Source organism: Indicator indicator, chromosome 9 (assembly GCF_027791375.1).
Source record: "Indicator indicator isolate 239-I01 chromosome 9, UM_Iind_1.1, whole genome shotgun sequence".
NCBI lineage: Eukaryota > Metazoa > Chordata > Aves > Piciformes > Indicatoridae > Indicator > Indicator indicator.
Window position 1 is genome coordinate 36,736,111 of NC_072018.1, and position 71,337 is coordinate 36,807,447.

Here is a 71,337-nt window from a genome sequence, read left to right on the forward strand (position 1 = left end):
TGGTTCCACAATTCCATCATTTTATGATTGTATGATTCTGTAACTCCATGATTTGATGATCCTGTAGCTCTTTGATTCTATAAAGCTACCATTTTATGTCTCTGTGACTCTCTGGCTATGATTCTGTATTCTATGACTCTAGGATTCTGTAATTCTATCATTTTATGATTCTATAATTCAATTATTTCATGATTCTATAATTCTATGACTCTAAGATTCTACAGCTCTATGATTTTATGATTCTATAACTCTATGATTCTATTATTTTATCATTCTATGACCCTATACCTACAATTCTATCATTCTATCACTCTAGGATTCCATAATTCAATGACTCTCTGGCTATGATTTTATGATTCTATAATTCTGACTCCATGATTTTATTATTCTCTAATTTCTCCTCCCTCTGTTCACAGGGTCACAGGATGTTAGGGGTTGGAAGGCACCTCTGGAGATCATTGAGTCCAAGCCCCCTGCCAGAGCAGGACCACAGAATCCAGCACAGGTCACACAGGAACACATCCAGATGGGGCTTGAAAGGCTCCAGAGCAGGAGACTCCACAACCTCTCTGGGCAGCCTGCTCCAGGGCTCTGGGACCCTCACTGTGCAGAAATTCCTCTTCATGTTGAGGTGGAACCTCTTGTGCTGCAGTTTCCATCCATTGTCCCTTGGCCTATCCCAGGGTGCAACTGAGCAGAGCCTGTCCCTGACCCCTCCCTCTTGACCCCCAGCCCTCAGATATTTATAAACATTTATTAGATCCCCTCTCAGTCTTCTCCTCTCCAGACTAACCACCCCCAGGGCTCTCAGCCTCTCCTCCCCAGGCAGTGCTCCAGTCCCTTCAGCATCCTTGGAGCCCTCCCTTGGACTCTCTCCAGCAGATCCCTGTCCCTCCTGCACTGGGGAGCCCAGAACTGGATGCAATATTCCAGGTGAGGTCTCAGCAGGGCAGAGCAGAGGTTGTATAAATGGTTGTATAAATTTATCACTACCATTCCACAACCCCTCTCCTGTCTTTCCCCTCTGGAATCCACCCATCCAGCCATAGCTCCTGGATTTAAGCAGCCACTTACCATGGGGGCTAAGTTTTCTTGGATCCTAGCATGGAATAACTTGGCAGGATTTGCTCTGAGGTTGGAATTTCAAAGCCAAAAGAGTGATCTGAGATTGCACAGTGGCAGTTCCACAGTGGTAATTTCCATGCTAAAAGAACACTTAGCACCAGCACCACAGAGAAGCAGGCAGCTTTACACAGAAAGGGCCTCTTGTGAAATTAATTTGGGGTTGGGTTTATTGAAGAAGCTGCTTCCAAATGTGGGCTGCTTGGTTATTTGTTTGGGTTTGGGTTTTCAATTATTTTAATTTTTTTTCAATTCTTTTCCTCTAAAGAAAACTCTTTCTAATCCTGCTGGTATTTTTAAGGCAAAGATTTGCTTAAAAAAATAAAATGTGCAGTAAAGACTCTACTGAGAGGGGTTTTGATGGATGTGGCAGCTTGCTTTCTTGTTTCTGCTTGCTAGAACAGGAGGTGGAAAAGGAACTGATCAGCAGAGATCTCAGGAGAGGAGGCTGAAGGGAGACCTCATTGCCTCCTACAACTACCTAAAAGGAGGTTGCAGTCTCACAGTAGATCAGAGGTTGGAAGGAAACTCAAGTGATCATCAGGTCCAACCCCCCAGGGTAGTCTGCACAGGAATGCATCCAGGTGGGGTTGGAAAGACTCCAGAGAAGGAGACTCCACAGCCCCCCTGGGCAGCCTGTTCCAGGGCTCTGTCACCCTCACTGCAAAGAAGTTTCTCCTCATGTTGAGCTGAAATCTTCTCTGGTCAAGTTTGAACTCATTGTTCCTTGGCTTATCACTGTGCACCACCCAAAAGAGCCTGGACCCCTCCCCTTGACACCCACCCCTCAGCTATTGATAGACATTGATCAGATCCCCTCTCAGCCTTCTCTTCTCCACACTAAACAGCCCCAGGGCTCTCAGTCTCTCTTCACAGGGGAGATGCTCAAGTCCCCTAAGCATCCTCCTGGCTCTCCCTCAGTCAGGTGGGGGTTGGGCTTTTCTCAAATGGAACAAATGACAAAACAAGAGGAATTGGCCTCAAGTTGTGCCAGGTGATATTCAGGTTGGATATGAGGAAAAATATCTTCCCAGCAAGGTTTCTCAGGGACTGGGACAGGCTGCCAGGGAGGTGGTAGTGTCCCTATCCCTGGAGGTGTTTCAAAGCTGCCTGGATGTGGTGCTGAGGGCTGTGGTTCAGTGGCAGTGGCTGAGCAGCAGTGGTGACATTGTGAGCTCTGGGGGAGTCCTTGGGCTTGGTGACCTCAAAGGTCCCTTCCAACCTCAACAGTTGTATGGTTCTTTGATTCTATGCTTCTATGATTCAGTAAGATGCTGGCTTGATCAGAGTAGAGTTTGGCTGCTCTTAGTCCAGTGGAAGATTTGCTTGAAACATCATTGAAGGATTTACCATTGTTAAGCATAAAGGAAAATAACCTGCTTGAGACCAGACCTTGTCAATAAGGAATCATGGAATCATGGAATCACAGAGTCATGGAAACATAGAATCATAGAAGCATGGAATCATAGAATCATGGAATCATGGAATCATAGAAGCATAGAAGCATAGAATCACAGAACCACAGAATCATGGAATAATGGAATCAAGAATCATAGAATTACAGAATGGTGAAGGTTGGAAGGGACCTTGGGAGATCATCCAGTCCCACCCTCCTGCTAGGGCAGGGTCATCTAGATCAGGCTGCACAGGAACACTTTGTCCAGCTGGGGTTTGAATGCCTCCAAAGAAGGAGACTCCACAACCTCTCTGGGCAGCCTGCTCCAATGCTCCATCACTCTCAAAGGGAAGAATTTTCTCCTTAGGTTCAAGGTGCATTAGTTAAGGAAAAAAAATACAAAACCTCAACAGGTCTATAAAAGCATAAGACAAACATTGCCATAACCAATCTGCTTTTCTTGCTAAGGCAGCTCCAGAAAGAAGGGAATCATAGAATTGCCAGGATTGGAAAAGCCCTTTAAGATCATCAAGCCCAATCATTAACCCAACACTGCCAAGCCCTTGGCTGAACCAGATCCATGAGCACTATGACCACAAGGCTCTTAAATACCTCCCAGGGATGAGGGCTCCACCAGCTCCCATGGCAGTGAAGAGCAGGTGAGGTACACTAACCATCCATGGATGGCAGCCTCAGCTGGCAGCTGTCTAAAGCCTCTTGCTGCTGGACAGAAAGCATAGGGCACTGCCCAGTCTCCTCCATCTCATCTCAGAGCCATCTAATTCAGGTCAGTCAGTGTCCCATTCTCTGCTCCTTTCTGTCTGTTAGCTAGGAAGGAACTTCAGGCAACTTGTTCAGCATCTAAAGTCAGCTGAGATTAATTCCAGCCTTTGCTTTTCCTTTTCCTCTCACACCAAGTGGCTGTGCTGCCTCCTACAAACTATCCCCACACGATGGCTTGTCTCTTTGGGTGCAGACATCTCCCGACACAAGACAGTCTTGTCCTCTGCAGTGGTACAGCTGAAGAAAGAGGAGAATTTAGAGCTCTTGGAAGAGTTCCTGCAACCTAAAGAAGCAGCAATCAAGAGACAGGAACTTGGGATCACAAACAGAGGAGCAGGATCATAGAATCATAGAATTTTTAGGGTTGGAAGGGAGCTCAAGGATCATCCAGTTCCAACCCCTCTGCCATGGGCAGGGACACCTCACACAAGAGCAGGGTGCTCACAGCCAGATCCAGCCTGGCTGCAAAAACCTCCAGGGATGGATTGTTGATGGACACATCAGAGGAAGGGTAAAAGCTCCATGGAGAGGCTTCCATCTGTACTGTGAGTGAAGGGACAGAGGTGAAAGCATCCAAGCACAGAATCCTATCTGAGCAACATTTATCCTCTGCTCAAAAAAGACAAATACCAGGAAAAAAAAAATCAAACCTGCCTTACACCAGGCCTTCCTCAAGCTCTGACAAACCATGACCCACATCTGGCATTTCCTCATGGGTCCATAATTCTTGAGAGTTAAAAAGAGACCATCTTTTACAATCATAGAATCATGAAGGTTGGAAAAGACCTCCAAGATCAAGTCCAACCAGCAACCTAAGCCCACCATGGCCACTAAACCATGGTCCCAAGTGCCATGGCCACACACTTCTTGAACACCACCAGGGATGGGGACTCCACCACCTCTCTGGGCAGCCTGTGCCAATCCCTGACCACTCTTGCAGGATTTTTTTTCCCTTAATCTCCAACTGAAGCCTCCCCTGGCACAATTCCAGGCCATTTCCTCTCATTTTATTACTTGTAACTAGGGAGCAGAGCCCAACCCCCACCTGGCTGCAGCCTCCTCTCAGGAGCTGGAGAGAGCAATGAGGTCTCCCTCAGCCTCCTCTTCTCCACACCAAACCCCCCCAGCTCCCTCAGCTGCTCCTCTCCATCCCTCTTCTCCAGACCCTTCCCCAGCTCCCTTGCCCTTCTCAGAACCTGCTCCAGCTCCTCAATGTCCTTCTGAATGTCCAAAACTGAACCCAGGACATCTTGCAGACAGAAATTCAGACACAGCAAGAGGATTCCCCTATCCTTTCAGACATTTATTAGATTCATGTTAAACTGAACCTAGGACCCAAGGTGTGGCCACCTCAGTGCTGAGCCCAGGGGGCAATCCCTGCCCTTCTCGTTCTGACCACACTATTCCTGACCCAGGCCAGGCTGCTGGTGGTCTTCTTGGCCACCTGGGCACACATGGACTCATCTTCAGCTGCTGTCAACCAGCACCCCCAGATCATTTTCTGCAGGGCAACTTCCCACCCACTCTGCCCCAAGCCTGGAGCATCCATGGGAGACTGAGAGTCTCTCAGTTGGAGGAAAGAGAGTGCAAAGCTGCTGAACTCCCCTCTTGAGCCTCAGGGAAAGGATATTTTTCACATATTCTTTGACTTTTAGAAGAGAGAGCAGCTCAGAGAAAGGCACAGACAAATGTTTTTAGATTCTGCACTGCTCAGGAGGATAATTGCTAATGCATTTAGAAGATCAAAATCTGATTCATTTGAAAGAGCTGCATTCAGAGCATGGCAAATGCTTATTTTATTACCACAATTTGATTAGTGGAGTTTTTATTCATATAATTATTATTTTCCTCCCCTGCCTGCCTCATTCGTGTAATCTTTCTCTGCTTGTCTAGTTTGAAATTGGTTTACAGAATCATAGAATGCACTGGGTTGGAAGGGACCTTTAAAGGTCATCTAGACCAACCCCCCTGCATCAGCAGGGACATCCCTCACTAGATCAGATTGCTCAGAGCTCCATCAAGCCTGACCTTGAATATCTCCAGTGATGGAGCCTCTACCACCTTCCTGAGCAGCCTGTTCCATACCTTCACTTTAAAGAACCTCTTCCTAATATCCATCATAAATGGGTTTTGTTGGAAAAGCCCTTTCAGATCATCCAGTCCAACCATCCTCTGACTCTGCCAAGGATAAGGCTAAGCCATGGCCCTCAGCACCACAGCTCTGCAGCTTTGAAACCCCTCCAGGGATGGGGATTCAGACACCTCCCTGGGCAGCCTGTGCAGGGCTTGGAGAACCCTTTCAGTCAGGAAGTTTCTTCTCATCTCCAACCTAAACCTCCCCTGGTGCAACTTGAGGACATTTCCTCTCCTCCTATCACTTGTAACTAGGGAGAAAGATCAACCCCCAACTGGCTCCAACCTCCTTTCAGGGAGTCAGTGAGGTCTCCCTCAGCCTCCTCTTCTCCACACCAACCACTCCCAGCTCCCTCAGCTGCTCCTCCCCAGCCCTGTTCTCCAGGCCCTTCCCCAGCTTCATTGCCCTTCTCCGGACCTGCTCCAGCTCCTCAATGTCCTTCTTGGAGTGAAGTGCCCCAAAACTGAAGCCAGCACTCCAGGTGTGGTGCTGAGAGGAGAGACTCAGCTGCTCCTCACAAGACACCAGAGTTATTTGCCACTCAAAATGATTTGTTTCTTTCTTTAGCTCTTTTTTGACCACCACCCACTTCAACTATTCCAGGTTATTTTGACATCTTTTTCCAGACTAACAAGAAAATTTCTTTTTCTTTTTCTTTTTCTTTTTCTTTTTCTTTTTCTTTTTCTTTTTCTTTTTCTTTTTCTTTTTCTTTTTCTTTTTCTTTTTCTTTTTCTTTTTCTTTTTCTTTTTCTTTTTCTTTTTCTTTTTCTTTTTCTTTCTTTTTCTTTTTCCTTTTCTTTTTCTTTTCCTTTTCCTTTTCCTTTTTATTTTTTTCCTTTTCCTTTTTCTTTTTCTTTTTCTTTTTTTTTCTTTTTTTTAAATTTAGTTTTATTTTAATCATTCTTTTAGTTCCTGAGCTTCCCACTCCTCACACAAACACATCCCCTCAATTTGATTTGAGACCTAAGTCTTAGGGAAGCCAACAGAACATCCTGGTGCAGTGGTTTGCACAGGCTGGAAATCACAACCCTGAGCAGCTGTGGAGTAAAGAATTGAGGTGTGATCCTTAGGGAAAATAAAGCACAAAACAAAGGAAATTCAGGGACATGTTTTCAGCCCCAGTCAGTGCTTTACACCTGGCTGTGTCTGCAGGGTCCTCTTGCTGTGTGGAAAGAAATTCTAGTGTCATGGGGTGGTTGTGACCCAAGTTCAGCACTCAGCACTTGGCTTTGTTGAACCTCACCCCATTGGTCTTGGCCCATCCAGCCAGCCCGGCCAGGTCCCTCTGCAGAGCCTTCCTACCCTCCAGCAGATCAACACTCCCTGTCTCCCAGCTTAGTATCATCTACAAACTCACTGAAGGAGCCTCAATCCCCCTCACCCAGGTCATGAAATGACATGGAAGAGACCTGGCCCCAGTGCTGAGCCCTGGGGAACACCAGTGGGGACCCAACTGGATGGGACTCCATCCCCCACCACTTTGCAGAGCAAACATTTAAACCCCAGTTTGAAACATCTAAACCCCAATTTGAAACATCTAAACCCCAGCTGGAAACATCTAAACCCCAGTTGGAAACATCTAAACCCCAGTCTGAAACATCTCCTCAAAGAGTTAACTTACTAGAGCCAATGATGGCAGCAAATGCCCATTTGCACTCAAATTACAGAGAAGTCTCTTGTCTTCACGCAGTCACAAGAGCATTTGCACTTAAAAGCTGCTCCCCCCACATCCCACTGGAGACAATAGTGCAGGTGCATTGCCCTTCACTGTGGGATGTATTTATCCTGGGAGGCAGGAAGTGGGTTTCACACCTGTCTCTTCTTTATTTGGGGGGGGTGTGTGTGTCTGGATTTGTTCTTGGTCTGCCTAATTTGCTGACTGTCATGAGTGGTACAGCTGAGGCTGTCAGAAAGAATTACCACTTTGGAACGTGATGGCCTAATTCTGGCAGTTCAGATGGTACAAAGCTTTGCCTTTTGTTCTTGCTTTCAGCAGCAGGCTGCTTTCTGGATTGCACAGAAAGCCAGGCTGATCAGGAGCAGCAGAGAAATGGAAGGATCAGATCAGCTGCTTTAGGAGGTGACCGGGTTGGTTTGTTGTTGTCTTATAATCATCGAGGTTGGGAAAGACCTCTAAGGTCATCAAGTCCAACCATCATCCCAGGTTAAGTCCTTGAGGGCATCAAAGAATCATTAGGTTGGAAAACACCTCTAAGGTCATCAAGTCCAACCATGAGCCCAGGTTAAGTCCTTGAGGGCATCAAAGAATCATTAGGTTGTAAAACACCTCAAAGATTGTCAAGTCCAATCATCAAGCCAGGTTATGTCTCTGATATAATCAAAGAATCATTAGGGTTGGAGAAGACCTCCAAGCTCATCAAGTCCAACCATCAGCCCACATTAAGTCCCTGATAGAATCATAGAATCATTAAAGTTGGAAAACCCCTCTATGATCATCAAGACCAACCATCAATCTAGGTTAAGTGCCTGATAGAATCAAAGAATCATTAGGTTGGAAAAGACCTCTAAGGTCATCAAGTCCAACCATCAACCCAGGTTAAGTACCTGATAGAAGCAAAATATCATTAAGGTTGGAAAAGACCTCTAAGGTCATCAAGTCCAACCATCAACCCAGGTTAAGTCCCTGTGTGGCAGTTTAGGCTGGGTGCCCCCTGCCACTGCCGCATGAGATACACCTCTGGTGTCCTGGGTGCCCACCCACAGGGGTGGACACAGGAAACGACGTATTTCTACCCATAAATCCTGCACCCTATAAGGCCATCTGCAAAGTCATTCTCTTCCTCTTTCTTCCCTCTCTGCTCCCACGGGAGATGTCCTCGCTTATCGGGTAATGCCGGGGGAGTATCCTCAAGGCCTCTTAGGCCTGTCTAGGCCTAATGCCAGGAGGAGAATGGAGGGGGGGGGGGCAGTCTCAGACCTGGCCAGCCTGAGACTTGCCTAGCAGCGGGAGGGGGAAGAAAGAGCCCTGGGGGGTTTGGGTTTACCCTCAGGTGGGAAGAAGGGAAGGATTGGGAAGCTTTGGGAATTCTGTGAGGGGTTCTGTACGCTTTGGGATACTCTTTGTCACTATGCTTTGTAGCTTGTAGTTCTCTGTAGCTTCACCAATTGCTTTTCCATTTAAACTTTCCATCACTCTCCAATCCGTTTGTGTGAGTCTTATTTCTTTTGTTCCTTTCGGGGCAAGAGAGGATCTGTGTCTGGCCCCAACCAGCACAGATTTTTGGTAGCAGAGGATGGTTCCTGTGCTGAACTCTGCGAATTGGATTGGAGAAGTGCAGAGATGGAAAAGTTAAAATGGTATCTGGGCGTTGTTGGTTTTTGGTGGCTGGGCTCAAGGTTTTGTGCTGGGGCTACCGTGTGGGCGTTTTATGGGTTCCGAGGGGACGCCCTGGTGCGTAGCCGTGGCGTGGAATCCCTCCTGCTGTTCCGAAGCGGCAGCGGCGATTCTATAGCTGCAGGCACTGGGGGAAAAGCTTAAGAATGCGGTGCCTGTCCCTTTCCCTTTTGTTCCCCGCGGCGCCAGCGGCGAGCAGAGCGGCGCGGAGCCGAGGAAGGGGGAGGGACAGTCGGAAGCAGACCAGGGTCGGCTTGTCCCGCGGCGGTGGGGGCTAGCCGCAGCGGGGCGGTGAGCGGTGGCTCCCGCAACTCAAGAAGGCGGGCGGTGGCTCCAGTTCAAAAGCTGCTTCCGAGGACCCAGGGAGCGAGTATAGCTTTGGCTGGAAAAGCCGCTCTTGTGGCCCGAGGGGTGGCGGCGGTTTTGATCTGTACCGCGGCTGCAGAGGTGACGGCGGCTCTCGCTGTTATCTCTCCCCTGATTTTCGGACGCGTTCCGAAAATGGCGCCTAGCACCTGGCTCCGCCTCTCTTCTCGGTGGGTTGCAGTGCAGCCACTCCCTCTCCGGGGGAGGGCTGTGTAGCCGGATGCCTCCATGCCTTGGCATGCGTACGCTCAGGGGGAGCGGTGTGCCTGTGCGTGGTGTGCATCCGTATTAGCCTCGGGCCGCGGCTGGAAGCGGTCAGCACTGGGCTTGGGAAAGGTCCGTGCAGCTTTGGAAAGTCTCAGCGTGCTGTTGCCTGCAAGGGGTGGAAGGAGTCGAGTTGAGGAGCCTGATTGCTCAGACTCGATTGCCCCGAGGGGTGGAAACATGCCGCTTGAGTGGATGGAGAAATGTTTGGTTGAGAAGTTATGAGGTTGTTTCCAGGTGGCCAGGATGCTCCATCGGATCCATGAAGAGTTCACCGTGCAGAAGAATGAACTCTGCGTCGCTGGGAGGTTCCACAGGATGAGGGAGAAGAGCTGGACTGAACTGTTACCTGAGCCCGAGGGAGAGACTCTTTGGAAGGACGCCCAGATGGAGACTTGGACTTTGCCAGACATGTCATCTGAAAGTTGTTTCTGATTTGATGATATGTTTTGGGTGCAGGAATTATGGGTATGAAATAAGGGGTGGAATGTGGCAGTTTAGGCTGGGTGCCCCCTGCCACTGCCGCATGAGATACACCTCTGGTGTCCTGGGTGCCCACCCACAGGGGTGGACACAGGAAACGACGTATTTCTACCCATAAATCCTGCACCCTATAAGGCCATCTGCAAAGTCATTCTCTTCCTCTTTCTTCCCTCTCTGCTCCCATGGGAGATGTCCTCTCTTATCGGGTAATGCCGGGGGAGTATCCTCAAGGCCTCTTAGGCCTGTCTAGGCCTAATGCCAGGAGGAGAATGGAGGGGGGGGGCAGTCTCAGACCTGGCAAGCCTGAGACTTGCCTAGCAGTGGGAGGGGGAAGAAAGAGCCCTGGGGGGTTTGGGTTTACCCTCAGGTGGGAAGAAGGGAAGGATTGGGAAGCTTTGGGAATTCTGTGAGGGGTTCTGTACGCTTTGGGATACTCTTTGTCACTATGCTTTGTAGTTTGTAGTTCTCTGTAGCTTCACCAATTGCTTTTCCATTTAAACTTTCCATCACTCTCCAATCCGTTTGTGTGAGTCTCATTCTTTTGTCCCTTTCGGGGCAAGAGACGATCTGTCTGGCCCCAAACCAGCACAGATTTTTGGTAGCAGAGGATGGTTCCTGTGCTGAACTCTGCAAATTGGATTGGAGAAGAGCAGGGGTGGAAAAGTTAAAATGGTATCTGGGCGTTGTTGGTTTTTGGTGGCTGGGCTCAAGGTTTTGTGCTGGGGCGACCGTGTGGGCGTTTTATGGGTTCCGAGGGGACACCCTGGTGCGTAGCCGTGGCGTAGAATCCCTCCTGCTGTTCCGAAGCGGCAGCGGCGATTCTATAGCTGCAGGCACTGGGGGAAAGCTTAAGAATGCGGTGCCTGTCCCTTTCCCTTTTGTTCCCCGCGGCGCCAGCGGCGAGCAGAGCGGCGCGGAGCCGAGGAAGGGGGAGGGACAGTCGGAAGCAGACCAGGGTCGGCTTGTCCCGCGGCGGTGGGGGCTAGCCGCAGCGGGGCGGTGAGCGGTGGCTCCCGCAACTCAAGAAGGCGGGCGGTGGCTCCAGTTCAAAAGCTGCTTCCGAGGACCCAGGGAGCGAGTATAGCTTTGGCTGGAAAAGCCGCTCTTGTGGCCCGAGGGGTGGCGGCGGTTTTGATCTGTACCGCGGCTGCAGAGGTGACGGCGGCTCTCGCTGTTATCTCTCCCCTGATTTTCGGACGCGTTCCGAAAATGGCGCCTAGCACCTGGCTCCGCCTCTCTTCTCGGTGGGTTGCAGTGCAGCCACTCCCTCTCCGGGGGAGGGCTGTGTAGCCGGATGCCTCCATGCCTTGGCATGCGTACGCTCAGGGGGAGCGGTGTGCCTGTGCGTGGTGTGCATCCGTATTAGCCTCGGGCCGCGGCTGGAAGCGGTCAGCACTGGGCTTGGGAAAGGTCCGTGCAGCTTTGGAAAGTCTCAGCGTGCTGTTGCCTGCAAGGGGTGGAAGGAGTCGAGTTGAGGAGCCTGATTGCTCAGACTCGATTGCCCCGAGGGGTGGAAACATGCCGCTTGAGTGGATGGAGAAATGTTTGATTGAGAAGTTATGAGGTTGTTTCCAGGTGGCCAGGATGCTCCATCGGATCCATGAAGAGTTCACCGTGCAGAAGAATGAACTCTGCGTCGCTGGGAGGTTCCACAGGATGAGGGAGAAGAGCTGGACTGAACTGTTACCTGAGCCCGAGGGAGAGACTCTTTGGAAGGACGCCCAGATGGAGACTTGGACTTTGCCAGACATGTCATCTGAAAGTTGTTTCTGATTTGATGATATGTTTTGGGTGCAGGAATTATGGGTATGAAATAAGGGGTGGAATGTGGCAGTTTAGGCTGGGTGCCCCCTGCCACTGCCGCATGAGATACACCTCTGGTGTCCTGGGTGCCCACCCATAGGGGTGGACACAGGAAACGACGTATTTCTACCCATAAATCCTGCACCCTATAAGGCCATCTGCAAAGTCATTCTCTTCCTCTTTCTTCCCTCTCTGCTCCCACGGGAGATGTCCTCTCTTATCGGGTAATGCCGGGGGAGTATCCTCAAGGCCTCTTAGGCCTGTCTAGGCCTAATGCCAGGAGGAGAATGGAGGGGGGGGGGCAGTCTCAGACCTGGCCAGCCTGAGACTTGCCTAGCAGTGGGAGGGGGAAGAAAGAGCCCTGGGGGGTTTGGGTTTACCCTCAGGTGGGAAGAAGGGAAGGATTGGGAAGCTTTGGGAATTCTGTGAGGGGTTCTGTACGCTTTGGGATACTCTTTGTCACTATGCTTTGTAGTTTGTAGTTCTCTGTAGCTTCACCAATTGCTTTTCCATTTAAACTTTCCATCACTCTCCAATCCGTTTGTGTGAGTCTCATTCTTTTGTCCCTTTCGGGGCAAGAGACGATCTGTCTGGCACCAAACCAGCACAGATTTTTGGTAGCAGAGGATGGTTCCTGTGCTGAACTCTGCAAATTGGATTGGAGAAGTGCAGGGGTGGAAAAGTTAAAATGGTATCTGGGCGTTGTTGGTTTTTGGTGGCTGGGCTCAAGGTTTTGTGCTGGGGCGACCGTGTGGGCGTTTTATGGGTTCCGAGGGGACACCCTGGTGCGTAGCCGTGGCGTAGAATCCCTCCTGCTGTTCCGAAGCGGCAGCGGCGATTCTATAGCTGCAGGCACTGGGGGAAAGCTTAAGAATGCGGTGCCTGTCCCTTTCCCTTTTGTTCCCCGCGGCGCCAGCGGCGAGCAGAGCGGCGCGGAGCCGAGGAAGGGGGAGGGACAGTCGGAAGCAGACCAGGGTCGGCTTGTCCCGCGGCGGTGGGGGCTAGCCGCAGCGGGGCGGTGAGCGGTGGCTCCCGCAACTCAAGAAGGCGGGCGGTGGCTCCAGTTCAAAAGCTGCTTCCGAGGACCCAGGGAGCGAGTATAGCTTTGGCTGGAAAAGCCGCTCTTGTGGCCCGAGGGGTGGCGGCGGTTTTGATCTGTACCGCGGCTGCAGAGGTGACGGCGGCTCTCGCTGTTATCTCTCCCCTGATTTTCGGACGCGTTCCGAAAATGGCGCCTAGCACCTGGCTCCGCCTCTCTTCTCGGTGGGTTGCAGTGCAGCCACTCCCTCTCCGGGGGAGGGCTGTGTAGCCGGATGCCTCCATGCCTTGGCATGCGTACGCTCAGGGGGAGCGGTGTGCCTGTGCGTGGTGTGCATCCGTATTAGCCTCGGGCCGCGGCTGGAAGCGGTCAGCACTGGGCTTGGGAAAGGTCCGTGCAGCTTTGGAAAGTCTCAGCGTGCTGTTGCCTGCAAGGGGTGGAAGGAGTCGAGTTGAGGAGCCTGATTGCTCAGACTCGATTGCCCCGAGGGGTGGAAACATGCCGCTTGAGTGGATGGAGAAATGTTTGGTTGAGAAGTTATGAGGTTGTTTCCAGGTGGCCAGGATGCTCCATCGGATCCATGAAGAGTTCACCGTGCAGAAGAATGAACTCTGCGTCGCTGGGAGGTTCCACAGGATGAGGGAGAAGAGCTGGACTGAACTGTTACCTGAGCCCGAGGGAGAGACTCTTTGGAAGGACGCCCAGATGGAGACTTGGACTTTGCCAGACATGTCATCTGAAAGTTGTTTCTGATTTGATGATATGTTTTGGGTGCAGGAATTATGGGTATGAAATAAGGGGTGGAATGTGGCAGTTTAGGCTGGGTGCCCCCTGCCACTGCCGCATGAGATACACCTCTGGTGTCCTGGGTGCCCACCCACAGGGGTGGACACAGGAAACGACGTATTTCTACCCATAAATCCTGCACCCTATAAGGCCATCTGCAAAGTCATTCTCTTCCTCTTTCTTCCCTCTCTGCTCCCACGGGAGATGTCCTCTCTTATCGGGTAATGCCGGGGGAGTATCCTCAAGGCCTCTTAGGCCTGTCTAGGCCTAATGCCAGGAGGAGAATGGAGGGGGGGGGCAGTCTCAGACCTGGCCAGCCTGAGACTTGCCTAGCAGCGGGAGGGGGAAGAAAGAGCCCTGGGGGGTTTGGGTTTACCCTCAGGTGGGAAGAAGGGAAGGATTGGGAAGCTTTGGGAATTCTGTGAGGGGTTCTGTACGCTTTGGGATACTCTTTGTCACTATGCTTTGTAGCTTGTAGTTCTCTGTAGCTTCACCAATTGCTTTTCCATTTAAACTTTCCATCACTCTCCAATCCGTTTGTGTGAGTCTTATTTCTTTTGTTCCTTTCGGGGCAAGAGAGGATCTGTGTCTGGCCCCAACCAGCACACCCTGATAGAATCAAAGAATCATTAAGGTTGGAAAAGATCTCTATAATCATCAAGTCCAACCATCAACCCAGGTTAAATCCCTGATAGAATTAAAGAATCATTACAGCTGGAAAAGGCCTCCAAGATCATCATCCTGGAACCACCAACCAGATTAAGTCTCTCCTAGGATCATAGAATCATTACAGCTGAAAAAGGCCTCCAAGATCATCATCTGGAACCACCAACCAGGTTAAGTCTCTCCTAGGATCATAGAATCATTACAGCTGGAAAAGACCTCCAAGATCATCAAGTCCAAACATCAAGCCAGGTTACGTCTCTGGTGTGGTATAAACCCAAAGGGTCTTGCCATGATATTATGGAACCAATATTGTTTCACAGGACTTCATCAGCTGCAAATGTTGGGGTCAGACTGTAAGGACTACTGGAAATGGAGTAGTCTTTCTTCTGTTTTCACCTGAATACCAAAGAAATAGGAAGAGTCCTGGGCTCAGTTTTGGGGCCCTCACTACAAGTAAGATATTGAGGGGATGGAGCAGAAGGACGAGGAAGGTGGGGAAGGGTCTGGAGAAGAGGGCTGGGGAGGAGCAGCTGAGGGAGCTGGGGGTGTTTGGTGTGGAGAAGAAGAGACTGAGGGAGACCTCATTGCTCTCTCCAGCTCCTGAGAGGAGACTGCAGTGAGGTGGGGGTTGGGCTCTGCTCCCTAGTAACAAGGGATAGGACAAGAGGAAATGGCCTCCATCTGCACCAGGGGAGACTGTCCAGCTGCACCTATCTCTTACTGGAGGACAAGCCTGCAGACCAGTTCTTCCTACTGAAAGGAAGGCAGAAGAACAGCAGTTCATTACAACCCCTCAAGGAGCAGCTACCCTGCTTTCCTGGGGTCCTATCAGCATGGACACAATCTGGGCAGGTCACTTAGAGCAGGTTAAGTACACAAAGAAGCCCTTTTAAGGCCACAGATGAGGACAATTGCTCCAAGGAAGGCAGGCATCTATCACTCTCAGTGGGCATTAGGAAGTTCTTTATTCTGGGGGTGGTGGAACACTCAGGTTACCCAAGGACATGGTGGAGACCCCATCTCTGGAGACATGGAAGGTCAGGCTTGATGGGGCTCTGAGCAACCTGATCTAATTGGAGATGCCCCTGCTGGCTGCAGGGAGGTTGGACTGGATGACCTTTAAAGGTCCCTTCCAACCCAGTGCATTTTGTGGTTTTAAGTCAACCATCCTTCATGTGTTGTGTCACTGAGGCTAGGAATCATTTTGTGGAGCTGAAAGGAGAGCTGGCTTCATTTCCATGCCCTGCTCTTCCTGCATGCTAACAGCTTTCCCTTCCAATCTTCTGAGACACACATCAGTTGTTGTCATTCAGGTGTGGAGGCTCTTCCTTGCTGATAAATCAACAGATGGTTCAACAGAGAGGTTCACCTGGCACTTCCTCCAGGATTCAGGTTCTCAGCATACACAGCCAGAGAGGTAACTCAATCTCTCCTGCTCAGATAAGCATCTAAATAATCCTGGGCAGTACTGACAGAGGTAAACAGCTATGGAAAGCAGACAGGTGGTACAGAGCCATAGCAACAGAAGGTCTGGGCAGCATGGTACAAACACAGACACAACTCTCCCCAGGGATTGCTTTGCCCTCTTCCTAATAGAGTCATAGAATGGTTTGGGTTGGAAGGCACCTCCAAAGGTCATCACAGAGTCATAGAATGGTTTGGGTTGGAAGGGACCTCCAAAGGTCAGCCAGTCCAACCCCCCTGCAGTCTGCAGGGACATCCTCCACTAGAGCAACTGGACTTTACAGCTGCACTTTAGATCCAGAGTGTTTCAAACTTCCTTACCCCTGCCACGTCAGCTCTTCATTCCTTGCATTCATCTCTTCTTCTCAGCTTGGCCTTGGTCAACATCTTTCCATGATGGTCTCCTGCTCTATTTGCAGTGAGGTCTCTTCTTCCTAGTCTCAGGTGATAGAAGGAAAGGAATTAGCCTCAAGTTGTGCCAGGGGAGGGTTAGATTGGAGATGAGGAAAACTTTCTTTGCTGCAAGAGTGGTCAGGGACTGGCACAGGCTGCACAAGGGAGGTGGTGGAGTCCTCATCCCTGGAGGTGTTCCTGTGGAGATGACACTTTGGGACACTTGCAACCATTTCTTCTTGTCCTACCACTTGATACCAGGAGAACCTTGACCTCAAGCATGTAGAAAACACAAACTACTGTCTCCTAATATCCAATCTAAACCTCTCCTGGTGCAATTGAAAAGCCAACCCAGTGACTTCAGCTGTGCCCAGAGGGGAAGCAGGGTACCATTTGGAGGCCACTCTGTGAAATGAGACCTGGGTAGAGCAGAGGGGGATTTGGTTTCAGATGCAGATTGCATTTGCAGGGCACGGTGAGGACTTAAGTATTTAACAACAAAACAATTAGTTATTTACACAGAGGACAAGGAGGCTCCTTTGGAAATATCCATCTCATTACCATTAAAAGCAAATAAAGTGATTAAGAGGAGTGCAACCATACAATTAACTGATTAAACCCACCCTCCCCTCCAGAGCAGACCTGCTTTTCAGGAGGAGTTTGGTGATTAAAAACTCCAAGGAAAGAGGCTTGGTGGAGGGGGGACGCACACCTAAAGCCTGCTGAGCAGCAGGGAAATTTGTAATTACAAAGGTATGGTTCCAGCTAAAGCAGCTCTGGCAAAAGAAAAAAATAATAAAAGCATAATGAGAAGGTAAAGGGCTGCTGGCAGAGGGGTGCAGCTGTGGGGAGAGGGGGAAGGGAAGGAAATGCCAAACGATGCTGAAGTGATGGGAAATGGCAAAAGTCGAGCCAGAAAAAAAGGGAGAAATTACAAAAAGGCTTCACAGAATCAGAGAAAGATAGAATGGGTTGGGTTGGAAGGGACCACAAAGATATCCAGTTCCAACTCAACCCTGCCATGGGCAGGGACACCTCCCTCCAGCCCATCTTGCTCAAGGTCTCATCCAACACAGCCTGGAACACCTCCAGGGAGGAGGCAGCCACAGCCTCCCTGGGCAACCTGTGCCAGTGTCTCCCCACCCTCACTGTCAAGAATTTCCTCCTCATCTCCAGTCTCAGTCTCCCCTCTCCCAGCTCAAAGCCATTGTTTCTTGTCCTGACACTCCCAGCCCTTGTCAGAAGTCCCTCCCCAGCTCTGCTGGAGCCCCTTCAGGTACTGGAAGGCTGCTCTGAGGTCTCCCTGGAGCCTTCTCTTCTCCAGGTTGAACAGCCCCAACTCTCTCAGCCTGTCCCATAGGGGAGGTTCTCCAGCCTCTGATCATCTTTGTGAACTTTCCTACAAGGCCAGGCTGAGGGAGCTGGGGGTGTTCAGCCTGGAGAAGAGAAGGCTCCAGGCAGACCTTAGAGCTGCCTTCCAGGACCTGAAGGGGCTACAAGAAGGCTGCAGAGGGACTGTTCCCAAAGGCCTGCAGGGACAGGACCAGGGGCAATGGTTTGGAATGAGAGCAGAGCAGACTGAGATTGGATGTGAGGAACAAGTTCTGAACCAGGAGGCTGCTGGAACACTGCAACAGGTTGCCCAGGGAGGAGGTTGAGGCTCCATCCCTGGAGATCTTCAAGGTGAGGTTGGAGAAGGCTGTGAGCAACCTGCTCTAGAGGAGGATGTCCCTGCTGAGTGCAGGGGGTTGGAGTGGCTGAGCTTTGGAGGTCCCTTCCAACCCAAACCATTCTGGGATTCCATGACTTTAGTGTCATGACCAATCCAAATGAAGAATGAGAAGCAGCAGAATTCTGAAGGTGCTAAAACGTAGCGAAGACATCAAACTTGTCAGGAGAGTGGCTGAGAAACACATTCCCAGTCAGCTGTTGAGACAAGCAGAGCTGTAGCTGCTTTCTGAGTGCACAAAAAGGGGAGGTTTGGAGGATTGTTTTGCATAAGAGCTTCAGGACTAATTAAATGCATTTCACAGGAAAGAATCATCAAATCTAGCAAGGAAAGCTGCAGGATGTGAGAAAAACCTGGCTTCTGACAATGCAGCAGGAGGGTTTGGTGGGTTTGGTTTTTGGTTTTTTTTTTTTTTTTTCTGGAAGTAGATTTTTTTTTTCCATGCATCACTCAGGTTGGGTTAAATTTTACAAGAGAGATTGCCTGAAAATTAGAAGTTTAAAGAACAAAAGAGTGCCTAACAAATTATTTGGGATGCCTGGGAAAATAATAAGCCAGGTTATGTTTTCTCTGGGTGGAAAGCAGGTCTAAATTCCCAAAGACATAGAAATCATTGAATCATTGTGGGTGGAGAAGCTAAGGCCACTGAGTCCAACCAGCAACTCAACCCCACCGTGGCCACCAAACCACAGCCCCAAGTGCCATGGCTACAGGGTTTGGGACACCTCCAGGGCTGGGGACTCCACCACCTCCCTGGGCAGCCTGTGCCAGTCCCTGACCCCTCCTGCAACAAAGACATTTTTCCTCATTTCCAACCTAACCCTCCCCTGCTACAATTCCAGGCCATTTCCTCTCCTACCACCTGATAGTAAGGAGAGTTAATCCACCAGGCTCCAACCTCCTCTCAAGGAGCTGTAGAGATCAATGAGGTCTCCCCTCAGCCTCCTCTTCTCCACACTAAACACCCCCAGCTTCCTCAGCTGCTCCTCCCCAGCCTTGTTCTCCAGACCTGCCAGGTTCATTGCCCTCCTCTGGACCTGCTGCAGCTCCCCAGTCATAGAATGATTGAACCATGGAATAATAGAATGGTTTGGGTTTAAAGGGATCTTAAAGATCATCCTGATCATTCAGTTCCAAGTGCTCATGGCGGGGAGATTGGAGCTAGGTGATTTTTAAGGTCCCTTCCAACTCAAAGCATTCCATGATTCAGTGATTTCCTATTGACAAGGTCTGGTCTCCAGCAGGTTATTTGCTTTTAAGCTTAATAATGGAAAATCTTTCAACAATCTTTCAAGGAAGTCTTCTGCTGGACTAAAAGTAGCCAAACTCTACTCTGATCAAGCCAGCATCTGACTGAATCATAGAAACATAGAATGGTGGAATTATAGACTCATGAAATCAGAGAATCATGGAATCATAGAATCACAGAAGCATAGAATTGTGGAATTATAGACTCATGGAATCAGAGAATCATGGAATCGTAGAAGCATAGAATTATGGAATCATAGAAGCATAGAATTATGGAATCATAGAATCAAAGAATCATGGAATTACAGAAATATAGAATCATGGAATCACAGAACCATGGAATCATGGAAACATAGACTCTTGGAATCTCAAATTCACAGAGTCATAGCATCGCAAAGTCATAGAATTACAGAGTCACAGAATCACAGAACCATGGAAATGATTCAATGAACCTTCTTGCAACGAGGGCCCCAAAAGTGAACCCAGGACTCCAGGTGTGCCCTCACCAGTGCTGAGTCCAGGGCCATCCATCAGTGAAGGATCAAAACCTCTTCTGCTTGAGGGCTGTGAGAGCTTCAGCACAGCCTCAGCTGGAGAGCAGTCAGCCTTGCTTTCTGCTAAGCTCTCACAACCCACCTTTGTATTTTGAGCTTGGCTGGGCCTAATATTTCATCAAGCATCAGGAAAACTTCCTCCTGTCAAGCAGCAGAGGCAGGGAGTGCCACTCCATCTTCCAGCAAAGAGCTGGTGTGAACTCTGCTCACCACAACCTCAGGGTGCTGCTGGAGCTGCTATGCTCCCACACCAAGCAGCAGTCTCCTGCCACTCCTCCCCCCTGCATGGCTGTTGTGCTGCATGTGAACAGCCACAGCCAGAGCCAAGACTGAGAACCAGCTGCACCCCTCCTTGTCACGTCCCTTGCAGGCTTCCCAAGCCTTCCCTCTGTGCATTTTGGGTTGGATTTGTACTTTCTGGTGTTTTGCTTAGCGCTGGTAGAGACTTTTTACAGCATTTGGAATGGTTTGCAAAGCAGAGGGGGGCAGGAGGAGGGTTGGTAGCTTCAGTCACCTGCATGGCCTCACAGGGGGCAGAGGGCAGGGGGCACAGCAGCTCATCTCTCCTCGAAGCTTGGACTGTGTGAGGGGAGAACTTCCTTTCAACTTGTGGCCAGCGTCATCAATTTCATCCAACATTGAAGGAAGCAGGGTGGGAGAGGGGATGTGTGACACCCTCCTGCCATGCCCATGAGAGCAGTGGCAGCTGCCTACCACCTGAACCAGAGCAGGGGAGATACAGACTGGACATTTGGAACCAGTTCTTTGCTATGAGGGTGGTGAGACACTGGAAGGGGTTGGCCAGAGAAGTAGTGGACACCTCATCCCTGGAAGTGTTTCAGACCAGATTGGATTAGGCTTTGAGCAACCTGGTCCAGTAGGAGGTGTCCCTGCCCAAGGCAGGAGGTTGAAACTGGACAATCAGAGCATTATAGAATGCATCAGGTTGGAAGGGACCATCAAAGGTCAGCTTGGCCAACCCCCTGCAGGCAGGCAGCAGGGACAGCTCCAGCTAGAGCAGGTTGCTCAGGGCTTCACTGAGTCTGACCTTGAATGTCTTTAGGGACAGAGACTCAGTCACCTCCCTGGGCAGCCTGTTCCAGTGTCTCCCCACCCTCATTCTGCAGAACTTCCTCCTGATGCCCAACCTAACCCTGCCCTGCTCCACTTTCAAACCCTTGCCTCTCACCCTATTCCCATGGGCCCTTCTGAACAGTCCCTCCCTAGCTTGCCTGTAGGTGCCCTTCAAATGCTAAAATGAGGCTATTAGGTCTCCTTGGAGCGTTCTCTTCTCCAGGCTGAACCCCCCCAACTCTCTCAGCCTTTTCTCACAGGAGAGGTGCTCCAGCCCTCCTCTGCACCCACTCCAGTGCATCCATGTCCTTCTTAAGGACATGATCCTTAAGGTCCCTTCCAACCCAACCCATTCCATGATTCCCTGATGTGATTCCCCGAATTTCCCACTAAAATAGCTTTTAACCCTCATGAAGGGGATTTTTTTTCCTTGAAGATGCAGGCTCTAAAAGTCTACTCCAAATAGCCAGCTACACTTGGAACACTGATCCCTGCTGCAGCTTCAGGCACGAAAATTCTTTGTTTTCATGACCTCTGCTTCTAGACCAGGAAAAAAATAAATTTTCTGACTGGTAGGGCTTAAACTGAAACTGAAATTGGTGCTGAAATGCCTCAGAGATGGTCTCCTGGGAGCTACAAAGTTTGCTAGATGACATAATTCAGTAAAGCAGAGCTGTAAGCTGAATTATGAAGCCCAGGCACCTTTTGGTGTGTTTTTTTTTTGTTTGTTTGTTTGTTTTTTGTTTTTTGTTTTTTTGAGCAAAGCACCCATTTTATTTTCCCATCAATCAGAACCAAAGAAAGCTGCAAAGTCCTGGGATTTGCCACTCCCAACGTGGTGATGTCTCTCTCAGCACTGAAACCAGCAGGAACTGAGCTTATTCTTACTTGTGGCTTCCTTTCGTGGAGCTCCTACAGCTCAGTGCCACACTTAGAGGTCTCCTAAGCCATCAGCCTGGAGGTGGCATCAGCTCTTAGGGGTTGGACTCGAAGATCTTCAGAGGTTCCTTCCAGCCCCTACCATTCTGTGATTCCTGGAGCTCCCATAGCAGCTGGGAGGGTTCACAACAGAACTGATCACTTTCAGCTTTCATATGCTCCAAGCCCATGGGACTCCACCTGACCACTTCTTGGGAAGAGCTTAGCAAAGCAAAAGGCTTGAGGATGAGTGGAATTTAAAGGAAGGCTTCAGCAAGGAAAAGGTGAAGCCAGGAAGTGACTGAAGGTGAAAAGCTGAGAGGAAAAGAAAGAGCAGGAGGAAGAGCAAATGGATCTCAGTGAAACAATACAGCAGCATTGGCATGATGCAAATCAGCTTCCTGTTACTCCCTCATTGACAGCACAGTCACATCTATCCCTCCAGGTCCTGCCTTCCCTTGAAAAGATGGAGTTGGGCTTGATTAAGTTAATTACTCCAGGGGCTGAAATGAATGAAGGATATTGGTGGCTTGAGAGAAGTAAAAATAAGGCTTCTCTCTACTCCAGCAGATGCAAGAGAGGGACAAGTGTGAGAGGAGGCTGCAGCAGCATCTGGAAGGGGTTATGCACTTCTCCAAGTGCTACTACTGGGAAAGCTGCAGGCTGCTTTGACTCCCTGTTTGAGCCAGGTGGCCAAGAAGGCCACCAGCATCCTGGCTTGGATCAGCAATAACGTGGGCAGCAGGAGCAGGGAAGGGATTCTGCCCCTGTCCTCAGCATTCCCTCTCTGTTCTGCTCTGGAGAGACCCCACTTGCAGCACTGCACCCAGTTCTGGGGGCCTCCAACACAAAAAGGACAGAGAACTGCTGGAGAGAGGTCAGAGGAGGCCACCAAGATGACCAAGGGCTGGAGCGCCTCTGCTATGAGGACAGGCTGAGGGAGCTCAACTGAGGTGTTCAGTCCGGAGAAGAGAAGGCTCCAGGGAGACCTCAGAGCAGCCTCCCACTACCTGAAGGGGCTTCAGAAGAGCTGGGGAGGGATTTTTGACAAGGGCTGGGCGTGACAGGATGAGGGACAATGGCTTTGAGCTGCAAGAGGGCAGACTGAGACTGGATGAAGAAATTCTTGGCAGTGAGGATGGGGAGACACTGGCACAGGTTGCCCAGGGAGGCTGTGGATGTCTCCTCCCTGGAGGTGTTCAAGGCCAGGCTGGATGAGACCTTGAGCATCCAAGTCTAGCTGAGAGGTCGGAATTGGATGATCTGTAAGGCCCCCTCCAACTCAACCCATTCTATGAATCCCTGAATTTCTTTATTGATCAATCAGATTTTCACCTGACCTTGCTTCAGAGCAGACACAGTTCCCCAACTGCTCAGAGCAGTCAGAGACCTGCAGGCATTTCCAGCCATTATTGATCTGACCTTTTCCAGACCTTTGGGTCAGAAGGAGATGAATCACTTCTTTCTTCCTATTGATTATCAGAGGAGTCCAGACATGCTGAATGTGCTTGCAACGCACTAGGGCTGTAAAGCCTATCTGAAGAAGTCAAACACAGAATCAGCCAGGTTGGAAGAAGAGACTTCCAAGATCATCAAGTCTGATGGCAAGAAACCTTTTAGGTTTTATTTTTAATAAGCACTATGGGGAAAAAATAAAACATTACTGCTTGAGAGGAGACTCAAGGAGCAGGTCACACAGGAACTCATCCAGGCAGGTTTGGAAAGTCTGCAGAGAAGGAGACTCCACAACCTCCCGGGCTCCAGCAGCCTCACACCAAAGAGGTTTCTCCTCATATTGGGGTGGAACCTCCTGGGTTCCTTGTCCTATCACTGGGCACCACTAAGCAGAGCCTGGCACCTTCATCCTGACACCCACCCCTCAGATATTCCTAGACTTTGGTAAGGTCCTCTCTCAGCTTTCTCTCCTCCAGGCCCCAGGGCTCTCAGTCCTTCTTCAAAGCAGAGATGTTCCAGTGCCTTCATCATCCTCATAGCTCTCCATAGATCCCTGTCTCTCTTGGACTGGGGAGCCCCAAAATGGGCAAAGTATTCCAGGTGTTGTCTCAGCAGGACAGAGTTAAAGGGGGAGGAAGAACCTTCCTAGACCTTCTGGACAGACTTTTCTTGATGTACCCCAGGATGCTGTTGGCTCTCTTGGCTACAAGGGCACATTGCTGTCCCATGGAGAACTTGCTCTGCACTGTGCATTTCTGACCATCACAGCAATGAATCTAAGACCCAGGCAGGAGGACAAGAAGGAAGCTGAGGTTGATTTGTGATGCCTGCCACAGCAGGGGATGGCTTTTAGGCTGGGTCTTGAGCTGCGTTGTCCTTGCCCACTTATCTGCCTATGCTTCCAGCAGACACCACTTTAATCTCACCCTCTGAACCATGCCAGCTGGTGGCTTAGTGGAATTCTTCAAGTGCAGAAGGCAACCTGGGTCACTTTTGCATCATGCCCTGTGCAATGCTGTGTGCTTTGAGTTCTCCTCTATCATAGAATCAGAGAATCAGAAAATCATAGAATCAGTCAGGGTTGGAAGGGACCACAAGGATCATCTAGTTCCAACCCCCCTGCCATGGGCAGGGACACCTCACTCTAGATCAGGATATCCTCTGTTTTGTTTTGGATTTGTTTTTTTCTGCTAGGAAGCTGTACAAAGATCATCCTTTCTATAATCTTTGGGGTTTTTTTTTTCCATGTAAAGAGCAGTTTGAGAGGTTCAAATAGCCTCAAATGCTAAGGAATCTGCCTTCACCTAATTAGGAGCTCATTTACTCCAAACGGAATTGCTGCAGAGAGCTCCAGACTGTTTCTGATCTGCTTGGGAAACACCTTTTCTGATGATGCCAGATGAAATACTGCTCAGAAGATGTATTGTTAAGCACTCCACGTGGTTCCTTTTCACATGTAATGAAGACAAAAGCTCTGTCTGCACACTTTTGAGGAATAGCTTACCAGATGCACTTGTCTGCATCTCTCCACACCTACCTACAGGCTACAGCAGCAGCCCATGAATCACACAAGCACAGAACCTTAGGGCTTGGAAGGGACCTCCAGAGATCATCCAGTCCAACCCCCTGCCAGAGCAGGGTCACCCAGGGCAGGGCACACAGAACACATCCAGGTAGGGCTGGAAAGTCTCCAGAGCAGGAGACTCCACAACATCTCTGGGCAGCCTGCTCCAGGGCTCCAGCAGCCTCACAGGGAAAAAGTTTTCCCTTCTGTTCCTGTGGCACCTCCTCTGCCTCCAGCTTGCCCCCAGTGCCCCTTGTGCTGTCCTTGGACATTCCTGAGCAGAGCCTGGATCCAGCCCTGCATATCTTTATCCCCAGCAATGAGGGCAGTCCTCAGGCTCCTCTGCTCCAAGCTCCCTCAGCCTGACCTCACAGGAGATGTTCCACTGCCTGCAGAGCTCTGTGCCTCTGGGATGAACTCTCTCAAGCACTTCCCTGAGGTCCTTCTTGAGGGGAGGTGCCCAGAACTGAACACAATGTTCCAGATGCAGCCTCACCAGGGGAGAGCAAAAGCCTCACTGGGGAAGCCAAAAGCAGCAGACCTTTCTTCCCTTTGGCTTTTGCCTTCCTTTGTTTCATTACTGAGTCAAGACTGTTCAATATCTTCCTCAATGACCTGGATGAAGGGACAGAGGGGACCCTCAGCAAGTTTGCTGATGATACAAAACAGGGTGGGGGTGGCTGACACCCCTTAGGCTGTGCTGCCATCCAAGGGGATCTGGCCAGGCTGGAGAGCTGGGCAAAGGAGAACCTCATGAAGTGCAACAAGGACAAGTGCAGAGTCCTGCATCTGGGGGGGAACAGCACCAGGCACCAGTACAGTCTAGGGCTGGTCCTGCTGGAAAGCAGCTCCATGGAGAAAGACCTTGTAGCCCTGATCAAGTGGAGGATGTCCCTGCTGACTGCAGGGGGGTTGGACTGGATGACCTCTGAAGGTCCCTTCCAACCCAAACCATTTTCTGATTCTGTGATCAACCCAACACCACCACAGCCACTAAGCCATGTCCCATAGCACCATGGCCACAGGTTTTTGAACACCTCCGGGGATGGGGACTCCACCACCTCCCTGGGCAGCCTGTGCCAAGCCCTGAGTCTCCAAGACCATGTTCTTGTATTTTTCATTGCCTGAGTTGAAGGATGTCCTTCCCTGCCCACACTGCAGCTCTCTGGACACTCATTTTGGCAGTTGTCAGAGTCCTCCAGGCTCTGGACTGAGACCGGTGTCAGAGCATCACAAGTGCCTCACATTCACTGGAGGAGACAAACAGTGTCTGGGATTTACCTGCAGCTATAACAGCCAAGCTCCTACTAATGAAACATGAGCTAGTGTTGAAAAGGAAAGGGCTCCCTTCGTTTGTTTATCACCTCATTAGCAAAATTAATTAGCAAAAACACTCCACCAAGACAATCACAAATGAATCCCCAGGATATCCACCTGTAGATGTTGAGATTAAAGCTTTTCCAAGAGGAGTCCTTTCTCTGGATTCTGAAGTGAACTCAAGCACCAGCTGCTTCCAGGATTGCATTTTCTGTGTGCTCATAAGGATATAAGGAAGCTCTGAAAATAATTGGAGTCTTGGAATCACAGAAAGTTAGGGGTTGGAAGGGACTTCTGGAGATCATTGAGTCCAAGCCCCCTGCCAGAGCAGGGGCACCTAGGGAAGGTCACACATCCAGGATGATCTTAGAGGTGTTTTCCACTCACAGTCATTTTATGATTCTATGAACTTCTAAGCTTTGTGCTGAAGAAAAAACAACAAACCAAACCACAAACATTTCCCATCCTCTACTGACTAACCACCAGCATGCCCCTGCAAACCACCAGAGCTGAAAGAGAGGGATCAGGGATTCTCTCACCACCCTTAAGAGCAAATCACAATGACATTAATAAAATGCAAATGGGAACCTTGCAAGTGACACCAAAAAAAAAAAAAAAAGTGTTAATTAAATGCCACATTTTTAACAAGGTTTTGGTGGTGGTGGTTTTTTTTTTTTCTTTTGCAGTCTTCCAACGATTTGCTAAACAAAAGGAAAGGAGTTTCACAGTGTGGGAGCTGAGAAGACAAACAGCCCTACCCCCAGCATCCTCCATTTAACAAACAGAGCTGGGAAGAGGAAGTTTTGTTTGTTGCTGTGTTGTTTTAGGCAGCTACCAAACAAACCAAACCACTAACCCTGAACAAATTGTTTTCTCTAACCCATCAGCAGAAGGAAAGAGAGGAATATTCCTGTTCTGATTCCCAGCTCCTTGCCATTCTGCTCTGTGTCCCCCCCCCCCCTACCAGGTTTTGGCAGCTGCTGAGCTGTCAGTGACGTTCCAGAGAACGGGATGACCTTGCCACCAGTAAATCCATGTGGACAGGTTGGGAGAAAGCTCATGTCTACAGGGCAAGATAGACAGATGACAGTTTTTTCCCAGGGTAAGACAACTCACTTGGTGGACACAACAGACAATCTGGCTACTGCAGCTGGAATCCAGATGGTCGTTAGGAGCAGGGAATGGCTCCCTATTACCCAGCCCAATCCAGCTCCTTTGATGGAGATGACCTTCCCTGCATCACCTCCAAACCAGACAGTTGCTTCTTGCCTAGAGGACCCCCAGCTCTCCCTCTGATGAGCATTAAAGAAGGCTGCTGCAGCCTTTGTGCTGCTCTTTCTGCAGTTTCTGCAGCGGACAGCACCAAGAAGAGATTGGGGGCAGAGGGAGGTGGGGGGCAAAACCACCCCCACCCTCTGACATCTTGCCAGGGTGAATTGTTTGGGTAGAGCAAGGGAGGGGTTTTGGTGTCATTTTGGGTTTTTTTGGAGCCACTCTGAGGTTTTTTGGGTAATACAAGAAAGTGATTCTGCCCCTGGACTCTGCTCTGCTCAGACCTCACCTACAATAATGTCTTTACTTGTGGTGTCCCCAGCAAGAGAAGGACACAGAGCTGCTGGAGAGAGGCCACAGGAGGCCACAAAGATGAGCCAAGGGCTGGAGCAGCTCTGCTGTGAGCACAGGCTGAGGGAGCTGGGGGTGTGCAGCCTGCAGAGGAGAAGGCTCCAGGGGCACCTTAGAGCTGCCTGCCAGGACCTGAAGGGATCCTGCAGGAAGGCTGCAGAGAGACTTTTCCTGAGGATGTCTGAGACAGGCCAAGGGGGAATGGTTTGAAGCTGAGGCAGAGCAGGGTTAGACTGGAGCTGAGGAAGAAGTTCTTGAGGAGGAGGTGGTGAGACTCTGGCACAGGCTGCCCAGGGAGGTGTGGAGTCCCCAGCCCTGCAGGTGTTCCAGAAGTCTGTGGCCATGACAGCTGGGGACATTGTTTGCTGGCCATGGTGGTGTTGAGTTCAAGGTTGGACTTGATGGTCTCAGAAGGCTTTGCCAACTCAAACAATTCTATGATTTATTTGGTTCATCTGAACAGTTCAAGTTATTTGGGCAGATTTAAGAGAGTGCCTTCTGAATCCTTCCTTGATTCCTGTAGGAGGTTGTGCCTGGGTTTTCTTTTCAATTAAAAACTAATTTTAATTAAAATTAAATTTAAAATTAATTATTTTTTTTTAATAAAATAATTATAACTGGGTTGGTGTTTGCAGTGTAAACATAGCAGAGAGATCTTGCAGCTGTCCAGAGGATGAGATTTATCTACCTACACAATGAAGTGACACACAAAGTATCCTAGAATGGAGAGAGGAAAACTGAGGTCCTTGTGTTTGCCACTGGGTAATTTGCTTCCAGTACTTAGAGGCTTCCAGGATGACTTGGGACAAGTGACATAAAAAACTGGAAGATATCTTCCTCTGAGATTTATAGAATCACAGAATTGTCAGGGCTGGAAGGGACCTCAAGGCTCATCCAGTTCCAATCCCCCTGCCATGGGCAGGGACACCTCACACCACAGCAGGTTTCTCACAACCACATCCAGCCTGGCTGCAAAAACCTCCAGGGATGAGGCTTCCATCACCTCCCTGGGCAACCTGTGCCAGTCTCTCACCACCCTCCTGGGGAAGAATTTCTTCCTGACATCCAATCTGAATCTCTCCATTTCTAGTTTTTTCCATTCCTCCTAGTCCTATCATTACCTTATACCTTAAAAAGTCCTTCCCCAGATTTCTTGGAGCCCCCTTCAGGTACTGGAAGCCCCCTTGGATTTACACAGGATTCAAGAGAAACACCTGAGCCACAACAACCCCATGAATGCTGCAGGCTTGGGGCAGGGTGACTGGAAAACTGCTTAGTAAAAAAGGACCTGGGGATGTTGATGAACAGCAGCTGAAGATGAGCCAGGGGGTGCCCAGGTGGCCAAGAAGGGCACCAGCAGCCTGGCTTCGATCAGCAATGGTGTGGGCAGCAGGAGCAGGGCAGGGATTGTGCCCCTGGACTGGGCACTGCTGAGGCCACACCTGGAGTCCTGGGTTCAGTTTTGGTCCTTCACTTGAAGAAGGACATTGAGGAGCTGGAGCAGGGCCAGAGAAGGACAACAGAGCTCAGGAGAGGTCTGGAGAAGAGGGCTGGGGAGGAGCAGCTGAGGGAGTTGGGGGTGTTTAGTGTGGAGAAGAGGAGGCTGAGGGAGACCTCATTGCCCTCTACAGCTCCTGAGAGGAGGCTGCAGTGAGGTTGTGGTTGGTCTCTTCTCCCTGGTATCAGGTGACAGAAGCAGAGGAATTGGCCTGAAATTGCAGCAAGGGAGGTAATGAGACTCTTGGAGCTTCTCTTTTACAAAGAGAGGCTGAGAGCCCTGGGGCTGGTTAGCCTGGAGAAGAGCAGCCTGAGAGGGGATCTGATCACTGCTGATCAATGTCTACAGGCTTGAGGTTATGTGGATGGGGCTGGTGTCCTCTCAGTGGTGCCCAGCCAAAGGACAGGGGACAATGGGCATAGACTGGAACCCAGGAGGTGTCACCTGAACTTCAGGAGAAACCTCTTTGGTGTGAGGGTGCTGGAGCCCTGCCCTGAGAGGTTGTGGAGTCTCCTTCTCTGGAGACTTTCCAAACCCACCTGGATGTGTTGCTGTGCATCCTGCTCTAGCTCACCCTGCTTCAGGAGGGGGGTTAGACTCGATGGTCTCCAGAGGTCCTTTGCAAGCCCCACCACGCTGGGATTCTGTGTGTAAAGAAGCTCCCTTGGTGCAGACACAGAGCCCTCTCCGTTTGACAGCCAGGAATTGAAGCTCTCTCTGTCCCTGATGTCTGCTCCAGACAAAGGCAGGGGCTGGGCACTCTGCTTACCTCCAGTGCTCATCACCCCAATTGCTAGCAGAGCAGAGCAGTGCAGTGGCACAGCTGCCACCTCCCCGTGTCAGCTGGGCTCATTGTCAGGCAGGAATGCCCCAGGAGGCACAGCTGATGTTTGTGCTCCTGCACAGATGGGAGCTTCCCTTCCTGCCCTGGTGTTTGCTGGAGTGCCTGAGTAAGGGCTGCTGCGGGGTGGAGCTGAGCCATGATTGTCCCCCCCAGCCATCCTTGTCCTCCACCATCCCTCCTCAGTGCCCTTCAGCTAGCTGGGGGGAGCTTTGCTGTCTGTCTTCACTGGATGCTGGCATTCTGATGACCTCTACAAACCCCAGACCCTTTTGCAAGAGGCACCAAAAAAACCCTTTCCCACGTTCTTCAAAGGTCAGCTCATAAAAGAGAAGCATCAGCAAGATAAGGACATCCCCCAGCTATTGGGCTTGGAGATGGGGAAAGAAAAATAAATTAGAAATTAACATAATTTTTTTTAAAGTCCACAACCATTAAAAAAAAAAGCCTGAAATGCTCTAAAAGTGCTGGATTTGCTGTGAACTTCTCTTCCTGGCTCGGTTTTTGTGTCAGTGTGTTTAGAGATTCAAGAGGGGGAGCTCGTTAGCTGACACAGGAGAGGCTGGCACCAAAACCTCCTTCTCAGCAGCCCCACAGCTTGAAGATTTTTTAGGTTGAAACCAGACTGAAAAGTTGAGGCTGCAGCTTCAGCCCCATCCCGGGAGAAGTGTTCCTCCTGCTTCCTCCATCCCGTGTGGCAGTGCTCCTCCTGCTTTCCCCACGAACCTGAGTGGCTCTGGAAGGTGTCAACACCAACACAGCACAAAAGCTGCTTCTGCCTTGACAGGTGAAGAACCATCACCAGAATGTTTAACCCTGAGACATACAAACCAGCCTGGCAAAGCTTGGAGATGTAGAGCAGAGAGATTTAAATAACCAAGGGGAGAGAAACTTACAGCTATAAGGACCTGGGACTGAAATTCTTCCTTCAAAGGTTTGAACACAGAAAAAAACCAACCAACCAAACAAACAAAATCACAGAAGAAATGTCAGGGAAGGAAGGTCATGAAATTCAAGCAGGTCCTGTACCTGGGGAGGAACAACCCTCTGCAGCAGAACAGGTGAGGGGGGACCTGCTGGAGAGCAGCTCTGGATAGAAGGACCTGGGAGTGCTGGGGGAGAGCAAGCTCCCCATGAGCCAGCAATGTGCCCTGGTGGCCAAGGAGGCCAATGGTGTCCTGGGGTGCAGGCAGAAGAGTGTGGCCAGCATTTTGAGGGGAGTTCTCCTTCCCCACTCTGCCCTAGCAAGGTCACACCTGGGAGTACTGTGTCCAGTTCTGGGCTCCCCAGTTCAGGAGGGACAGAGAACTACTGGAGAGAGTCCAATGGAAGCTAGAAAGCTGCTGAGGGGCCTGGAGCATCTCTGTGAGGAGGAAAGGCTGAGAGCCCTGGGGCTATTTAGACTGGAGAAGAGCAGCCTGAGAGGGGATCTGATCAATGCTGATCAATGTATGAAGGGTGGAGGTCAAGAAGATGGAGCTGGGCTCTTCTCAGTGGTGCCCAGTGACAGGCCAAGGGGCAATGGGCACAAAGTGGAACCCAGGAGGTTTCACTTGGACTTCAGGAGAAAGCTCTTTTCTTTGAGGGTGCTGCAGCCCTGGAGCAGGCTGCCCAGAGAGGTTGTGGAGCCTCCTTCTCTGGAGGCTTTCCAGACCCCACCTGGATGTGTTCTGTGTGATTTACTCTGGGTCATTCTGATTTTGCATGGGGGTTAATCTCAATGATCTCCAGAGGTCCTTTCCAACCCCCAGCACTCTGTGACTCTCTGATGTGGCTCACATCTGTGCAGAGGAGGACTCCTGCTCCCAGCAAGATAAATCTCATTCACTTCTGCTTAAGAACCTGGCCCTGCAGAATGCTGTCCCAGTTGGCTCACCACACAGAACCTTTTGCAGCTCTTGCAGCCTCTGGAGTTCTCAGAAGAGAGCTCAACCACGGTCCCTTTGTGTGGTTTCTCTCTTCTTTTGCTGTTCTTCTTCCTTAGCTCTCAGCTCCCCACCCACGCAGACACCTGTGTGCTCGCCTGCCCTGGAGCTGTGAGTGGCAGAGCCTCCACTTCTGCTCCTGCCTGGGCAAATGTTCACACCAGGGAGTAGCAAGTGAGGACAAACTTTGCCACCCCTACGAGACAGCTCGCTGGGCGCTGGCACCTGAGGCTGAGTGCAAGGGAAACAACTCCTGTGGAGAGCAGGGCTGGTGAGGAGCAGCTGAGGGAGCTGAGATTGTTTAGTCTGGAGAAGACAAGGCTGAGGGGAGACCTTCTCACTCTCTACAGTTCCCTGACAGGAGGCTGGAGTAAGGTGGAGGCTGCTCTCGTGCTCTTCAGCTGAGCATTCGTTGACCTCTCTCATCCCTTAACCAATATCCTTTTTGATAACTCAGTTATGGATTTCCCTGTACCCAGCGCTGGTGTGGGCAGCAGGAGCAGGGCACTCATCATTCCCCTGGACTGGGCACTGCTGAAGTCCTGGGTTCAGTTTTGAGCCCTCACTCCCAGAAGGACATTGAGGAGCTGGAGAAGGTCCAGAGAAGGGCAAGAAAGATGGGGAAGGGCCTGGAGAAGAGGGCTGGGGAGCTGGGGGTGTTGAGTGTGGAGAAGAGGAGGCTGAGGGGAGACCTCATTGCTCTCTACAGCTCCCTGAGAGGAGGCTGCAGTGTGGTTGTGGTTGGTCTCTTCTCCCTGGTATCTCCCTGCTATCAGGTGATAGGAGGAGAGGAAATGGCCTCAAGTTGCCTCAGGGAAGGTTTAGGTTGGATGTTAGGACAAATTTCTTTGCTGCAAGAGTGGTCAGGAATTGGCACAGGATGTCCAGGGGGGTGGTGGAGTCCCCATCCCTGGAGGTGCTCACAGAATGTGCAGATTCTTGATCTTCTTGACCTGGCACTTAGGGCCATGGTTCAGTGGCCGTGGTGGTGCTGGGTTGAAGATTGGACTCCATGACCTTGGAGGCTTTTCCTACAGAAACCACTGTAGGACTCTCTGGTTCTAAGCTCACCATGCTGCATGAGTCTTTGATACCCTCTTCTGCCTGGAAACAATTTGGCAGGAGGGTCAGCTCTTCCTCTGCAAGCATTCAGCAGGCTGCAGATCTTGCCTTGCCCTGGTCCCATCCAGGTCTAACCAGCCAGGCAGTTCAAATGGTGAGAGGATTCTACAAGCCCTAATTCCCACCAAGCTCTTGCTCTAAACGCTGAAAGCTGGCAAGAGTGGAGCTGTGGAAGGCCTGTGCTGTGTCCTGACCCTCACACATGGGGACTCCTGCTCTAGAATCCTGTTCATTTCTCTGCTTGCTACAAAGCAACACTGGCACAGGTCAGGTCTCAGGGTTTGTAACCACTGCCAGACACTGCCTCTGTTCCCCTCTGTTCCACTTCTGACTCCAAAACATTTTCCAAGCCACCTTTCATGGCCAAGCTGATTTTCTGAGCTGAAGCAAGCAGCAGGCTCACTTTGCTGTGGCCAATGTCCCTTCAGAGTTCTGCAAGGAATCACAGAAAGGTGGCAGCTGGAAGGAACCTCTGGAGACCCCTGAGTCCAACCCCCTTGCCAGGGCAGGTTCACCCTGCAAGGGAAATCTCACAGAATCACAGAGGGGTGGCAGCTTTTGTGCTTCCAGCTGAGCAATTCTGAAGATGATGGAGGGGAAAATGAACCTTTCAGACAACAGTTGCAGGTTCTCCTCCCCCTCAGCTCTGTCCTGGTGAGGCCACATCTGGAGTATTGTGTCCAGTTCTGGGCTCCTCAGTTCAAGAAGCACTGGGAACTATTGGAGAGACTTGAAGAAGAGACCACAAAGCTGCTAAGGGGCCTGGAGCATCTCCCTGGCATGGAGAAACTAAGAGCCCTGGGGCTCTTGAGCCTGGAGAAGAGCAACCTGAGAGGGGATCTGATCAATGCACACCAAGAACTGAAGGATGGAGGTCATGAGGATGGGGCTGGGCTCTTCTCAGTGGTGCCCAGTGACAGGACAAGGGGCAGTGGGCACAAACTGGAACCCAGGAGGTTTCACTTGAACTGAAGGTGTGAGGGTGCTGGAGCCCTGGAGCAGGCTGCTCAGAGAGGTTGTGGAGTCTCCTCTGGACACTTTCCAAACCCACCTGGAGATGTTGCTGTGCAAGCTGCCCTAAGGTGACCCTGCTTCAAGAGGGGGTTTGGACTGGATGCTCTCCAGAGGTCCCTTCCAAACCCCACCAGGCTGTGACCCTACACCAAGGCCACTGGTTGGTCCTTTAGCACCATTTGTAGCTGGAGTTTAGAAGGCACCTGTCTGCTCCTAGAGCCTGTTTGTGTGTAGGGTACCAAATTTCCAGCTGCCTGGGTGCCATGGTACTGGCTGCCAAGTGGCATTTGGAGCAGATACACAAAAGGTGGCTTGGCACTGCCCGGCAGGGACGTCAGAGCTGCGTCAGTCACTGCAGCAAGCACACAGGGTCTGACTTTCCTCCTTTCCCTCACAGCTCCCAGCCCACAGCAGCCAGGAGACTCTCCAGGCACTGCATTACCAAGGGGATTAGTGCAGTTCTGGAGGGGCTGATGTCACCTGGCCTCTGGCTCCGTGCCTCACAGCTCCACAACTGCTGCTATCCACCCACTTGGCCCTGCTGCCTGTGCCTGCTGCCTAATCACACTGCTGCAGAAATGCCTTCCTCCATGGATGCCTTCCTCCATGGATGCTTTCCTCCATGGATGTCTTCCTCCATGGATACTTTCCTCCATGGATGCCTTCCTCCATGGATGCCTTCCTCCATGGAAGTGGCTGCAGAGCCAGGCAGGAGAATACTGCAGAACAATTAGGGGAAAAAAGGATTTTCAAAGAAACACAGAATGCACTGGGGTGGAAGGGACCCTCAAACGTCAGTTTGTCCAAACCCCCTGCACTCAGCATGGACACCTCCAACTAGAGCAGGCTGCCCAGGGCCTCATCAAGTCTGATCTTGAATGTCTCCAGGGATGGGAGCTCAACCACCTCTCTGGGCAATATGCTTCTGTGTTTCACCACCCTCAGAGTAAAGAAATTCCTCATGATGTCCAATTTAAATCTGCTCCAGTTCCAAACCCTTGCCTCTCATCCTATCCTCACAGCCCCTTCTGAACAGTTCCTCCCCAGCCTGCCTGGAAGTCCCCTGCAGATATTGAAATGCAGCTCTGAGGTCTCCTTGGAGCCTTCTCTTCTCCAGGCTGAACATCCCCAACTTTCCCAGCCTGTCCCCATAGCAGAGGTCCTCCAGTCCTCTGATCATCTTGGTGGTCTCCTCTGGACATGCACCAGCAGCTCCACATCTGTCTTGTGCTGGAGGCCCCAGAGCTGGCCACAGCCCTGCAGGTGAGGTCTGAGCAGAGCAGAGGGGCAGGATCCTCTCTCTCCAGCTCTGGCAATGGGGTGCTGGTGCCCACTGCTGGCTCCTGTGCAGCTTCTCCCCCACCAGCACCCCCAAGTCCTTCTCTGCAGGGCTGCTCTCAATCTCATCACCCCCAGCCTGCATTGATATCAAAGGTTGCTCTGACTCAGGTGCAGATCCTTGCCCTTTGCATTATTGAACCTCATGAGGTTCTCCTCAGCCATCTCTCCAGCCTGTCCAGGTCTCTCTGGATGGCTCCCAGCCCATCCTTCAGTCTTATCAACTCAGCTTGGTGCCATCTGCAGGCTTGCTGAGGGTGCCTCCAACTCCCTGTCTGCATCATTGATGGAGATATTGAACAGCACTGGTGCCAGTATGAATCCCTGAGGGACACCACTTGTCCCCTGTCTCCACCTGAACACCAAGCCAGCCAGAACGTTGGAAGCCTGCAACTCAAAGTCAGTTTCTTGAGGAACTCACAATTAAAATCTTAGGTGTTCTCTGTGTGATAAAAAAGCAAGAACTGAAATAAAATGTTTGTTTTCTCTCTCCTAGGGTGGGGTGAAATCAGCCACCTTTACTCTGCCTCCTGCCAGTCAGCAGAAGCAGAGCAGGAGCTGGAGTGGCAACAGTGAAAGTCCAGAGTGAAATACTGTGCTGAGTGGCTGAGGGGCTGGAGAGCTCTCTGTGGGAGCAGAAATCAACAGCTCCCATTTGCTCCTCCTGCCCACAAGACATGCACAGAAAAGCAGTGGGACCAGCATGCTGCTTCTGCTCCATTACAGGCAAAGAGCTGCACTCTCACAGGATCCCAGGATGTGAGGGGTTGGAAGGGACTTCAGGAGATCATCAAGTCATTGGGTTGGGTTATCAGTTGGACTTGATGATCTTGGAGGTCTCTTCCAACCTGGCTGATTCTGTGAGTCCAAGCCCCCTGCCAGAGCAGGACCACAGAGTCCAGCACAGGTCACACATGATTCATCCAGATAGGGCTGGAAAGTCTCCAGAGGAGACTCCACAACCTCTCTGGGCAACCTGCTCCAGTGCTCTGTGACCTCAAGTTGAGGTGCAAACTCCTGTACTGCAGTTTCTCTCCATTGCTCCTTGTCCTGTCCCAGGGTGCAGCTGAGCAGAGCCTGTCCCTGTCCCCTCCCTCCTGACCTCCAGCCCTCAGATATTTATAAACGTTTATAAGATCCCTCTCAGTCTTCTCTTCACATCATCCTCACCCTCCCAGCCACCCTCCTGCCCTCAGCCTTCCAGCTGCAGCAAGCACTGGGTTTGGGTTGCTGTGAGATGTCTCCTCAGGGCTGAGAGGTTTACTGGGGTGAGAGGTGCTCGATGAGTTTCAGGCTGGCTGAGATCTCAGGGGTGCAGGGGGCTCCTTGGCACTGGCAGCACTTCTGAAGGCAAACATAACACATCTCACACCTCAGCTCTCTGCAAAGTGCCTTGGAAAGCGTTTAGAGGAGGAGGAGGCAGCTGGGGAATTTATTGGCCATGATTTCAGGCCATTGAAATGCTGCTTTACAAGGAGGTGGGGTTGGGTTTGCTTTTCAGAGAGGCAGATCTGAGTTCAGTGCTCACTGGCTGGAGCTTCATTCTGAACCAACAGCAGAATCTCATCTCATAAAAGAAATGTTCTTCTCATGCTCCTCCAAAATCTCTGCTGCACCTCCTGAATCTGGAGTGTGAGCCTGGACAATAGATGGGGTTGAGATGTGGAAGGGAAATAGATGAGCATTGGACTTGTAAACAAGTCTTCCAGGGTGGAAGGTTGGGCTTGATCCTAGAGGTCTTGTCCAGATGTAATGATTCCTTGATATTATCAGGGGCTTAACCTTGGGTTTTGATTGGACTGGATGACCTTAGAGATCTTTTCCAACCTTACTGATGCTTTGATTCTATCAGAGATTTAACCTGGGCTGATGGTTGGACTTGATGACCTTAGAAGTGTTTTCCAGCCTTAATGATGCTTTGATTCTATCAGAGACTTAACCTGGGCTGATGGTTGGACTTGATGACCTTAGAGGTCTTTTCCAAGCTCCATGACTCTGTGATTCTATGGCGTATGTTTTGAGGCACTGCTGATCCTTTGGCAGTTTGGTAATTGGCCTCCTTCTGGTGCTGAGGTGGCAGCCTGCATTTGCAGCGGTTGTGTCCCACAGTGAGGATGTGCATTTCAAAAGAGTATCATGGAATGGTTTCAGCTGGGAAAGCCCTTTAAGATCATCCAGTCCAAGGATGGTGCTCTATAACTCTGCCAAGGCTGGGGCTAAATCATGGCCCTCAGCACCACATCTCTGCCTCTTTCAAACACCTCCAGGGATGGGAACACCAGCACTCCCCTGAGGCAACTTGAGGCCGCTTCCTCTTGTCCTATCACTTGTTACTGGGGAGAAGAGACCAACACCAACCTCACTGCTGCCTCCTCTCAGGAGCTGTAGAGAGCAATGTGGTCTCCCCTCAGCCTCCTCTTCTCCACACTAACCACCCCCAGCTCCCTCAGCTGCTCCTCCCCAGCCCTCTTCTCCAGACCCTTCCCCAGCTTCGTTGCCATTCTCTGGACCCACTCCAGCACCTCAATGTCCTTCTTATCCTGTGGTGCCCTCAGCTGATCCCAGCAGGACTCAAGGTGCAGTCTCACCAGTGCTGAGTCCAGGAGGACAATCCCTGCCCTGGTCCTGCTGGCCACTCCTGGCAATCCTTCCAAAGCAACACATTGAGCTTGCTGCTGGATGCAATGGCACTGACTAATATACAGCATTATGTGTATGGAAGCCTTATATTATGGTCTGGATTAAAAGCAAAGGCTGAGCCTTGCTCTTGAGTAGATGAACACTTCCATTCCCCTTGCTCCATGGTCCATCATATTAGAAGAATTGGTCATTTGTGGTTTATTTTCTTAATGGACTATTAGAAACAATTCTATTATGTTCCAATGCAGCTCTAAGATAAACCAATTTCAGCTAATGAACCTAATTCTTCCTTTTCCTTAGATCTGCTTAATGCTGCTCTGCCAGAGATAATGACATTTGGTAGGTGGCAGCTATCAACTACAGAAACCCAGGGATCTGAAACAAGGAGAACATTCCTGCTGCTAGCTGCTGGCAGTAGTCCTCTTCTGCTCTTTCCTCAAGGGTTTTGTCCTGCAGACCTCCTGTGGAATGGGTTGAGGAGCACAGCACTGCACTGGGAAGCCTCACAGAATGAGTTGGGTTGGAGAACCAATTTGGATGGAATGAAAAACATCCAGTAGAGATCAGAGATGGATAAAACCTGGAGAAGAGATGGCTCTGGGAAGATCTTAAAGAGGCTTTCCAGCTCTTAAAGGGGGCCTGCAAGAAAGCTGGGGAGAGATTTTACAAGGGCTGGGAGTGACAGGATGAGAGGGAATGGATTGAAGCTTGAGGAGGGCACATTTGAACTGGAAATTGGGAAGAAATTACTGACAGTGAGGATCAGACTGGATCAGGCTGCCCAGGGAGGTGGTGGAAGCCTCATGCCTGGAGGTTTTGAAGACCAGGCCGGATGTGGCTGTGTGCAACCTGCTGTGGTGTGAGGTGTCCCTGGCCATGGCAGGGGGGTTGGAAATGGATGATCCTTGAGGTCCCTTCCAACCCTGACAGTCTGTATTCTATGACTCTAAGATCAGACTCAGTGTGGCCCTGGGCTGCCTGTTCTACTTGGAGGTGTCCCTGCTCACTGCAGGGAGTGTGGACAAGATGTCCTTTGAGGGTCCCTTCCAACATGATGCAATCTGTGAATCTTTAAAGTCCCTTCCAACTGAAGCCATTCTCTGATTCTCCACCAACATTCTAGTTTGGTTGATTCCAAAGTCTGACAGCACTTTGAGCTGTGCTAAACTAATCTGGATGTGGTTTAATGGCTGTGGTGGTGGTGGGTTGATGGTTGGACACAATGATCTTTGAGAGCTTTTCCAACAGACACAATCTTATGATGTATTTTTTTTTCACACATTTTGGCTTTCAGAATGAATTTTCAGACACAGACATGGAAAAATGTTGCCTTGACAGCACTCTCCAAGCCTCCTTCAGCAATGGCTGTAAGATACCTGAGGTGATGTCCACAAGGACTCAGAGCAGCCAGGAAGCAATCCCTTTAGCACATCATCCTTCCAGCTTCACAAGCACCCACAGAGATGTAGAACAAAAATTAAATCCACCCTGCAATATGCTTGTCAGCTGACTAATGACCAGAATTAATTTGTTTTCACATCCCAAGATTCCTTTTCTGTTTTATCAACATTTAATTAAATCCATTCAAAGCCCCTTTGCAGAGCACAGCCTGCTCCACGAATCCAACTGCTAGGCAGGCTGAGAAAACAAGAAGCAAAGAAGCTTGGTGCAGGGTGATGTTTGTCACAGCAATGAGATCTGCTCTTCACCTCAGCTTCTTCCAGCTTCAGACCTGTCTCTGGAATCACAGAACAGAAATATTAAGGTTGGAAAAGCCCTCAAAGGTCATCAAGTCCAACAGCAACACTTTTGATGGCAGACCTGTAGCACAGGTGAATTGTCTCCATCAGGGACACAATCAAACCAGAAATACCTTCTAGCACCTTCTACCCTATCTGCTGTTGTCAAGACCAAAAGATATTTTAGTTTACAGCATGGTTTGCTGGTTCAATATTTACAGTGTTTACTCTTGCTCACAGCTCAGGTCTTGTTCAGAGGCAAGAAAGGAAAAGATCCCTGGGTGCATTCACAGAACTGTCAGGGTTGGAAGGGACCTCAAGGCTCAGCCAGTTCCAACCCCCCTGCCATGGGCAGGGACACCTCACACCACAGCAGGTTGCTCACAGCCACATCCAGCCTGGCTGCAAACACCTCCAGGGGTGAGGCTTCACCACCTCCCTGGGCAACCTGTGCCAGTCTCTCACCACCCTCATTAGATGTTAGAACTTCTTCCTAACATCCAATCTGAATCTTCCCTCCTCTAGCTTGAATCCATTCCCCCAATCCTATCACTCCCTGACACCCTCAAAAGTCCCTCCCCAGCTTTCTTGTAGCCCCCTTCAGATCCTGGAAGGCCACAAGAAGGTCTCCTCAGAGCCTTCTCTTCTCCAGACTGAACAGCCCCAACTCTCTCAGTCTGTCCTCATGGGACAGAGAGGACTCTTCTGCTCATCTTACAGTGCTCTGCTGGTACAGGGGCATGGCCTCCATGGGCTCTGCTCCCAAAGGACACATCTCCAACACAGCAGTAGGTGTGGATGTGGCTTACCTCGACCTGAGCAGGAGCAGGTTGCCCAGGGAGGTGGTGGAGTCACCACGGAGGTGTTGGAGGTGGCACTTTGGGATGTGGGTTAATGGCCATAGTGATGTTGGGTGGATGGTTGGACTGCATGACCTTGGAGGTCTCTTCCAACTGAAGAGTGTGGCCAGCAGGTCAAGGGAGGTTCTCCTCCCCCTCTACTCTGCCCTAGTGAGACCAGATCTGGAGTGTTATGTCCAGTTCTGGGCTTCCCAGTTCCAGAAGGACAGGGATCTACTGGAGAGAATCCAAGGGAGGCCACGAGGATGCTGAGGGGCCTGGAACATCTCTGTGAGAAGGAAAGGCTGAGAGTCCTGGGGCTGGTTAGCCTGGAGCAGAGCAGCCTGAGGGGGATCTGATCAATGCTGATCAATACGTGAAGTTTGGGTGCCAGGAGGCTTGGACCAGGCTGTGTTCAGTGGTGCCCAGGGACAGGACAAGGGGGAATGGGTGCAAACTGGAACAGCAGAAGTTCATCTGAACATGAAGAGGAATTTCTGTAATTTAAGAATGCTGGAGCCCTGGAGCAGGCTGCCCAGAGAGGTGGTGGAGTCTCCATCTCTGGAGTCATTCCAGCCCCACCTGGATGTGCTCTGTGTGCCCTGCCCTCAGTGATTCTGCCTTGGCAGAGGGCTTGGACTTGATGATGTCCAGAGGTCCCTTCCAACTCCTGACATTCTGTGATCATCTTTGTACAAGAGCCTTGAAGTGATGAGCTTGTCAAGCACTTCTCCAGTCAAATTTAGGCTCCTAAAATCCCTTTCTGCACTTCAGCATTCTGGAAATGAGGGAGGCAAGCTCCAAGTCTCACCTGCCTTTCTCAAGGTGTCCCCCTAGGAAGACAAAGCTTCAATTCATAAAGAAGGACTTAAGGCAAGGGCAAATGAAATCAGCTCTCCAAGTTCCTGCATGCAGCATGGATGGGATTTCACCCAAATTTCTTCAGCTCTCATCCAAAATATCATCCTTCCATTTTCTTCGAATGATTTCATGTCTGGAGTAAAAGTTCTTTCAAAGAAAACCCTTTTTTTGTCTTCTTATTCACACAAGGTTTTGGAATTTTCCAACAGATTTGGTGTGGGGGGAGGAGGGGAAATCTAATAAACTGGATGTCTTGTCTTTTTCTTTTTTAATATGATAGAAGAAGTTCTATGATTTAATTCAAAGAGCTATAGCCAGCACTGCTCTCAGGAGATCCTTACTTGGGGCTTGTCTTGCTGACATTGTTAGAGCTCTGTATGAAAATGTTTCCCACCAGCAATGATGTAAAAGCCTTCAAAGAAGCCAAGTTCTTGCTTAAAGCATTGCACTGATTCCCAACATTTGTTCCCTGGAGATAGGGAAAAGTCTGGCCTGATGTAGCACTGCCTTCTAAGTAGGAACAACTTGAAGGAAACCATCACAGCCAGGCACTGGGGCTCTTGGCATCTCTCTCAAGCTAATACTGCAGCAGAGCAGCAGCTCACAGCCCACAGAGGAGGATTGGATTCATCCTGTGGAGGTGAAGTAAAGAAAGATTTAATGGCCAGGGTGGTGTGAGGCTGAAGGTTGGACTTGGTGATCTTTCACCTGAAGCTTGTGCTGCCATTCAGCCAGACTGAGACAGGCTGAGAGCTGGGCACGGAGAAATGGAATGGAATTCAACAAGGGCAAGGGGAGAGGCTGGCACCTGGGAAAGAACAACCTCATGGAGTAGGAGAGGTCCCTTGGAGAGCACTGAAGGGGAAAAGGCCCTGGGGGTCCTGGTGGGTGAGAGGTTGCCCATGAGCCAGCAATGTGCTCTGGTGGCCAAGAAGGCCAAGGGCAGCCTGGGGTGGATTAGAAGGGCTGTGGTGAGTAGGTCAGAGAGATTCTCCTGCCCCTCTGCTCTGCCCTGGTGAGGCCACATCTGGAATATTGTGTCCAGTTCTGGGCCCCTCAGTTCAGGAGGGACCTCAGGGAACTGCTTGAGAGAGTCCAGCACAGAGCCACAAAGATGCTGAAGGCAGTGGAACATCTTCCTCACAAGGAGAGCCTGAGGCAGCTGAGGGCTCTGAGCTTGGAGAAGAGGAGCCTGAGAGGTGACCTCATTGCTGTTGCTAAAGCTGTGCAGGATGAGTGCCCAGAGGCTGGAGCCAGGCTCTGCTGGGTGATGCCCAATGCCAGCACAAGGGGCAGTGGTGGAAGCTGAGGTAGAGGAAGTTCCAATGGAACATGAAGAAGAATTTTTTCCCCAACCTGTCTGGGAACCCTATTCCAGAGTCTCACCACCCTCACCACTTCAATGCCTTTCTTGGAGTGAAGGTCCCAAATCCAAGCCCAGCACTCAAGGTGTGGCCTCAGCAGTGCTGAGTCCAGCAGGACAATCCCTGCCCTGGTCACACTACTGCTCATCCAGGCCAGGATGCTGGTGGCCTTCTTGGTCACCTAAGCTCACCCTGTCTCAGCTTCAGTTGCTGTCAACCAACACCTCCAGGTCCTTTTCTGCCAGGCAGCATTTCAGCCACTCTGCCCCAAGCCTGGAGCCTTCACAGGGTTGTTGTGCCCCAAGTGCAGGAGCCAGCACTTGGCCTTCTTGAATCTCATCCAACTGACCTCAGCTCCTGGATCCATCCTGTGCAGATCTCTCTACAGAATGGCTCATGTTCAACTGACTGGTCAGAGGGCAGTTAGGCTTCTGTTGGGCTTTAGCATCCAGCCCAGCCAACATACTGAGGGCTAGAGTTAACCTGCTGCAGGGAGCAGTTGTGAGGGGCAAAGTGTGCTGCACTTAAGGCAAGCTGTGGAGCACATGTGGCTGTCAGAGGGCTGGACTGAGAAAGCCCCAGAGCAGCTTCACAGTGAGGCTGGCTGAGGAAGTGGCTGGCTGAGGAAGAGGCTGGATAACAGCATGAGATCTTCAGCTCAGTGTACTTGCAAGTGCAGCTCTTGCTGAATTGCTCAGCACTGAGCATTTTGCTTGTCCTGGCAAAAAGTCAATGAGTGAAAGGAAAAATCTCCCCAGCACCACCTCCTGCAGCTATTGTTCTGTTTGGAAACCTTCCACTGCTTACCAACCTCTTTCTATGAAAAGGGAGAAACAATGAAAACAATCTCCTTGGCTGAGGAGCTGATAACACTCACTGGGTTGGGTCTGATGATCTTAGAGGGCTTTTCCAACCTTACTGGTTGTCTGGCTTAAAGCTCACCTCTGACATCCCCATCTGCTGCAAAAATCCACTCAAAATGTCTTTTGTGAGATCTGCAGTTGTTGACTGCAATCATTAGAGAAACATTGAATCATTAAGGCTGGAAAAGGCCTTTCAGAAGGAGTCCAACCAGCAACCCAACACAGCCATTCCCACTCAACCATGGCCTCAAGTGCCATGGCCACAGGTTTCTTGAATACCTCCAGGGATGGGGACTCCATCACCTCCCTGGGCAGCCTGTTCCAATGCCTGACCACTCCTGCAGTCAAGAAGTTTCTTTTTTTTCCAAACTAAACCTCCCCTGGCACAACTTGAGGCCATTTCCTCTCATCCTATCACTAGCTACGTGGGAGAAGAAATCAACTATAGCTCCATATTAGGTGTTTAAAAGTGTGTGACCATGGCAGTTTAGGATATCTTTTAATGGCCATGGTGGTCTTAGGCTGAAGGTTGGACTCAGTCTTGAAGGTCTCTTCCAATCCAAACAATTCTCTGATTCTATGATTATCTTCTCAAGGTCCCTTACAACCCAATGCATGACCCTGTGGTTATCACAACAGCTTTCAGCCCATCCACATGGAATTCCTGAGAGCACCATCACAATTTGGTGCAGAAAGGTCCATTTTACAGAGCTCACCATGAGTTAACTCAAGTGATCAACCTCTCCTGCACACTAAGTCATTCTATGATCCTCTTAAGTCATTCAATGGTTCTATGCAAATCATATTCTAGGCTGCAGCCAGAGGAGTGTGGGCAGAGGGCAAGAGGGGGCATTCTGTCCCTTGACTCTGCTCTGCTGAGACCTCACCTACAATCCTGCCTCCAGCTCTGCTGTCCCCAGCAGAAGAAGGACACAGAGCTGCTGGAGAGAGTCCAGAGGAGGCCACAAAGATGAGCCAAGGGCTGGAGCAGCTCTGCTGTGAGCACAGGCTGAGGGAGCTGGGGGTGTGCAGCCTGCAGAGGAGAAGGCTCCAGGGGCACCTTAGAGCTGCCTGCCAGGACCTGAAGGGATCCTGCAGGAAGGCTGCAGAGAGACTTTTGCTGAGGGTGTCTGAGACAGTCCAAGGGGGAAGGGTTTGCAGCTGAGAAGGTTCAGACTGGAGCTGAGGAAGTTCTTCAGTGTGAGGGTGGTGAGACTCTGGAATAGGCTGCTCAGGGAGGCTGTGGCTGCCTCCTCCCTGGAGGTGTTCAAGCCAAGCTGGAGGAGACCTTGAGCAGCTGAGTCTAGCTGAGAAGTGTCCTTGCCCATGGCAGGAGTTGGGATAGATGAGCTCTGAGGTCCCTTCCCACCTGAGCCATTCTAGGATTCTCTGATTCTATGACTCACAGCAGAGCTAAAAGTCACACCAAGGAGGTCTAACTTCTGCCTCTCTGTTTATTTTGCAAAATCCTTAATCTGTCCCTGACAGGTTGCCTGCAATTTTTCTTCCTCTGGGGCAAACCTTTATCTGCCATCCAAGCTGAGGCTCCCTACTGCCATTATCTGCACAAGGTGTTGACACCGGATCCGGGCAGCCACAGGCAGGGGCAGGACAACATCCATCCCCCCTGTTCACATGAGATGAAGGTGGGTTTGAAGGGCTGCAGCAAAGGCTTCTGAGAGCAGCCACCTGAGCAGGCTGACTCTTTCTTTCAGGCTGACTCTTTCTTCCAGGCTGCCTCTTCCAGGCTGACATTGTGCACAGCCCAGGCGGGGCCAGCCTCATGCTTTCCATCAACTGCCCCCAGGAGACGCAGGGAAATGTCACTCCCTGAAGCTGCACCTTCCTAAATTAGTCCTGGTGTCAGCTGTTATCTGGCAGTGGTCACTTGCCAAGGCTGGGAGCTTCAAGGGCTTGCTGGGTTTACAATGAGAAAGCACAGAGCTGAGGGGGCTGAGGAAGCGCAGGAGCAGCTGGGGGAGCACACCAGGACTTCCAGCAGCTCCAGGGCCTCCTCTGCTGCCTAATAAGGCAACTCCTGTCCTGCCCTGGCTGCTTGCTTACAAACAGAGGACCAAATCTGTCCCTCTGTTGTACTCTTCTGCCACTGGTTCTGCTCAGTTGTGCTTACAGAAGTGAAGGGTGCAAGTGCACAGAGCGAAGAGTGAGACAAGCCAGGCAGAAGAGGCTTTCCCTGATGGGGAGCAATATGTGAAAGGTCAAAGCCCAACCTCTGCTGAAGAACAAAGTGTGAGTTGAGTTTGGGGCTTCTTGTAGTCTTCTTTCTCCTTTCTACACTTCAGCTGTTGCAGAAAAACTTGTTTGAGAGCCATGCATGCAAGCTGACCTTATTCCACATTCCAGCTGCTGTAGGGGATCCTGCTCTGGCAGGGACTTGATCCTCTTCAGAGGGTGATCAAGGCCAGGCTGGATGAGGCTTTGAGCAAGCTGGGCTGGTGGGAGGTGTCCCTGCCCATGGCAGGGGGTTGGAAATGGATGATCTTTGAGGACCCTTCCAACCCAAACCATTCCATGATCTGTCCATCTCATGTAGGGATTCAGTGACTTAAGGAGCTGAGCAGGGGTTGCCATTTCTGCTTGGGTTTGGGGGCAAAATTTCAGACTTTTGGCCTTGCTGCTTCAGCCAGAGATCTTAAATCCTTCCCTGTTTGGCCTTCAAATGCTCAGCCAATAAATATTCAGAGTTTGGGGCTTTTATTTTTTTTACACTTTCCCAATTTCCCTGCTGACTTCTGATATTATTAAACAACAACAACAACAGCAGCAACAACAACAACAACAACAATATATTATTTATTATTATTATTATTATTATTATTATTATTATTATTATTATTATTATTATTATTATTATTATACATTTCCCTTCTCAATTATTCCTCGTCCTGCCTAGCAGGATGCAAAAGATACAGCAAGCAAAAGCCAGCTCAACACTACAAACCTACACATTGGGTAGGAGTAGTCACTACACCAAGATGCCAGGATACACATGGAGTAGGAACAGGGAGCAAAGCAACTCCTGAACTGCCAAAACACAGAGCAGCTCCTTGGTCATTGGTCACTCAGCACCAGCTTGCATTTACAAGCATGCAGGAACCCGGCCCTCCTCATGAGCACTGCTCACAGGCTGCTGCTGGTGGGAAAAGTCCTTTAAAAATCATCCACTCCAACCATTCTCTACCTCTGCCAAGGCTGGGGCTAAGCCATGGCCCTCAGCACCACATCTCTGCCTTCTGGAAACACCTCCAGGGATGGGGATTCATTCACCTCCCTGCAGAACCTTTCCTCAATTAATGCATTCAATAAAAGACTCAAAAAAATAGCAACCTACAGAGCTGCTATCGGCCATGAAAGCTTAACTCATCTGCTCTGTGGGAGTATACAGCATGAGGCAGTAAAAGATCACAGAATCACAGAATGGTAGGGCTTGGAAGGGACCTCTGGAGATCATCAAGTCCAGCTCCCCAAGATCTCTAACTGCATCATCTTGAACACCTCCAGGGAGGAGGAATCCACAACCTCCCTGGGCAACCTATTCCAGTATCTCCCCACCCTCAAGAATTTCTTCCTCATCTCCAGTCTCAATCTCCCCTCTCCCAGTTCAAAGTCATTGCCTCTTGTCCTGCCACTCCCAGCCCTTGTCAAAAGTCCTTCCCCAGCAGTATGGACCTGTGCAGAAAGATCTCTCATGCCCTGGGGTGAAACATTTCCATCTGGAGTTTTCTATGCATTCCCTCTCTAAGGTTCAGTGCCACAGAAAGGTGTGAGAATAAAAGTTGACTCATGATCAGCTCAAGAAGAAGACAGTTCTGTTCACACTTCATCACAGCTTCCAGATCTGAAGAAGTGGGAGTGACCTACTTCCTACTGTTTGTAAATAGTTTGTGAGTGGTGAGGCTCAAGGGGAAAATGTTTACATGGATGGCAAGAACCTGGAGCAAAAAGAGTTAATACAAGTCTTGATACCATAGCAAACCACTTCAGAGTTTCACCTCATACCTGACATTGATTAGAAGACCTTAATGCAGTCCATATTCTGTTCTGCCTGTAATTACCTTGGGGGGGCTTAGAAGTAGTTGCCTTCAAAGGAGTTTTGGCCAGAGGACTGATCCCTAATGACCTACAGCACCTTTAGGAGTTCAACCATAATCCTAACACTGCCAAGTCCACCACTGAAGACCACTGAGTGCAACCATAAACCTAACACTGCCAAGTCCACCACTGAAGATCACTGAGTTCAAACACAAACCTAACACTGCCAAGTCCACCACTGAAGACCACTGAGTTCAACCATAAACCTAACACTGCCAAGTCCACCACTGAAGACCACTGAGTTCAACCATAAACTGGCAAGTGGCAAGTGCCCCACTAAGGACCATTGGATTCAACCACAAATTCAACACTGCCAAGTCCATCCGAACTATATAGATGAGTGGTAGTGGTTGGAAGGGACCTCTGGAGATCATTGAATCCAATTGCCCTGCCAAGGCAGGTTCACCTAAAGAAGGTCACACAGGAACACATCCAGGAAGGTTTTGAATGTCTCCAGAGAGGGAGACTCCAACACCTCTCTGGGCAGCCTGCTCCAGGGCTGGAGATCCATTTCTGTGAAGAAATTGCTCCTAACACCCAGTGTAAACCTCCCCTGGTGCAACTTGAGGCCATTTCCTTGCAGAGAAAACAACTCTCCTATCAGCTGGCCCATTTACACCTCTGTGTTCTCTCAGAGTCCTTCCTTGTCATGTTGTCTAACCACCTCCAGGATGTCCAACTCAGCAGGCAGGTGATGTAGAGGAGAGACTGAAGAGAGTGGGAGCCCAAGCATGTGTCAGCACTGTGTGCAACTGTAGATCTGACACGTTCCCTCACACAACTTCTCCACTTTCCCACACTCTTCCCTGCTTCATAGGATCCTTTTGGTTGGAAAAGACCTTTAAGACCATCGAGTCCAAACATTGGGTCCATCTCTATAGAAATACAGAATTGTTGCAGTTGGAAAAGACCTTCAAGATTGAGTCCACCCATCAATCTAAGACCAGCACGGCCATCAAACCGTGTCCCACAGTGCCATGGGCACACCTCCAGGGATGGGGACTCCACCACCTCCCTGGGCAGCTTGTTCCAGTCCCTGACCACTCCTACAGTTCTTCTTCCTCATCTGTGAGGAAATACTCACAGGTTGAACTGGGTTGGAAGTGACCCTCAAAGCTCATCTTGTCCAACCCCCCTGCAGGCAGCAGGGACACCTCCAAGCAGATCAGGCAGCCCATGCCCACAAGTCTGACTTTGAAAACCTCCATGGATGGAGCCTCAACCACATCACTAGGCAGCCTGTTCCAGTGTCTCTTTGTGCAGAACTTCCTCCTGATGTCCAACCTGAATCTGCCCTGCTCCAGTTTCAAACCATTGCCCCTCATCCTATCACCCCAAGCCTTTCTAAACAGCCCCTCCCCAGCCTTCCTGTAGCCCCCCTTCAGGTACTGAAATGCAGCTCTAAGGTCTCTCTGGAGCCTTCTCTTCTCCAGGCTGAACAGCTCCAGTTCTTTCAGCCTGTCCCCATAGGGGAAGGTTCTCCAGCCCTCTGATTATCTCAGTGGCCTTCTCTGGACCCTCTCTCTCAGGTCCATGTCTCTCTTATGTTGGGGACCCCATAGCTGGACACAGCACTGCAGCTGAGGTCTCCCCAGAGCAGAGCAGAGTGGCAGGATTCCCTCTTTCCATCTCTGGCCACACTGGTTTTGCTGCAGCCTTGATACTGAAACACAAATCTCAGCTCTCTTGCAGTGCCTGATGTCAGCCCAGAGCTGCTCTCTCTGGTTTAGATGTCTGTGTTTCATTTGAATTCTCACTGCATTACCCATGTGTGAGGAGTGCATGATGTGAGGATTTAGAAGCTGATTATCCTTCTTCTTCATTTTTTTCCTCCCTTAGCAGCACAGTAATCCAATATTTTTTATCACTAGAGTTTCTCTGCCTTCACTGGGATTGCTCCAAATTCATGGAGACTTGGAAAGCTGAAGAATTGCTCAGTGCCTGCACTCAGGTTTGTGCCTCAATGTTTTGTTAACCTTGGGAGGCTCTAGGCTTGGGGCAGAGAGGATGGAAACTGCCCAGGAGAGAAAGACCTGGGGGTGTTGATGGACAGCAGCTGAAGATGAGCCAGGGGGTGCCCAGGTGGCCAAGGAGACCACCAGCAGCCAGGCCTGGATCAGGAATGGTGTGGGCAGCAGGAGCAGGGCAGGGATTGTCCCCCTGGGCTGGGTACTGCTGAGGCTGCCCCTTGAGTCCTGTGTTCAGTTTTGGGCTCCTCGCTCCAAGAAGGACATTGAAGTGCTGGAAAAGGTCCAGAGAAGAGCAAGGAAGCTGGTAAAGGATCAGGAGAACAGGGCTGGGGAGGAACAGCTGAGGGAGCTGGGGGTGTTTAATGTGGAGAAGAAGAGAGGAGACCTTTTGACTCTCCACAGCTCCTGAAAAGAGGTTGGAGCCAGGTGGGGGTTGATCTCTCCTCCCAAGTAACAAGTCAGAGGACAAGTGGGAATGGCCTCAGGCTGCACCAGGGCAGGTCTAGGTTGGAGATGAGAAGAGATTTATCCAGTGAAAGGGTTCTCAAAGCCTGGCACAGGCTGTCCAAGGAGGTGATTGAATCCCCATCCCTGGAGGTGTTTGAAAGAGGCAGAGATGTGGTGCTGAGGGCCATGGCTTAGCCCCAGCTTTGGTAGACTTAGAGAGTGGTTGGAGTGGGTGATCTGAAAAGGCTTTCCCAAGCAAAGTGATTGTATGATTGCAAGCTGTGAAGCAGAGGTGGCTTTAGTATTATTGGGACACTGTGTCCATGTGAGTCTACCCAAGCACATCTTGAAATCCAGCAGCAGTCCATTATCAGTAAAAGAAAAGGCAACAGAAAGTGCCAGAACCTTTGGCCAGCTCCAAGCCTCCCATTTCTCTGTGTTTGAGCCAAATCTCATTGCTTTGAGTATTTTTGTATATAAAATAAAAGTTAGAATAACGAAGTATTTCTATGGTGCTCACAGAGAAGGTTTTTAAAGTGCTACAGCAGGGTTGTTTTGAAAAGAACTCTGCAGTTCTCAGGTTTTGTGCTGATTCTGAACAAAGCCAAGGTTTGAAATCATTAAATCCAACACTTCCTCCTCTTGGCACCGGATTTCTGCTTAGATTTCTGCTGGATTCTGCTTTTGTTGCTGCTGACCACGGAGGGCTGTGTTGACCTGCACCTAATCCCCTCTAACAAATGATTCCACTGCAGCCTTTCTCCCTTTAGCTTGGGAAGTTCAAGTCCCTGCTCATTCTTGCTCAGCTATTCCTTTGGCTTTGAATTCCATGGAAATTTAGAGCACAAGACCTTTTTTCATTCTTCCCCCCCCCCTTTCCTCCCCAGTTAGAAGGCTGCCTTAAAGCAATACCTTTTGATGAGAAGCAGGGTTGCTTTTAAGATCCCAGTTTCTCCCTTTTTTTATCCCCTCCCATAATTTTTGATGGCACCTGGGGTAGGGAGGCCTGCACGAAGGAATGTGACATGTGTGGGGTTTGGGAGGGAGGCAGCCTCACAGGAATGGAATGTGGGAATTGTCTTGTCTTGCTTTTCCTCTTCCCATTTGCTTCTGCCTGATTGTGGCTGCAGCCTTGTCCTTCCCTCACTCGCTTACCAGGGTTTGCTTGCTTCCTTTCCTTTCTTTCCTTCTTTCTTCCTTCCTTTCTTTTTAAATTTATTCCTTCCTTTTCTTTTTTTATTTTTATTTTTCTTATTGTTTTCTTATTCTCTTTCTTTCCTTTCTTTTCTCCTTTTTCTTCCTTTTATTCTTTCTTTTCTTTCCTTTCTTTCTTTTCCTTCCCTCCTTACTTTCCTTTGTTTCCATACTTTCTCTTTTTTGCTTTCATTCTTTCTTCCTTTATTCTTTTTTTTCCTTTCCTTCCTTTCCTTTATACTGTCTTTACTTCTCTTTTTCCTTCTTCCCTTCCTTCTTTCTTTTCCTTCATTTCTTTTTCTGTCCTTCCTTCTTCCCTTCATTCTTTCTCTTTCCTTCATTCTTTCCTTCTGTCTTTCTCTCTCCTTCCTTCTTTCTCTCTTTCTTTCTCTCTCCTTCCTTCCTTCCTTCCTCCCTCCCTCCCTCCTCTTTCCTTCTTTCCTTATCTATTTCCTTCCCTTTTTTCTTTCTCTTCCTTTCATTCTTTCTCTCCCCTTCCTTCCTTCCCTTTCCATTCTTGCTTTCCCAAGAAACTTTTAGGAAAGTCAGCTCACCTGATGCTAGCAATTATCTCAGAGGGGCAGCAATTAATTACTCTAATTCTTACTTGAAGGTTATATGGTGAGACTTATAAATATAGGAGGAAAAAGGGGAAATACAGGGGAGAAAAGGGAGAAATACAGGGGAGAAAAGGGAGAAATAAAGGGGAAGAAAGGGAGAAATAAAGGGGAGAAAGGGGAGAAATAAAGGGGAGAAAGGGGAGAAATAAAGGGGAAGAAAGGGAGAAATAAAGGGGAAGAAAGGGAGAAATAAAGGGGAAGAAAGGGGGAAATGAAGGGGAGGAAAAGGGAGAAATGAAGAGAAGGAAAAGGGGGAAATAAAGGAGAGAAAGGGGAGGAAACCAAGGGGAGGAAAAAAGGGGGAAAGGGAAGAACGAAAATAAAAGAGGAGGGGAAAAAAAGAAGGAAAAAATAAGAAAAAGAGCAGGAGAAAAGAGCCAGATCAAGCAAGCAGGTAAGAACTTGTTTCAGTTATTTCTGTTTGGACATGGCTTTACTTTCTTGTCTGGACAAGCTCTGGAGAGTGGTTTACAGCAGTGGTGATGAATAGATGACAGCAGGGCCTGGCTTTCATGGCAGAGCCTTCCCTGGTGTGCAGTGACAGAACCAATCCTGACCCGGCAAGGAGCTTTGTGTGTGAAATGGGAAGGGAAATTTATCTTCAGGACTCTAATCCCCACTGTAAATCTTCCAAGCACATGGACTCACCAGGATGATTTTTTTTTTAATATATATTTAGAGATAAAGAAGCCTTAGCTGGTACCAGCAGGTACCAGTCAATGTAGCTTGGTGTTCCCAGACACCTCATTCATGGATAGCTGTTGGGCAGTGGCCATGGGATTTCAATGGGAAGCCAGATTGTCCTGGCAAGCTTTAGGAAATCATAGAATCATAGAATTGTTTTGGCTGGAAAAGGCCTCCAAAATCAACCAGTCCAACCAGCAACCCAACCCCACCATGGCCACCAAACCATGGCCCCAAGTGCCATGGCCACACCTTGCTGGAACACCTCCAGGGATGAGGACTCCACCACCTCCCTGGGCAGCCTGTGCCAGTCCCTGACCATTCCTGCAGCAAAGAAATTTGTCCTAATCTCCAACCTAAGCCTCCCCTGGGGCAACTTGAGGCCATTTCCTCTCCTCTTATGCCTTGTTACTAGGGAACAGAGCCCAATCCCCACCTCACTGGAGCCTCCTCTCAGGAGCTGTAGAGAGCAATGAGGTCTCCCTCAGCCTCCTCTTCTCCACACCAAACACCCCCAGCTCCCTCAGCTGCTCCTCCCCAGCCCTCTTCTCCAGATCCTTCCCCAGCTTTGGTGCCATTCTCTGGACCTGCTCCAGCTCCTCAACGTGAGACCTTAGTGAGAACTGAGTGAGAACATAGTCAAAGTGTCACAGGAAAGCTGCTATGTAGGTCATGTATAATCACCAAGCTCTGGCAGGTGTTGATGTAGATGGTGCTCCAGCTTTCACCTTGCATAAAGTGGTCCTCACACCTTTAATAAGGAGACTTGATTAAAATGCCAGCTACACATAATTCTGTAGGAAAACAGAGGCTAAAGCAGTAGGAAGCAATAAAGAAGCAAATAGGAGACTATGGGGGTGTCTTCTAAAGGTCAGAAGAAATCCTTGAGCTATTTTATCTGCCTGTACACGTGGAAGGGATATTTCAGCTGAAAGAGGCAAAACCAGCCCAAAATAACAACCAAAGAAGACAACCTCTGTGAGAAATGCAAGTGACAGCTTCCTGTCAACTAATCCTTCTCCTGAAATGGGCCTCAGGAGGAAGTTCTGTGTTATGGGGGTGGTGGAACACTGGAACAGGTGGCCCACAGAGCTGGAGATGTTCAAAGTCAAGCTTGATGGTGCTCTGAGCAACCTGATCTGTTTGGGGATGTCCCTGCTGACTGCAGGAGCATGGACAAGAAGATCAAGAAGGACAAGTGTAGGGTGCTGCACCTGGGGAGCACTGCAACCCTGCACCAGTACAGGCATGGAGAAGGACCTAGGAGTGCTGGTGGACAAGTTCCCCAGGAGCCAGCAATGGCCCTCATGGCCAAGAAGGTCAATGGTGTCCTAGAGTACATCAAGAGAAGTGTGGCCAGCACTCTGCTTTGCCATGGGGATGCCACACCTGGAGTATAGTGTCTATTTCTGGGCTCCCCAGTTCAAGAGAGACAGGGAACCTCTGGAGAGAGACCCATGGAGGCTACAAAGCTGCTGAGGGGCCTGGAGCATCTCTGTGAGGAGGAAAGGATGAGAGCCCTGGGGCTGTTGAGCCTGGAGAAGAAAAGACTGAGAAGGATCTTCTTGATGCTAATAAATAGCTAAAGGCTGGAGGTTAAGATGATGTGGCTGAGCTCTTTTCAGTGGTGCCCAGTGACAGGACAAGGGGCAAAGGACACAAACTGGAACAGAGAAGGTTTAACTTACAGAGAAACTTTTTTTTGCTGTGAGGATGGCAAAGCACTGGAGCAGAATGCCCAGAGAGGTTGTGGAGTCTCCTTGTTTGGAGACTTTCCAAATCCATCTGGATACATCCCTGTGCATCCTGATCTAGGTGACTCTGCTTTAGCAGTGGGGTTGGACTCAACAATCTCCAGAGTTCCCTTCCAACCCTCACCATTGTGTGATTCCATGAGTCCAAGATAGGGACAAAGAGTTGGGGGTAAGGTAGTGAGCAGTCATGACTTGAGCAACCACCCTCAGTGGAAGCCCCAGTGGAAGTACCTCTGTGCACTGACCCCATGGTGGAGAAAAGCAGAGAGAAAAAGTCCCCAAGCCCATAGATCTTTGCCCACATGGAGCTCATGGAGATTGCACATGAAATGGGTTCCAATACTTCCACTTGGCAAGAGGAGAGCCAACCATCTGGCCTGGTGTGATTAGCAGTGTTCATCCTAATATTGTTTGACTAAAGAGGACCTCATATGGGGGCAGCAGAAAGAGAGGAAACCAAATCAAGAGGAGGACTTCTTTAAGCTGTATTAATAGTGGAAGCTGTGCTGGGCAATTCCAGTCTGTCTGGGTAATGAGCTGTGCTAATTTTCAGCCTCAGCCCAGGGTAGACACACAGCATGCATATGCCCTGTAATAGGGAGTGTTTATTAATTAGTTTTAATTGACATCATTTTTCCTCATGATGGTTTGTGGTCACCCCTGGTCACTGGCTTTCTGAAACGGCAATGAGTGAAAATGGGCAATGAGGATGAAGAGGCAGCTGGAACTGAGGACCCATGGGTGGCTCCAGCAGAAAGACCAACCCTCAGCAAGCTACCCAGCAACAGAGTCACCTGGGCCACCATGCTCCACTGCTTGGGAAAGCCAAGCTTGGCCAACCCCATTGCTGCTCTGCAGTGCCAAGCAGAGCAGTCAAAGAGACAAAGCTGAGTGGTGCCCTTCATAGATGGAGATCTGCACCACCAGCACAGCTTAATTAGGAGTTCTCAATTAACTGCAAGGGTTAACCAGTGGTAACCTCCACATCACTCACAGCAGGGGCATCAGGTCCTAAAAATGCCACCAGTAGGTGGAGGACAAGGGACAGGAATCATGCAGGCAGGGGCTGGGTCCTGAGACACTTCTGTGACCTGCAGTTTGCCAGCAGGATTTTCCCACTGGTACAGGTTAAGAGGAAATGGCCTTAAGCTGCACCAGGGGAGGCTTAGGTTGGAGATTAGAAAAAAAACTTCTTGACTGAAAGGGTTCTCAAAGACTGGCACAGGCTGCCCAGGGAGGTGGTGGAGGCACCCTCCTTGGTGGTGTTCATAAAACAAGCAGGCTTTGGGACATGGTTCAGTGGGCATGGGGGTGTTGGGTGGATGGTTGGACTTCATCTTAGAGGTCCTTCCCAACATTAATGAGTTTGGAATTCTATGACTCTATGAAATCCTTTCCAGTTGCAACTCTACATTGCCCTTCCTTGCTGGCTCATGGTGATCTTCTTCACCAGCACTGCCAGGTCCTCCTCTCCAGAGCTGCTTTCCAGACAGTCATGGAATCATAGAATGGCTCAGGTTGGAAGGGACCTCAGAGATCACAGAATCACAGAATGTTCTGGGTTGGGAGGGACCTCCAAAGCTCTTCCAGTCCAACCCCCCTGTAGTCAGCAGGGACATCCTCCACTAGATCAGGTTGCCCAGAGCCCTGTTGAGCCTCACCTCGAATATCTCCAGGGATGGGGTCCCAGCTGTCTCCCTGGGCAACCTGTCCCAGTGTTGGATGCAACCTGTCCCAATGCAAGGATGCCTCTCAACTAGCCCAGGCTGCTCAAGGCCTGGCTTTGAACATCCCCAGGGAGGAGGAATCCACAACCTCCCTGGGCAACCTCTTCCAGTGTCTCACCACCCTCACACTGAAGAACTTCTTCCTAAGATGCAGCCTAACCCTCTCACCTCTCCTGGTGCAGGGATTTGGTCATCCCCAGGTGCAGGACTCTACTCTTGCCCTTGTGGAATGTCATGAACTTCCTTCCCTGACACCCAGGTGGGTTTGGAAAGTCTCCAGAGAAGACATTTTTGCATTTGAAATGTACTCCCCTCTTTGTTCCTCAGCCAGCAGCATTCTGCCAAGTGTGGTCCTGGTGGCTGTTTCCCCTTCCAGTTGGGATCTCCAGTCCCTCTGTTGCAGCCTTTTGCTAGAGACCACCCAACTTACCCTGCTCAACTGTCAGATCTCTCACCCAGCAGAAGTGTGGTGCCCAGGGAGAGCTCCACAAACAGCACCACACACCCAATGCTACCAGCAGCCTCCAGCTCCTCACCCCTAGCACAGCAGCTCCACATTTCAGGAAGTAACAAATTAGAGAAGGATTCTGCTGTGGAGATTTAGGCTGAAAATAGAGGAGCCACAGCCTCAGCCAGCAGCAGAGCTTTCAGCAGCTGGTTAAGCCTGACAGATGAGCTGGCTCCTGACCTTCCTGAGGCTGAGGGGGAAGAAGGAAAGGGATAAAAAGGAAGGAAAGGGGAAGGGATAAAAAGGAAGGGGAGGTGAAGGGATAAAAAGGAAGGGGAGGTGAAGGGATAAAAAGGAAGGGGAGGGGAAGGGATAAAAAGAAAGAGAAGGGGGTGAAAAGGAGGGAAAGGGGAAGGGGTAAAAAGAAGGGAAAGAGGAAGGGGGGAAAGAGGGCAGGGGGATGGGAAATGGGAATGGGAATCTCCCCAGCAGTAACTTGTCCCCATCATCCCTTGTCTTTTCCATGGGACTCCCTGTAAAAAGGGAGTCTCCATCCTCCTGGCAGCCACCTTTTATGGACTGGTCCATTGTGACAAGGTCTTCCCTAAGCTTTCCCTTCTCAAGGCTGAACAACCTCAGCTCTCTCAGCCTTTCTTCACACAGCAGGGCCTCCAATCCTCTGAGCATTCTCCTGGCCCTTGTCTGGACACTTTCCAGCCTGTCCACATCTTTTTGTATAGCAGGGACCATACAACCATCAACCACAGAGCCAGAGAATCATCAATCATAGAATCACAGAAACATAAACCATAGAACCATAAAGGATTGAATCATAGATCACAGCATCAGAGAATCATCAAATCATAAATAATAGAATCAGGTAACCATGGGATCAGGGAACCATGGGATCATGGAACCATAGAACCAAAGAATCAGGGAATCATAGAATCATGGACACATAGAACCATGGGACCACAGAAGCACATAATCATAGAACCATGGAATCATAGAACCATGGGACCATAGAACCACAAAATCATGGAATCATAGAACAATGGGACTATAGAAGCACAGAATCATAGAACCATGAAATCATAGAACCATGGGACCACAGAACCACAGAATCATAGAACCATGGAATCATAGAACCATGGGACCACAGAACCACAGAAACAGGGAATCATAGAACCATGGAATCATAGAACCACAGAATCATGGAACCATGGGATCATAGAAGCATGGGACCATGGAACCACAGAATCATGGAATCACAGAACCACAAAATCATAGAATCATTTTGGATGGCAAAGACCAACCACATCCCAAAATGATTCCATGACTCCATCTCACTAAGCCTTGGCACTCCTGATTGTTTCTCCTAGCAAGGCACAGCTATTTCCCAGGATTCATCCAACAGAAGCAGAGTTTGTCCCTACAGCTTCAATCTCAGGGTGGTTAAAAAGCAAACCCCCCAAAAAAACCCGAGCAATCACAATATTGACTGCCAGGTACAAAAGCAGGAGAGTTTGACTGCAAACAAGAACATTTGTTATGAGTTAATGACTGTAACTATTTGCTGCTCATCCCTCTTCTGCCTCTCAGGGAAGTCTCAGGCATACGACGAGAGAAGTGGAAACGACTCCAGAAACCTCAGCGATCTGTCACAGGCTGCAAGTGTGAACAGTTAAAATGCTCAGCGTGTGGAACCTGCCATGTGATGGCAATTGACACAAGGAGGGAAGCTCCCTCTCCCCATACTGAATCATTAAGAGTAATCAATATATTGGCAGGAGGGACTGGCTGCTGGTTCACAGCCATGCGCCGGAGCCAAGTGCCTTGGATCAAGACAGATCCAACCCCCCTGCTGAACAGCACTGCAGCAAACAGCACCCACTGCAGGCAATGCCTTGGCTTGGAAGGGACCTCAAAGATCATCCAGTGCCATGGGCAGGGACACCTCCCACCAGCACAGGTTGCTCAAGGCATCATCCAGCCTGGCCTTGAACACCTCCAAGGAGGGGACAGCCACAGCTTCCCTGGGCAACCTGTGCCAGTGTCTTCCCATGCCAGTGTCTCCCCACCCTCAGTGTGAAGAATTTCTGGAAGATATTCCAGACTTGGAGAAGAAAAGACTCCATGTAGACCTTAGAGAATCCTTCCAGCACCTGAAAGGGGCTATAGGAGAGCTGGGAAGGACTTTTGACAAGGGCTGGGAGTGACTGGATGACAGAGAATGGATTGAAGCTTGGCTAAAACCCCACCACGGCCACCAAACCATGGCCCCAAGTGCCACAGTAACAGGTTTCTGGAACACCTCCGGGGATGGAGAATCCATCACCTCCCTGGGCAGCCTGTGCCAATCCCTGACCACTCTTGCACCAAAGACATTTTTACTAATCTCCTACCTAAACCTCCCCTGGTGCAATTTCAGGCCATTTCCTCTCTTTCTATCACCTAAGAGAGAAGAGACCAACCCCCACCTGGCTCCAACTTCCTTTCAAGGAGTTGGAGAAAGCCAGAAAGTCTCCCCTCAGCCTCCTCTTCTCCACACTAAACACCCCCAGCTCCCTCAGCTGCTCCTCCCCAGCCCTCTTCTCCAGACCCTTCCCCACCTTTCTTGCCCTTCTCTGGACCTGCTCCAGCTCCTCAATGTCCTTCTCGGAGTGAGTGACCCAAAACTGAACCCAGCACTCAAGCTGTGGTCTCAGCAGTGTTGATTCCAGGGGCACAATCCCTGCCCTGCTCCTGCTGCCCACACCATTGCTGATCCAGGCCAGGCTGCTGGTGCTCTGCTTGGTCACCTAAGCTCACCCTGGCTCATCTGCAGCCACCTGTCAGACAACACCTCCAGGATCTTTTCTGCCAGGCATCTTTCTATCCACTCTGCCCCAAGCCTGGAGCCTTCCTGTGGTTGTTGTGCCCCAAGTGCAGGACTCAGCACCTGGCCCTGTTGAATCTCGTACAACTGACCTCAGTTCCTGGATCCAGCCTGTGCAGATCTCTCCTCAGAGCCTTCCAACCGCCCAGCAGATCAACACTGCCACCCAATTTAGCCTAATCTGAAAACTTCCTGAGGGTGCCCTCAATCCCCTCATGCTGATCCTTGATGTTGTTTTCTGTAGGAACAATTCCTTGTCAGCACAGTTCCCTGCCCCTCTTCCTTAGCACTGCCAGGTTCAGCCCCATCCATTTCCTAATCACTGTTGTCATTTATCTCCTCCTTTTACCTTGTCACCTCCTTAATTCCACCAGAGGCACTTCCAGCATCCCTCTCTAATAATCTGCACTAACAATGCAGCACACCATTAGCATAATAAGCATTCCCCATCTGCACAAACCAGACTCCCTCTCATCACTCAGCAAACTAACTACTGTACAGAGAAATAGCTGGGAATGCTTGGAATTCTAGAGGAAACACCTTCCCCTGCAACCCAGCTTCCTTCCTCTCTCCTCCTGCTGCTAACAACCTCAGCTGCCTTTGGCACAGGGAACTCCGAGAGTCTAGGATTGAGCTTCAGGTAAGGGCTGGAAACTAGAGGAGAGGAGATTTAGAGTGGACATTAGGAAGTTCTTTGGGTGTTAGGAAGAAGTTCTTTGGGTGTTAGGAAGAAGGGGGTCTATAAGAAAGCTGTGAAGGGAATTTCTACAAGGGCTTGGAGTGATAGGACAAGGGGAAATGGACTGAAGCTGGAAGAGGGGAGATTGAGACTGGAGATGAGGAAGAAATTCTTGCCAGTGAGGGTGGTGGAGACACTGGCACAGGTTGCCCAGGGAGGTTGTGGATGTCCCCTCCCTGGAGGTGTCCAAAGCCAGGCTGGATGAGGCCTTGAGCAGCCTGGGCTGGTGGGAGGTGTCCCTGCCCATGGCAGGGGGTTGGAACTGGATGAGCTTTGAGGCCCCTTCCAACCCAACCCATTCTGTGATTCTGTGATTAGGACAAGGGGCAATGGTTTGAAACTAGAGAAGGGGAGATTTAGATTGGACATTAGGAAGAAGTTCTTTGGATATTAGGAAGAAGTTCTTTATTGTAAGGGTGGTGGAACATTGGGATGGGTTGTCGAGAGAGGTGGTGGAGGTCCCATCCCTGGAGACCTTGAAGATCAAGCTGGATGGAGCTCAGAGTAACCTGCTCTAGTTGGGGATGTCCCTGCTTACTGCAGAGGCTTTGGACTAGATGACCTCCAGAGATCCCATCCAACCTGATGCATTCCCTGCCTTATGACTAACAGCTCAGCTTACTTACTCCTTGGCACTTCAGTGTCCTTCCTGTAGAGCAAGAGGCCCCAAACTAGTTAGATATGCCTGAAAGGGCATTGCACAGCAGGCCTCCAGCCTCCCTCACCTCCACTCCCTGGGAGGGAATGTGGAGATACTGACTTAAGAGCTACGTGGATGAGTCCCTCAGACTGTAACTGGACATGCTGAGATCTCAGCTAAGAGGAGAACAAAGCTGCTCCAGGCAGAGGACATAACCTAAGGAATGCTCCCAGGGCTTTCAGGAAAGCAGCAATTGGGCTAAGAGCCCTTTTCAGGCCCAAGCCTTTCTTCTTCCTGAACAATGTGAGCAGTGCATTTATTTTTTTTTTTCCCTACACATCTCCTCCTCTTCTCCTGCCTGTCAGATAAAAAAAGGTCCACAGATGGTTTTGTGGGGGAGCTAAAAGACCCTCTCCTACCCCCCCTCCCCTCCATACCCCCCAAATAACTGCAGCTCCAACATGGATTTATCAGGAGCCTTCTGTGAGTTTCCCAACTTTTGCCAAGTCCACATTTGCTGGTTTGTCCCCTCCCCAAAGAACAGCCAGATACAATATCTCCTTTCAGATTGCATCCCCTTAATTAGCAGGCCACAGATACTCCTCTCATTAATTATGCTCTCCCAGATTAAATCAGTGAGATGTGGGTGTTTGCTTTTCTGCTGAGCTGGGGTGGAATTACCCCAGCAGCACAAATGCTGACTGATGGAGAGGGCCCTGTCTGCCCTGCTGATGGATGGGACCTCCAGAGCTCAGCCAGTGCAGTCAGCAGGGACATCCTCCACTAGAGCAGGTTGCCCAGAGCCCTGTCAAGCCTGACCTTGAATATCTCCAGGGATGGAGTCCCATCCACCTCCATGGTAGTCTCATCCACCATAGGCAACCTGTTCCAGCAGCCTCCTGGTGCAGAACTTGTTCCTCACATCCAATCTAAATCTGCTCTACTCTAGTTTGAAACCATTGCCCCTGGTCCTGTCTCTACTATGAAGTCTAACCATTAACCCTACTCTACCAAGTCCAGCACTAAGTCATATCCCCAAGCATCACATCCACATGGCTCTTAAACACCTCCAGGGATGGTGACTCCACCACCTCCCTGGGCAGCCTGTTCCAATGTTTCCTCTCTCCCACTCTCCAGCTCTACAAAACTCAAACAACTTTTAGCTGATGTCAACCCAAAGCATGAAGTGAAGCCAAGCTCCCCTACAAGCACCTTTCATACCTCGTGTGTGTAGGTTGGCCTTCAGGCCAACAGAACAGCTGCCAAGATCAAAACCTGGAAGAAGTCCCCCCTAGATTTCAGCCCTATCCAGTGTCACACTATGGAATCACAGAATGGGAGGGGTTGAAGGGACCTCCAGAGACCATCTAGTCCAACCCTGTCAGAAAGTACAAAGAGCTTCTCCTTCCTTTGGGACTTTCATCCATGCATCCTTCTCACAGCACCCCCAGAGCCAGGCTGATATGTTTAATTTCATGGATTGGGTTGAGTTGGAAGGGAGCTTAAAGCTCATCCAGTTCCAACCCCCTGCCATGGGCAGGGACACCTCCCACCAGCCCAGCTTGCTCAAGGCCTCATCCAGCCTGGCCTTGAACCCCTCCAGGGAGGGGACATCCACAGCCTCCCTGGGCAACCTGTGCCAGTGTCTCCCCACCCTCACTGCCAAGAATTTCTTCCTCATCTCCAGTCTATTTCTAGCCAAGCTTCAGTCCATTCCCTCTCATCCTGTCACTCCCAGCCCTTGTCAAAAGTCCTTCCCCACCTCTACTTTCAGGTAGGGGAAGGCTGCTCTAAGGTCTCCCTGGAGCCTTTTGTTCTCCAGGCTGAACAGCCAGGAAGAGCTTCCAGGAATCAAGAATTTCTTGAACAGATAGTATGTCAGAAGTGCCTTTTTTATCACCTAATGAAAAAAATCTAATATTTATTCTTGGTGGATAGAAGATGAAAATTATTCAGAGCAACATATGAAATTATTTATATGAAATGATTCATTCCAGGCACAAACCTCAACTTCAGAAGTTCCACCTGAACATGAGGAGGAGATTCTTTACTCTGAGGGTGGCAAAGCACTGAACAGGCTGCCCAGCGAGGGGGTTCTAGGTGAACCTGCTCTGGCAGGGGGGGCTGGACTGATGATCTCCAGAGGTCCCTTCCAACCCCTACCCTTCTGTGAATCTCTGAACTCCTAAGGGGGCTAAGACTCAGCTTTGGGTTTACAGTGCTAGGATTTATAAGCTGCAGGTCTGTTGAATGGGGAAAGCTAAAAGCCCCCTGCCTGGACAGAAGCAGCAGTTTCATTCCTTCCACAGAACTACACCTCTCTCACTACTCTGATTTTGAGCACCTGCTGTTCCCCAATTAAACTCTGAAGGAGTAAAAGGAACACAATGGAATTGCATGTGAAACACAGCCCAGGAACAAACAGCTTTGGAAAGGGAAAAATCAATCTGGGGAGAACAACCTGGGTCTGGAGGTGTACAGCAAAACCTCCTTTATTCCTCTGAATGGAGCAAAGCAAGTGCTGGAAGCTCTGCTTTCTTAATGAAAGGACTGCAGGATGATTTGCCACTCAGCTGGGACTCAGAGCAGGAGGCAGAGAAGCACTACCTGTGGAGAAAGCAGCTCAAAGAGCTGTTGAAGGAAAAGACTGCTCCAGAAGGTAGACAATGCAGGTTAGGTTCTTGGCTTTACTGACTGCTTAGTGTGCAACAAGGAGCAGTGTCTGATGGCTGTGTGCTAAAAGACACAGCTGGTGGGATCTGGAGAAGAGGAGGCTGAGAGGAGACCTCATTGCTCTCTACAGCTCCCTGAGAGGAGGCTGCAGTGAGGTGGGGGTTGGCTCTTCTCCCTAGTAACAAGGGTTAGGACAAGAAGAAATGGCCTCAAGTTGCATCAGGGGACAGTTATGTTGGATTTGAGATGAAGCTTCTTCAGAGCAGCAGCTGAGGGACCTGGGGTGGTTTAACCTGGAGAAAAGGAGGCTGAGGGGAGACCTTTTAGAATCATAGAATCAGTCAGGGTTGGAAGGGACCACAAGGCTCATCCAGTTCCAAGTCCCTGCCATAGGCAGGGACACCTCATACTACATCAGGCTGGCCAGAGCCTCATCCAGCCTGGCTGCAAACACCTCCAGGGATGGAGCCTCAACCACCTCCCTGCACAACCCATTCCAGGCTCTCACCACTCTCATGGGGAAGAACTTCTTCCTCACATCCAGCCTGAATCTCTCCACTTCCAGCTTTATTCCATTCTCCCCAGTCCTGTCACTACCTGAGATCCTAAAAAGTCCCTCCCCAGCTTTCTTGTAGGCCCCCTTCAGATATTGGAAGGCCTCTCTATAACTCCCTGGAGGGAGGCTGGAGTGAGGTGAGGATTGGACTCTTCTCCTTAGCAACAAGGGCTAAAATGGGGAGGAGAGGAAATGGCCTCAAGTTGAACCAGGGGAGGGTTAGGTTGGAGATGAAGAAAAATGTCTTTGGTGCAAGAGTGGTAAGGGACTGGCACAGGCTGCCCAGGGAGGTGGTGGAGTCCCCACCCCTGGAGGTGTTCCAGCAAGGTGTGGCCATGGTACTTGGGACCATGGTTTAGTGGCCATGGTGGGGTTGGATGGTTGGACTGGATGATCATGGAAGGCCTTTCCAACTAAAGCAATTCTGTGCTCTATGATCCGTTAAATAGGGATTTGCTTCCTTTTGCAGGCTACTTCAGTCTACATGTGCAGGAAGATCTTAGGTACTGATCTGCTTCAGTTGCCTCCAGAGATGTTACATCACTCATACTATACACCTCTGCTTCACAAGTTTAAGGTTTCACACCCAGAGAATTGTAGAATCAAGATCATGGAGTCCAGCCATCAACCCAACCCTACCATGGCCACCAAACCATGGCCCCAGGTGCCATGGCCACAGGTTTCTGGAACACCTCCAGGCATGGGGACTCCACCACCTCCCTGGGCAGCCTGTGCCAGTCCCTTACCACTCTTGCACCAAAGACATTTTTCCTCCTCTCCAACCTAACTCTCCCTTGGCACCACTTCAGACCATTTCCTCTCCTTCTATCACCTGAGACTAGGGAGCAGAGCCCAACCCCACCTTGCTCCAGCTCCTTTCAGGGAGCTGTAGAGAGCAATACCTACATGGTTTTTGAACACCTCCAGGGATGGGGACTCCACCACCTCCCTGGGCAGCCTGCGCCAGTCCCTGACCACTCTTGCAGTGGATAAATTCTTTCTAATATTCAATCTTCATTATATCAGGATCCTAGAATCATCTCAGTTGGAAAAGACCTTTAGGATGATGGAGCCTGTGCCAATCCCTGACCACTCAGAAATCTTCCTCATCTCCAACCTAAACCTCCCCTCATGCAACTCGAAGCCATTTCCTTGTTACTAAGGAGAACTACAACCTCACTGCTGCCTCCTTCCAGGGAGCTGTAGAGAGCAATGAGGTCTCCCTCAGCCTCCTCTTCTCCACACCAAACACCCCCAGCTCCCTCAGCTGCTCCTTCCTAGCCCTCTTCTCCAGACCCTTCCCCACCTTTGTTGCCCTTCTCTGGACCTGTTCCAGCACAGACTTCTGAGCAACCTGATCTAGTGGAGGATGTCCCTGCTGCCTGCAGAGGGGTTGGACTGGATGACTTTTAGAGGTCCCTTCCAACCCAAACCATTCTGTCTGTGGTTCTTGGAGTGAAGGGCCCAAAGCTGACAATTTTTTTACTAGGAAAATTGAGGTTTTACTTCCAAATGACTTATTTTGGAGTGATTTGGTCAGCAGGGACTGACACATTCTGCATTTTACTTCCAGAGAGGTTTTTGAGACTTTTCCTGGGGCTTTTTGTCTTCATTTTGAGAAGAGAAAATATATAAGAGACCCAAAGAAATTTTTTTTGTAGCCTTACATAAGAAAGTCACATTCCAGGCAGCTCATGCCATACCACCTCATGCTTGTGCTGACACAGTTCCTGGGCTGGATTCTCTCTTGCTCCTTATTTACTGCCCTCAGAATATTGCTGCACTCCCAGAGCAGCCAGCAGTGACATTTCCCAGTGAAATGGGCTTTAAACTGCATACCAGAGAGGAAAACCTGACATCCACCATAAATATCCTGCCAACCATCCCCTCCCTAGCCTGCACTGCTGGGTTTGTTCTACTGCAGAAGTTCAGGGTGTTTGCTCCTCTTGCCTGACAATTGCATTCATGTTGCTCAGGTGAAGTGAGATGCATTTCAACATCCTAAACATCTTGGGGAAAGTCCTCTTGAATGTCTTTATCAATGGCCTGGATGAGGAGATTGAGGTACCCTCAGGAAGTCTGCAGATGACACCAAGCTGGATGGCTGAGCTGATCTGCTGGAAGGCTCTGCAAAGGGGTCTGGACAGCAGCCTCACCACTGCCAAGTACAGAGCCATGACCACATCCCTGCGCCTGCTGCCCACACCTTTGCTGATCCAGGCCAGGCTGCTGGTGGCCTTCTTGGCCACCTGAGCACACTGCTGGCTCATTTTCAGCCCCCAGGCCCTTCTCTGCCAAACAACTTTCCAGCCACTCTGCCCCTAGCCTGGAGCCTCCGTGGGGTTGTTGTGACCCAAGTGTTTTGTCCAACTTGCATTGTCCAAGCTAATTCCTTCCATGCCTTTATTTGTGCCAGAAGGATTTCCTATCATTACAAGAAAGGTGGGAAGTCTGCATCCCTTTCCTTCTGATGCTGACACCAAGAAACTGTGAGGAATGCTGCACTGTCAGGATCTCCTTGGAGGAAGAACCCTCCGTGTTCATGGGGTTGGTGTGACCCAAGTGCAGGCACCACCACTTAGCCTTGTTGACCCTCAGCCCATTGACCTCAGCCCATGGATCCAGCCTGGCCAGATCCCTTTGCAGAGCCTTCCTACCCTCCAGCAGATCACCACTGCCTCTCAGTTTAGTCTCATCAGCAAGCCCACTCAGGGTTCCTCAACCCCCTCACCCAGATCATTGATCAGAATCAACCAGGTTGGACCAGACCTCCAAGGTCATAAGTCCAACCAATCACTCAACCCTAACTAATCAACTAGACCATGGCAAAAATCAGAATCAAATCAGAGAGACATTAAAGTGCTGAGCTCTGGGGAACACCACTGGCCACCAGCCACCAAACTCCACTCCCCACCACCCTTTGGATCTGGCCAGTGGGCTCACAATAATCACCAGCACACAACAATCACTATACAACCACACTCAGAGCCAGGCCAAGCTTCTCCCCCAACCTTCAACAAGCAGCTCCTCATCCTCCTTTCAAACAGCACCAACCCTTTGCTGGAAGCTTCTAGACAAGAGGGGCCACACTTAGAGGATGCATCAGGAAACTTGCCAAGGAATTGTAATGGGAGGTGAAGACCAAACCCTAATTGCTTCACAGGTGAATGCCTCCAGTATGGATCTGAGATGCAAGGTCTTGAAGAGCCCTCAGCCCCCTGCTTTAATGCCATTCTGCTATGAATTTTAAGTGTAGGCACTTGAGGAGAAGAATTCCCCCAGCCCAAGGTTGCTCTCCCAGCTCTTTATGTTGGAATGAGTGACACCTGTTAACTTAATTAGGTAATTAGTTTACTTTGAATTATTAAGGGAAAGATCTGAACTGATAAAAGCTAGAGCAGAGCTGGAGGGCTTGATTATTTTTTTTCTCTCTTTCTTTCCCCTGGTTTAGCAGAAAAGATAAAGAGTGAAAGCACAGAAACATATGGTTGGAAGCTGCTTGAAGCCAGGTCTGGGGGGGATTTCTCCAGGTCTGTGAAGTCAGCTCCAGAGTGATGTTCTTCATTTTCAAACATTTGCCTTCTCTCTTTAGCACTGGGACTTTTCCCAGGTTTCTTCCTCTCCCTGGGTTTGATAAGCAGCAGTCATTGATGTATGGAAACCTTTTCAGGCAAGATCATTCTGCTGGTTCCTTTCACACTGGCCCAAACTGGGACAACAAACACTGCAGTTCCCCCAAGAAGATGACCTCATTCTCATGAGATTCCCTTCTTGATTTTCACAACAAAGAAGTTACTGACAAACATTTTTTTTTCCTGTCTTGCTTGAACCCAACCTTTTGAGGTCCTCTCCTATGAGGACAGACTGAAAGAGTTGGGGCTGTTCAGTATGGAGAAAAGAAGGCACTGAGGTGACCTTCTTGTGGCCTTCCAGGATCTGAAGGGGGCTACAAGAAAGCTGGGGAGGGACTTTTTAGGATCTCAGGGAGTGATAGGACTGGGGGGGGGGAATGGAATAAAGCTGGAAGTGGGGAGATTCAGGCTGGATGTGAGGAGGAAGTTCTTCCCCATGAGAGTGGTGAGAGCCTGGAATGGGTTGTCCAGGGAGGTGGTTGAGGTTCCATCCCTGGAGGTGTTTGCAGCCAGGCTGGATGAGGCTCTGGCCAGCCTGATGTAGTGTGAGGTGTCCCTGCCCATGGCAGAGGGGTTGGAACTGGGTGAGCCTTGTGGTTCCTTCCAACCCTGACTGATTTCATGATTCATCCTCCAGGAGAAGCCTTTGGCTTTCAACTGATATGCAGAGTGAAGACCTTCTGTGTGCTCTGAGAGCAGCTTGCACTACAATAGGTTTGGAGAGCCAGCAGCTTCCCAAGCTTTGAAGCACCTGGCAGAATAATGGCTGTGCTGGTGGATGACCTGATGCTCACTCACACAGAGCACAGCCTGTCAGCATTACACTGATGGTTTCTGTCCAGGACCTGAAGGAGAAGGTTTTGAAAGGAAGACCTATTGCAACATCCAGGAGAAAACAACAGAGCTGTGGGGGAGTGATGTATTGCTGTCCTCCAGTATCTGCTTCTAGGTAGAGCTGTCAGATCCTGAGTGATCCCTCTTCTCAAAGGTTAATGAGGTGTCTCAGGGCTGCAGAGATGTGGTGCACCAGGTTTGGTAGGACTGAAATCACACCAGGGGAGGTTGAGGCTGAAGATGGGTGACAGGTTAGACTTTGATGATCATAGAATCATAGAGTCATAGAATCATAGAATCAGTCAGGGTTGGAAGGGACCACAAGGAACAGCCAGTTCCAACCCCTCTGCCATGGGCAGGGACACCTCACACTGGATCAGGCTGGCCAGAGCCTCATCCAGCCTGGCCTTCAACACCTCCAGGGATGGGGCCTCAACCACCTCCCTGGACAACCCATTCCAGGCTCTCACCACTCTCATGGGGAACAACTTCCTCCTCACATCCAGCCTGAATCTCCCCACTTCCAGCTTTATTCCATTCCCCCCCAGTTCTATCACTCCCTGAGATCCTAAAAAGTCCCTCCCCAGCTTTCTTGTAGCCCCCTTCAGATCCTGGAAGGCCACAAGAAGGTCACCTCAGAGCATTCTCTTCTCCAGACTGAACAGCCCCAACTCTCTCAGTCTGTCTTCATAGGAGAGGTGCTCCAGCCCTCTGATCATCCTGGTGGCCCTCCTCTGGACACCTTCCAGCATGATCCTTGAGGTCTTTTCCAACTTTGTTGATTCTGTGATTCTGTGAGATGAGGAAAAATGTCTTTGGTGCAAGAGTGGTCAGGGACTGGCACAGGCTGCCCAGGAAGGTGATAGAGCTCCCCATCCCTGCAGGTGTTCCAGAACTGTGTGGCCATGGCACGTGGGGCCATGGTTTAGTGGCCATGGTGGTGCTGTGTTGCTGGTTGGCCTGGATGACCTTAGAGGGCTTTTCCAACAAACCGAAATGATTTTATGATTGGTGGAGTCACCACCCCAGGAGGTGTTCAGAAAATACCTGCACTAGATTCCATGGTTCTGCTCTGGCAGGGGTCAGACTTGATGATCTTCAGAGGTCCCTTCCAACCCCTAACATCCTGTGAGCCTGTGGTGGAGTCCCCATCCCTGGAGATGTTCCAGAAATATGTGACCATGGCACTTGGGGCCATGGTTTAGTGGCCACGGTGGTATTGGGTTGCTGGTTGGACTGGTTGGACTGGATGACCTTAGAGACCTTTTCCAACCCAAACAATTCCATGATTTGGGACAAAGACTACTGAGACAGCAAGGAGCACAAGAGGTGTCACAGCTGGGTTGGCTAAAAGGTACAAAAAGGAAATTGGATGCTGGAAAGAGTGGTGGTGGCCCCCAGCCCAGTGCTAAATCATTGAACTGGAAGCTCAGCTGTGCCTTCAGGATCCACTGATGGTTTTATCTGAAATAAGAATGAGAAATTTAGAAATTTCACTTACTCCAAAGCAAAGCATTTAAAAAAGGTTCCTTATCTCTGGGAGCAGAATAGAGGTATTAGTAACACTGCCTGCTTCTTTTTCAACCCCTATTAGTGTCAGGTAATATCTTTCTCCAATGGTGCTTGACATTCACTTGGCTGCAAAAAAAAAAAAAAAAAAAAAAAAAAAAAAAAAAAAAAAAAAAACCAAAAAAAACAACCACTGAAAATGAACTTTCCAAGGGAATATTTTAAGTAATAAGCTAATAGGCAGTGAAAGAAAATGTAACCTTTGATATCAGTCAGACAGAGGCCAGCTTTGTTGCTCCAGCTGATGGCACAGGCATTAGCAGTGTAATCTGCTACTAGTCTGTACCTGGCCTCAAGTTGCATCAGGGGAGGTTGTGCAATGTTCCTGCACCTAGGTTGGGGCAATCTCCAGGGGGGATGAGGCCTCAACTACCTCCTTGGGCAACCTCTTGCAGTGTTCCAGCAGCCTCCTGGTGCAGATCTTGCTCCTCATATCCAATCTAGATCTGCTCTGCTCTCATTTCAAATCATTGCCCTTGGTCCTGCCCCTGCAGGCCTTTGCAAACAGTCCCTCTGCAGCCTTCTTGTAGCACCCTGCAGGTACTGGGAGCCTTCTCTTCTGCAGGCTGAACACCCCCAGCTCCCTCAGCCTGTCCTTGTAGCAGAGGTGCTCCCTGACCACTTTCACTACCCTCCTCTGGACCTGCTCCATCAGGTCTGTGTCCATGTCCAATCCTCAATATCAGTCCAGGCAACCTGCTCCAGGGCTCTAGCACCCTTATATTGGAGAAGTTTAGATGGAACTTCTGATTTTCACCCATACAGAACCAGGAGGTGTGCAAATAAAGCCCTTTGCTGCCTTTGAAAGGTAGATCCCTCTGTGGTTCTGTGCTTTGGTTTGCCTCAGGTTGCTGGGTTCACCACAGGGGCATCACTACTTTGAGCTCAAGAAGATCAAAACCTCATCTTTCTCCCTCCTTCAGACCTGCCAGACACAAATATAGCACTTCAGGCAGCAAGTTGTGCTCACAGCTTCTCCTGTCCTCATTAAGGCTCTGCAGGGCCAATGAGAGGGGTGAGTACTTAACTGGCAATGGATTTTCCAGGGGTTGGTACACACAGTGCCAGCTGTGCTGGTGACAGTCCTAGGGCAGCATCCTTTCCTTGCACACACAGGGATTGTTGTTCCCACACAGCTGTCTCTGATGATCTTTCCTTGTTTCCATCACCTGCAGGCAGAGCCATGGTTGTCCTGTCTGACTCTAAGACCACTTAAGTGACTGCCAGACATCCTCTGGACCTCCTTGGTACCAGAACTCTCTCGTTGGTTCTGACCAGA